Below are 72,089 nucleotides of genomic sequence, written 5' to 3'. Positions count from 1 at the left end.
TCCCCTAGAAGTTAGAACTACTTAAACCTAACTAACCTAAGGACATCACACATCCATGCACGAGGCAGGATTCGAACCTGCAACCGTAGCGGTTGCGTAGTTCCAAACTGAAGCGCCTAGAACCGCTCGGCCACACCGGCCGGCTATGGCCTACGGCTGCGTGTGAGATTTGAACTGGGGTAGAAATTCATCCGAACCAAGAGGCCCGTAGATTTTTATCCACGGAGAAAGCAGTGTATTATGTTGGCCAACACACTGTCTTCAGCTATAGCTGTACAAGCCTTTTCGAAGAAAGTAAATAAGCCACATACACAAATTCAAAAGGGGCGTTTATAAAAGACCAGAATACATGTTTCCTATGTTCTTAATGTATGGTGTGGTCTGGAAGGAGCGTCTTTGACGAATAATCGAAACTTACTGGGTTTCGCGTTCGATCCCAGCTAGGAATGGCGGCCGATGGCTTCGGGGCGTATGGACTCACTCTGCATATGGCAACGACAAATATTGACAAATCAACGAAAGGTTAACGCTCTACTAGTGAGAGCCTGAAATCCCAGAGGTCTTGTTGTGGTAGAGAAACCAGGAAACCGGATAACGGAAATACTCCGGATATACGCGGAATACATAGATATACTATAGTCTACATACAGTGAAGTGAAATGGAAAGAGGATAAGGATTTCTGGCCACATGAATAAAGGGCAATATCTATGACAGCAGAAAATTGTACAACTATAGTAAGATTAGTTATGGATAGGGAGGTAGTATAGAGAGTGAGTTACTTTGAACAATTGCTTTATCTCATAAAAATCGACAGAAAATCAGTTATAGCAGACATATCGTCGTCACAAGAAGAAGGTGAAGAGTTTAAATATCAGAGGAAACTGAACGTGTAATTCAGTACATAAAGAGAGATGAAAATTTAATATTCATGAGCGATTGGAACATGATAATAGGGAAGAATTAAGAGACAGGATTACGAGAGTATACGGGCTCGGTTCTAGGAATGAGAAACGAGGAAGACCACTTGAGTTCCGCAGTAAACTTCAACTGGTCAAGGCGAATATACAAGAATTCGATCATTGACGCTGACAGTGTCATGAGGCACTCTTCTTCTTAGCACCATACCATTGGAACGGGACACGCTTTTTGGGTAACAAACCCCAGTAGCTCACATGAGAACATGTATTTTCCTATAATGTAATGTTATTCTATCAATGTATATCGTGTGTGGGAGACTACATTATTGACCAGTTTCATAATTATGTGGAATAGGTTTCTAATTACAAGATGCCCATTTGCATAACTTAGTATCATAAAAGAGAAACGGAGTTTAACAGAATAACATTTTGATCCTTAGTGAAATTCATAAGTAAATTTAAATTAACTGACAGCCAGTTTGCATAGCCTTCATCCTAGTAGTGATTTGTTAAAGTAATCGCTCAAGTGATTTTGAATGCAGGCACTACGCATACATTGAGATACATTTGATTTTGCTTCTATATTCTTGTGTTTAGATCAGTTGATGTGCAGTGTTTCAAAAAAGTGGGCTTCATTACTTTGATAGTGTTATTTATCTGTTCGGACTAATTCATCTAAAAATAGATTTTTGAAGATATTTTTTTACTGTACTGCGACATCTTTTGTCGTGTTCAGTGACATTTAAAAGTTACATTAATCACAATACGATTCAGATTATGAAGAGTGTGTTGTAAATTATCGAACAAGGCGATCCAAGTATTCTATATTAAGTGACCGGAGGGAAGATAGTACACGCAATTGTAGATCACTTTCGCCTCTCCTGTAATCGTCTGATTTTGCAATGAAGTTTGTCAAATGGATCGGCGACTGCATGTCTTCAAAATTATGTGATATCATTTCAAGCAACTATATCATTTATCTAATGTAAATATTTATTTCTGTTATAGATAAGCAGCCATTTTAATCCTTTGTTCATTAATAATTCGATGCAAAAATTACTGCCGTAGTTGAGTGAGTTGTCATTATCATTTTCGTCAGTGAGTTTTATACGTTCCCCCATTTCCATTCGCCCGTATTCGGAACTGGTAGCCTTGTGCCCGAGATCCTTAGGTACGTGGGCACATGGTCAAGTGGTTTAACTGACCACTGTGTTACAGAATAAATTTGGGTTACCATCCTTGTAGCAAGTGGCGCATACTTTCTCCCTGAAGAAGGCGCTAATATCTGTTGACATGGTCTCTATGAGGCAAAGTGAACGTTGGAATGCTATCGTCATAAGCGTAATATCAGTTGCCATATGGAACAGTCGTGGGTTGCTCTTACCATAGCGGCCTCATCTCGCTCCATATCTTGCCAGATGGTCGCAGTACAAGCGACGTTGTATCAGTCGAGAGTTTGTCGAAACATCTGACACAATACAGGAGTGATGGATTGGTGCAAGTACGCTGAAAATATTGTTCGTTTGCTTGCTGTTGTAAGCGAACAAACTGTTGGATTTATCGGCCAGCAGGTTCCCTTTTCGTTCGTCAGCACAAGACGGTGACAGACGTACAAAGAAGACTCATTCATTACATCAGGTTTAAATATTCGTTCCACAAGAACACCGCCTTCAACCTCCTGAACCATGCCACGTTTGCGTGCGGGATGCATACTCATGTAGCTTTTGACAAACCCATACCATGTCAACGGGCAGTAGTACGTACCACAACTCATCAGTCCGTATTTAGAGCATCCAGTGGCATTGTTCCCGCGCCCATGTTAATGTCAGTGGGCTGTGAAGCGGTTGTCAATAAATACACAAGTAGGATGATAGATTCAAAATATTTTTGATTGAAAAGAAAAAGTTTTCACGACTGTATGGGCTGCAAAATCCAATTTATTCCACTACAAACCATTCTCAAGCGGATTTGAAGAGCTTTAGGGCATTGTACTCTTTCAAATGGTCGTCTTTCACGTAGATTACACGTTTATGTAAATGTAATGTTAAAATAAAGGATTTGGGATTTACAAAATATTTCTAAATAGTCTAACAGTCTAACGACAACCAAGAATCATTAGAAAAATTTGCAGCTAATTTTCGTCGCTACTTACTGCAGTTTAGGTGTTGTGACAGTGATATAGAAAAAGTAGAGCATGTTGCTAGGTTAAAGGCAAAGACAACACCAGTACGATTCGATTTATTTGACAAAGTACAGTATGTACATCAAACAGCCCTCATAACGAAGGGAAGTATAAATATTTCACCATGAACAAAAAGTACATAAGGCTTTGCCGGTAGTCCAACAAGTTGTACGGTAGACACAGACACTAAATTCATAGCATTGGCTCCTAGACCTTACCGATTTTCGATACATTCTTAACGCCGAACTCACTAAAAACATCAGGAAAGTCTTCGGACGCTTGCCTAATCCACTGGGATCGAGTCTCGGTGGATACAGTTCCTCAGTAACACTACAGTTACTTACTGCACTTTGTAGAGTGTTATTGCTTTAAATGGTAAACTCGTTTGACAGGCTAAGAGAGCAATTTTGTTCCAAAGTCACTCTGTCCTATAACAGAATATAGGTTTGGTTTCTGAGAAGACTCTTGTCATGTCACCAAGGTATCTAGGCGAGTTGAATATCCACTTTTGGAACAAAAATTAGATTATGAACCTGAAAAGATACGTTAGTGTATGTTTCCTTTTTTTAGGGTCAGAATCCACTCAACCTATAGGCGTCTGTTTCTTGATGACGAGGTATTGTATATCCCTGCTTAGTGTACCGGACCGCCTCGGCGGTCCTGCTACCACTTGCTGTGGCTCTTGATGCTGATGGTGGCGGCAAACAGCGCGAAGAAGAAGCCGGCCGCCCCCGTGGCGCCGACCAGCAGCACGAGGCCGCTGATGAGTAGCGGCACCAGCGCGAAGAACTTCAGCTTGTAGGCGATCAGCAGCGGGATCACGAACTTCTTCAACTTCTTTTTCTTCTTCAGCTTTCCGCGCGCGTGGCCGACGAGGCTGCGACCTGTGGACAGAACCCAGTTTCTGACACTAAGAGACCAGCTAAGTGTAGCAAAGCGAGAGTGGATCTGGAATGCTTAAGCCAGCCGACAGGTAGTCAAGCCACTGTGGGGATACAGCGGCTGTGTAACTGAGAAACGCTCGGGCACATAGTGGCTCTCAAAACTCCCGTAGTATATGAAACTAGAATGAAATGGGCACTTGGTCTGGAGTACCATCGTGACCTAAAGCTCCACATCTTCAGGAACTTCCATTGTCTAGGAACTAGTATACAATCCTAATGACAACCTGAAAAATTAGTGTGATATCTCCAATATACCATTACATTATTTTCATTTTTTTTTATTCTGTCACTCATCTCATCTGTTCACTATTAATCATCATCACACTCTGTCAAAAGGCAATGAGATCTTAAAGATAACCTAATATATGAATAAACAAACTGTATACACTCGTACACTTTGCATCAGAAACAAGTTTTGTAAAAGTGCACGTGTTCACTATCTGTTAGAAAGTATCCGGATACCCTTATGTAATGCAGAATCGACCACTAGACGTCATAAGAAGCGGACTCGTCAGTACAAAAGGAGGCGGGGAGTGCTGTTCTATCGGCAGTCACCCTCTAACAGCAGCCTGGGGCGGTCAGGGGAGCTCAGTGACTTCGAACGTGGACTAGTGATTGGACATCAATCACTTGGGTAACAAATCCACCGGGAACATTTCAAAACTTCTAAAACTACTCAAGCCGATTGTTGATAATGTGATAGTGAATTGGAAAATCGAAGGAAAAACCACAAGCAAATCAAGACCAGACAACCCTGATCAACTCATGGACACAGACCGTCAATACTAAGCTCGATGGTTGTAAAAATTCGCATGAAATAGGCAGCAGGAATCACTCGTGAGTTCCACCAACAGTCCAGCTAGCACTGTGACTGTGCATAGGGAGTTAGAAAGTACGGGATCCAGCTGTCAAGCAGCATAAGCCACACATTTCTATAGCGATGCACGAGATTGTGTAAACAGCGTCGCCAGTGGATAGTGAATGACTGGAAACGAGTGTTTTGGAGCGATGAATCATGCTATACCTTACGGGAATCTTATGAAAGGTGGTGAATTTGGGAAATGCCTAGACAACGGTCCCTGCCATCATGGATAGTGTCAGGAGTGAAGTACAGAAGTGGTGGCGTTATGATGTAGTGGTGTTTTCCGTCATTAGGGTGTGGTCCCTTGACACTTCGCTTAAGAAAACTCTAACTGCGGAAAGAATGAACACTTTTCTCAGCACCCTTATGTACAGCAGCATACGTGTTGCAATGGTTTGTGGACAATAATTTCGGAATGAGATAGAACCTCAACATTACTTCAGACCTCAACGTCCAACAGTACTCGCAATCTTCTCTCGTTTTGGAGGAACGAGCTCCCATTCCGCGACAATCAGGAACTTCATTGAAATTGTCCCCAAGATAGTTCAGGGCGTCATAAAGGCAAAAGAAGCACACACATTCACCGATTGTTAAAGTCCACTGATAGGTGCCCGGAAACTTTTGACTAACTCTCGTAAGGTGTTCGTGTCTATTTTGACCCACAAGGATTTTTGATGATCTATAATTCTGAAAATATCTGGTTTCGATAAATGGCCGTCATTGATTTCATTTTACCCTTAGTGAAGTGTATTCTGACGGAAAAAATTATTTTGGAGTTTTAGTTTCGCATCCACAGAAATAGTACTTCTCAAGTTGCTGGCGTCTCTTTGGACCCTATGTGTTTTAACCTTCACTATAACAGCAAATTCTGCCAATATTTAATTTGCCAACAATGGAATGTGTATGGCTACAGTAAGGTGTGTATAAGGAAGTGAAGTCGTTAGCAATAGAATGTATATCTCTGTGGAAATAAGGGAATGGGGAGTGCGGGTTTTTTTCGTAATTAAATTAGTTTGTAAAGTCGTTTATTTCGACTCAGGTCACTAGTTTTCTGCCTTTACAATTCACGTATTTTGTAAGTATTTTTCTCAAGATAGTGGTCTGTTCGAAAAATGACGAAATAGCAGACATAGTGATGAACATATCCGATTGCGATGAGGTAGTTTCGGAGGATGAAGATAATGTTTCTGAATGCAGCTTTTCATCTTCACTAGAAGGTGCAGATGATAGACCAGAACAGCAAATGGTAAGCAGTGCAATATGACGTCAAATGATAAATCAATTGAATGAAAGACAAAGCCCTTACCTCAGCTGGGACAGCATGCAGAATGTAAAATTGTTCACCTAACTTCAGGACCAACAAGGTGTGCCACATCGCGTATTGTGGACGAATATTCAGTTTCCAAATTGTTCCTTCCTCAATCAATTGAAAACATTATACTCACCCATTCCAATATTGAACGAATGAGTGTATATGGACGTAAGGGAAAGAATGTGTTGTTCTTGACCTAGATGCTTACACAGATCTGCTGTTAATACCAGAAGTTTAAATCACATAATGAGCCTACTGAAAGTTTGTTTGATGAATACAAAGGTCAATCAAATTTCAGAGCTACACCGTCACTAGCAACGCTGCAAAAGATATCAAGGTTTATTGGGTTTGATGACTGGGAGACAAGACTACAAAGACATGAACAAGGTCAGTTTGCATCCGTAAGGAATTTGTGACACGAATGTTTAGAGACATTACGTAAATTATACCGTCCCTATGTGTTTGTTGCAAGAAACAAACTTGCTGCATTCAGGGCAAACTGCCCTTTTCGCCAATACATGCCTAGTAAACCACAATGTGTGGCATCAGGTTTGGTTACCTTGTGACACTGAAGTAAGTTACGTATGGAATATTAAGCCATATACTGGGAAACGACCAGTGAGGTAGTGCCCCTGAGGTGAACTGAGGTGTAATGGTTGCAACTGACTTGTCTTATGGTTTGAAAGGGTATAATACTACATGCGACAAATTTTGCTCCATCTACGAGCCAGAACAAATGCTGATGAAGAGAAATATTACAATGACTGGAACTGTTGAAAAACATGCCTCCCATCCCACCGAGCCTATTCCAGACCTGGGGGATTCGCAATTACACATCAACATTTGCTTTCACAAAGGACACAACGCTTGTATCATACATTCAAAAGAAAAACATATGTGTCTGTGTGCAAAGCACTCTGCACAACGGTGCAAAAGTAAGTGATCGCACCAATAGAACATCTCAAATTATTTTAGACTACAACAGAGCTGTTGATCTCTAGACACGGTGATGTTTATTTATACAGTAACGAGAAATACAGACAAATAGCCTATTGTTGTGTTTTAAAATATTATCGACATATCAGCATATAACTCTTATGTGCTGTACAAGGCAGTCTACCTCCACTGAAAAGCAACACCCTATAACGAAGAAGACTGCTTCCAGAAACTCATGGTGAGCAGCTAATTGATGAGGATGTGAAGAGAAATATACTAGCAGTAAGAAGAGAGGCTGATGTCATCTATTGGAGAATCTGATAATAAAAGTTCAGTTAAATGTGTTAAGTGTAAAAAATTCACTTGCAAAAACCATCGTACACACACATGTAAAAACTGTTAGTAAAAATTAGCCATAATGAAGTAAAATTAACACACACATAATTATAAAATTCGATGATTTTATTGTTATACTTTTCCATTATGTAGTTTGTATGAGTAATACGTTAAAGTATCGAAATTATAACTTGATTTATAATTTCAGTACACAAATGTGTAAAAGTATACTTACAGGAAACAGAAAAAACTGGTCTTTTTTTGACCCGAACGTCTGAAGTGTATGTATAAAATAAACACCGCAGTAGGGTTAATAGTGAGCTTTAGTAGGCAGATGATGCTCCAGATGTAAAGAGAAAAAAAGCTGTAAATGTAAAAAGTAATGCACCAAGTCCACCAAGAATAAAAACATATAGCACTTTGCATAATTTCTTTATTAATAATACTTATATGACTTAAAAGGTGCTACAGGAAGCACGCAACAAGTATGAGAGTATGTCATGAAGTTTTTGTTGTCACAGCTAGAAGACATAACTACCTTATTACTTTTCGTCTGGTTTTAGGTATATGTCTACGGTCCTGGCATGCTGCTAGAGGAGCCAAAACAAAATGGCGAATCTCACTGATCAAACGTCGTGTTGCACTTAAAGAGGACCAATGTCGCAACGTACATGTTGATAGGTAGTAGTGTAAGACAACAATGCAGCATCATATTACACCAGCGAGACGCTTCCAGTATCACCACAAAAGTAACAATGACAGAAAAATGCAGATAATCGATGCAGATTAGGTTTAACAGGAAATGGGGAGAGCTGGTATTCGAAGACCGGCTATCACATTCGAGGCGATAGTGGAAAAAGTGAAAATCAGTGGTGGATCCGTTTTCAACATCTTTCACAACATTTTCACGGAAGTCGGTTCCCTTGGGTTCCACGATTCCTCACACCCATTTAAAAAACTCCATTATGTAGTTTGTATGAGTAATACGTTAAAGTATCGAAATTATAACTTGATTTATAATTTCAGTACACAAATGTGTAAAAGTATACTTACAGGAAACAGAAAAAACTGGTCTTTTTTTGACCCGAACGTCTGAAGTGTATGTGTAAAATAAACACCGCAGTAGGGTTAATAGTGAGCTTTAGTAGGCAGATGATGCTCCAGATGTAAAGAGAAAAAAAGCTGTAAATGTAAAAAGTAATGCACCAAGTCAACCAAGAATAAAAACATATAGCACTTTGCATAATTTCTTTATTAATAATACTTATATGACTTAAAAGGTGCTACAGGAAGCACGCAACAAGTATGAGAGTATGTCATGAAGTTTTTGTTGTCACAGCTAGAAGACATAACTACCTTATTACTTTTCGTCTGGTTTTAGGTATATGTCTACGGTCCTGGCATGCTGCTAGAGGAGCCAAAACAAAATGGCGAATCTCACTGATCAAACGTCGTGTTGCACTTAAAGAGGACCAATGTCGCAACGTACATGTTGATAGGTAGTAGTGTAAGACAACAATGCAGCATCATATTACACCAGCGAGACGCTTCCAGTATCACCACAAAAGTAACAATGACAGAAAAATGCAGACAATCGATGCAGATTAGGTTTAACAGGAAATGGAGAGAGCTGGTATTCGAAGACCGGCGTATCACATTCGAGGCGATAGTGGAAAAAGTGAAAATCAGTGGTGGATCCGTTTTCAACATCTTTCACAACATTTTCACGGAAGTCGGTTCCCTTGGGTTCCACGATTCCTCACACCCATTTAAAAAACTCACCGGTTTGAGGCAACAGCGGAAATGATGGAGTTTCATACCAAATGACGTGTATACGCTGCTATTTTTCATTCGTGAATGGTGGATGTTCTGTTATCAGCCCGAGAAAAAGTAGTAAACAAGGCAGTGGAAGACCTGGATTTACCAACACCGAAAATGGCGACGACTGATTCATCATCAGGTACGGTGATGCCGAGAAATGTTTAGGACTCATATTATGCTCGTAAGTGGATTGCTACCCATATCCGCTGACCGGGTTGCGGGAGACTGTCAAGAAGGAGCGACGCTGTAAGAAACCATTGGATGCCAACCATTTATAGACTGTCGTGACAAAGAAAAACGCCTACAGCCGTCCTTACGATTTTATTTCATTTTATCGCTACCAGTTTCAACGCTTCAGTGCGTCATCTTCAGGCTGTTTCTGATGCGGTACAGGTTGACATGATCCCCATGCGTAACACATCAGTTGCCAACATTACTGGATGCGCATATAATGTGTCAGCACTCCAACCATCAACTGCCAACTGACTGGAGAACACGCAAGTAATGAGAATAGCTGTATACTGGATATCCCAGAGATGTTACGAAAAACTTCGAGTGGTTGTAAGGTGTGTCTTGAGGAACAAACCGAGCCTAGGAACCTGTTTTCGGAAACGTCACCCAGCGACGCCACGGAGCGTCGAAGTAGGCGCCAGCGCCTGTCACTACGCCACCCCTTCAGCAGCAAAAGTGACTTTGTTCGCTGATGGACCGTAGGCGGAACATCTTGCAACGTTGTTTATCATTCAGTGATCGAGACTGATTGGGACAATCGCCAGTGGAGAAGATGGAGCTAGCTACTGCATAGACGGGCCGTGGTTCCCATGGATTCGATGCTTTGTTGCTTCGTTCGACGACGGTTTTCGACATGGGTTTCCAGTTGGTGCTGACACATTATGTGCGTATCCAATAATGCTGGAAACTGATGTGTTATGCATGGGGATCATATCAACCTGTACCGCCTCAAAAACAGTCTGAAGATGAAGCACTGAAGCGTTGAAACTGGTAGCGATAAAATGAATTAAAATCGTAAGGACGGCTGTAGGCGTTTTTATTTGCCACGAAAGCAAACAGCCGTCGTCCCAGAGACCTTCCGCTAAAAATATGGATATACAAAAAGTATCTAGACTGATTTTCGACGTGGAACGTTTTCCGAACAGCAAAAATGCGGAATTCTACAACCAACGTCTCCCGCAAGTCATCCACCATTGCGTACATCTCGCATCGAAAGCTGAATATGTTTGGAAGACTTAACTCCATAGTCAAGATTCATCGTCACAGCTTGATTTTTTTTCTGGGTAATAATCTAAACTTTGTGACTACTCTTCGAACGCAAAGGCAATGGGGAGGGATGTTGCACTTAACTCTATGCACGTTTCAACTTTGCCAGCTTGACACAGAATGACAGCGCTTTGTGGTGAAAACGACGGAGATTCTAGAGGGTTCGATAAGAAAAATAAACTGGGCAATAAAACCTCTTTCCGAAGCCGTTATCCATCGAGGCAACAGAGCATCACATTCATAGTAGACAAAGCATTTCTAGGCGGCAGCTAGCTCCATCTACTCTCCAGACGATCGTGGCAATCGTTCGCGACCAACATTGTGAGACGTTGTGCGTACGGTCCGTCAGCGTACAAAGTCTCGTTTACTGAGAAAGTGGGGGCCTAGAGGCTAGCGCCGGTGCCTGTAACTTCAATGCTCTGTAGCGTCGTTGGTTGATGTTTCCGGACATGGGTTCCTGTCCTCGATTTTTTGTCAGGACACTCTGTTACAATCCCCCTAAGTTTGTCACAACATTTCTTGGACATACTGTAGGTCAGAAGAACCGATGTCACATGAATACAGGTTCTCGTTATTGTCTTCTGAGATCTACAACAGGACTGTTAAGTATACTGTTTCTGAAAATGTGCAGACAACCATGTGAACCATTAGGTCTGGTAATGGCTTACATTAATGGGTTGTTGACTTAGGATTGTCTGCAGTGGATCTGGGAAACATTTAAAACATATACTCTTAGAAATGCACGTAGGAAACTCAGAGACATTATTTGAGAAGAGTGCACAAACTGCACGTGGACACAATGGCGATCTGTAAACTACACGAAATTTAGACAAATATTTAAGCGAATAGCGTCGTTAACGAGGTCAAAAGCGATCTTCGGTCACGAGAATGTTCGGAATTGTGGAAAAAAAGCCTGTCACTTTTACCGCTCTTAGTACCTATAATTTGAGCACTGCTCAAAACCCCAGCAGCATTATGCAAAAACTTTTATGCAGAAGCACGTTTATCGGAATTATATGTCATCGATGAATTTGTATAGATATTGGAGGCAATTTTTAGCGTGCGGAGGAACGAGAAAAATTTAAACACCCCTCAATCCCCTAGCGCTAGTGCTTGATTCTGTAATTCTGTAGTTGTGTGCGCAATAAGACCACATTGTTTCAATAAGATGAGGTCTATGGTAATTGCCCTGAGCAACTGGCAGTAGCGCACGAGAATCCAGATCAGTTACTTCTTGCAGAAGACAGGTGCTTCACATATTGTATACAGTTTTATAATTTTCAATTCGTCTTGAATACACTAAATTAAAAAATAGAAATCTGTTAATAAATTTGCATGTCAGGAACTCTTTTTCTATAGGTATTTTTCTGGAATTAGGCCTCGCACGGAAGCAAAATATGAACGATAAACAGTTAACAACAAGAAAGCGGGGGCTTTTGAAATTTGGTGCTACTAGAGAACGCTACAGTTTCCATAACGTATACCTGAAGAACATATACTGGAGATAATTGGGAAACAGAAAAAATTGTGGCACAGTTTGACTAAAAGAAGGTATATATTGCACCTTGCGCCAACGAGAAATAGTCAGTTTGCACATTGGGGTAAAACATGTTTTGACTTCAGTAACTTAAAATGGTTATCGACTGCAGTAGTTGCACAGAACAGTCTAGCATGGAGAGCTAAACAAAATCGGTCTTCTGTATTGCAGACCGCAACAGCGACACACTGAACTATCACACAAAGAAACAAGTACTTAAAAACGTATTAATGTAGCAAAACATGATTTCAAGAGAAATATATTTAAAACTCTCCTGAAGCATGACGTGAACACTACGTAAGAAATAACGGAGATCGTGTTCTTCACGTCCAACTGAAATGCAAGAGCAGTGGTTACATCAAGAATAAAACTGGAAATATAAAACAGATTCGTAATTTCATTTTCAACTTGTAATAACATTACAAAAAAAGAAAAGGCGACCTCTCTGTCTCTCCGTCATCACTTCTCTCAGAGCCGTTTCTCTTTCTTTTCAAGGAGTAGCTGCGTGTGAGTGTTTCTTTTCTTCGTGTGTGGATGTGCGCGCGCGCGTGCTCGTGTGTATGTATGTATGTGTGTGTGTGTGTGTGTGTGTGTGTGTGTGTGTGTGTGTGTGTCAGATACAGAGAGAAGATGAATAGCAGGAATAAAGAGAAATGGAAACGAACGAGAGACGAGGGGTCGGATCCGAATGAATAGTAGCTAATTCATAAAAGAGTGTGAATTATTTGCAGAAGCACGGTTGTATTAGAGGCAAGTACCTTTGTCGATGGCGAGAGCTGTTTCGCCGTCCTCACCGCTTGCTCTTCTCAAGTTGCAACCAGCTCTTCTCCGCCTTGGGGCGTTGCTCGCCGAGAGCCTCGAGTTGTTTGTAGACGCGGCCTCTGCTGCTCCTGCGTGCCGGCAACTGCCAGTTGCGTTGGGCGCCTCCTGCAAACACCGCCTGTCGTTGCTTGCGCTTCTCTGTGTAAACCTTGCATCTATCTGCTCAGCGGCATCATCTGCGTCAGCTGTTTGTATGCGCACCGAAGCAGTCGAGCTTTCGTTAGGTTGACTCTCATTTAAGTGTCTATTCAGAGTTACGTTCCTTGCCACTGGCGTTGTAGATGTTACGATTTCCGGTGGCAACGAGTGGACTCTAAAAATAACTGCCACTATAAGCAGTGCAATCGTTGTCGACATCTTTGTCACTGAAGATGACTGTCACTCATTTTAATTAGTGAAACAGAACCGTGCAACATCTATTAGAGCACTGATGTTCCATACCCAGCGTCTTGCATTGCCACTGTTGAAAGCGGCATTTGTTCTTGAAGTTCGATGGTGAAGTGGACGTGTCTGCTTCCGAGAGCCATCTGTCCGACTGCGCCGGCTCTTTGGCAACGCAACCCCTCCCACTTCTCTTTTTTCCTCTCTCCTGTGCCGTCTTCGTACCCCACCACGTCTCCTCCCTAGGCGGCTGCGGTCCGCACACTACCGTCAAAAAGATCTCTCTGCCGTCGTACCGCTGTGCCATCTGTCACGCCCTACTTTGCGAGAGTGATGCGCTGTGGATCACGTTTCACGCTTCAATTACGTCGTTGCCACGCCCCCTGCGTTCGCAAATGGCCATCCCTCGCAGGCGCAATTTCCTGCCAGAGCAATTTCCGTCCCCAGTCTGCTGCTCGTGGCGGAACTCACTGTCCGAAACGGCGTCCCGTGGCCCGCATCGCACTGACCGAGCATGCTTGCCGAGCGTGATGGGTCGTCAGCTCACCTCAATCCTTCCAATACATGCTGCCGGGGACAGAAAGCTTTTCCGACGCATTGCTATGCAGCTGACAAGCCGCCAGCTCTATAACCCATAATGTGGTGGCAACATACTGACGCCTTTTACCGTTCAAGACGAGAAATGCGAGAAGCCTACAGACAAGCCTAAAATTTAACACGGTGAAAGTTACAAATACGTTCTCAGACAGTCTATAGAATTTGAAGAGAACAGTGGCGGGGAAAAATATTGTAGAGGAATGAAAAGGTAACGAAATTTCTGTAGTGGTTAGCGCACTGGACCCGCATTCGGGAGGACGACGGTTCAAACCCGCGTCCGGTCACCATGATTTAGATTTTCCGTGAGTCTCCTAAATCGTTTCAGGAAAATGTCGGAATGGTTCCTTTGAAAGGGCACGGCGGACTTCCTTCCCCATCCTTCCCTAATCCGATGGCACCGATGACCTCGCTTCGCTATTTGATCCCCTCCCCCAAATCAACCAACCGTGTCGTTTATCGCGGTCGCACTTCCCGTTGACTTCGTTTGTTCTACCAAAACCAAACATATCTTGCACATCACAAGTAACGTTAACGAGAAGTTTCACTGTGACAAGCAGTTATTTAATAGTTTTGTCACATTGTCGGCTACAATTTAACGGAAATCGCTCTTCGATACACCAACTCGATATGAGAATATTTTAGGTAGCCTATCTTAGCTGCCTTACCCTGTATGTTGCTATTGTTCTTGTTGTTTTCGTCTCCTGTCCGAAGATCTGTTTGATGCAGCTTATAACGGACTTTAGACTTCCAGTTAATTAAGATTTTTAACTGACAGGTGCAACTAATATTCGCTATATTGTTTGGGAAAGGCATCTATTCCGAAGAATAACTAAAATCTGGAGAAGTGCATATACAGTTATAACCGAATCATTATCGCGTGACTACTTTCGCACGACAACGATCTGAAGGAGTTTTGACAGAAAAGGTAAAAATAAGAAATATTTAGTGAAATTTGTAATAAACAAATTGAATCTGTTAGATTTTAGGTTACAAATTGCTTAAAAACCGTCGACAGCTCACCATGTGAACGTAAATTACTGTTTGTTTATTATCTATAAACTGTAATTACGAGCTAATCTTTGAATTGTAATCGGGCAAGAACGGAGCCGAAGGCACTGAGTCGATCACAGATGTAAAAGCACAGTTAATACCATGAATTAAAATAAATCAGAAAACCGTCAGAATAATTTTTACCCAACACATGCACGTAGCAGTTAATTGTTTGCAAAAGAGCTTGTTTAATGAATAACTTTGCATTACCCACTTGAATACTGTTACAAATTTTAGAAACGCAAATGTTCGTAAATATTTGTTTTCTATTACAGTAAGTTATTTCCGGAGAATTCATTTATAAGTGAAGAATAAGTAATTTTACACCACGCTGTTACGTAATATGCAAATGCGAGCAAAGTGTGCAACGCACTCAAAAAACATAAAATGTGTAAGTAATATTTTGTCAATATTCATTTAAACTATGTTTCTACTGTTTTTCTGTAGGGCGTTATTATGTAACTAGTTGTTCTACCAAGCAACAGATTTCACTACTGTTAAATGAGAGTTTTGGATAGTACTCAGTTTTGAAGAGTGCATTTTTTTATCTTAGTTACCGAACATAAGAATGCTCATCAGTTTCAGTATTTTCCTTTGTTTCACTGGTGGTATTCTCGAAATCAATAATGGTGATAGCATAGGACCCCGTGAGGTAAATGGTTGTGATAAAGTTCATTCATACTTTTACAGCTTCACTGAACACTTTGCTATACAACTAAGAAAAACTACTATGTTAACTGCCATTGTACAATCTAAAACTGCAGCTGGTAGGCTCTTACTTTGATGAGTTGCTGCTGGTGCCATGTCAACAACAGGCTCTTATTTATCGTCACTTCACCTAACAAGTTTCAGCCCACAATACTCTTTTTGAGTGTTCTGTTGATGACAGTTTACTGTACCCATCTACAACCACATAATATGCCTGGCCAAATATTAAAACTCTTGCTGTTTATTCCTTACATTCCGGTGCACTGCGTGTGCACTTGATCACTTGTCGCTACCAACTCCTACACACATACGCGCCCACGGACAATATTCCTGACTTCAAACGTATTCTTTGGCTCTATACAACAGCAAGTAAACTCCCCTGACTAGGGCAAGGGTTTTACAATATTACAATTACAGTTCTATTTTTAACTAGTTAGTTTGAATTAATGTTTTGGCATTTAATTATTCGACGACATTAATATAACAATAAAAGGTACATTTGGCCGAAATTACATCACAGTTGTATTATGGTTACAGAATTAATTATGCGAAAATTTCAGTAGATACTGTTTTCTTGTGTTGCAAGCTCTCCACACTAATCTTTCCTGGAAAGGTTCTTCTTATTTGTGTCACTACTGCAACCTATATCCATTTGAACTCGCTTACTGTGTTCGATCGTTGGTCTCCTTCTACAACTTTTACACACAAGACTTTCCTCCATTACCAAATTGACGATTCCTTGGTGCTCAGGACCTTATCTGTTAATCGATCTCTTCTTTTTCTATAAATTTATCTCTTTCCCAATTCCGTTCAGTACCTCGTCGTTAGCTACTCGTTCTACTGATCTAATATTAAGTATTATTCCGTATCACCACCTTTTAAAAATTTTTTTTGACTGAAATGTTAATCGTCTATTTTTCGCTTCTGTACAAAGCTACACACCAGACACATACCTTCAGACAAGACTTCCAAACACACAAATTTATACTCGATGTTAACCAAATTCTCTGTTTCAGGAACTTGCTTCTTGCTGCTGTAGGTCTACATTTTATATCCTGTCTACTTCGGCTATCGTCATTTATCTTGTTGCTTAAATAGTGAAACACAGCTGCTGTTTTTAGTGTGTCACTTTATTCTGTATATCCCTACCTGCTTCAATTCGACTGCATTAGTTTGATTGCTATTCATTTTACAAACTCTTTTCAAAACAGAACCCATTTCCTTCACCTGATCCCCAAGTTCTTTGTGCTCTCTGACAGAATTTCATGTCAGAAACAAATATCAGCGACTTTTTTCCTCTCCCTTACTACATATGTATAAAAAATCCCATATCGTACACTGACTTTGGTTTTTGACAGTTGCAAACGTAGTACACGACACGGTGAGCTTTGGCATTTCTCGCGCACATAGAGCTCTCCCATGGAGATGAATAAGCTTCAATTCATAAAAATTAATGTTTCATTAATTCGAAGATTACCTTACTTTTCTAACACCGAATGAAATCACCGTATGGTTTCCAGAACTAGGAGCTTTCCAGGTACAAAAACCAGTTGTCTGTAGGTGAAAAGTTTATTAGAAAGCTCAGAAAGCAGAGTCCCGGACTGAATTTGAAAATATGAGACACGAAAGTACGAACTATGGAAAGCGTGACACAATCTACAAAAACTTTGCATTCGAACCAAATACGCATTCAACGATGTAGTCAGCTTCTGAACCGGATAGAGTGTGTCTGCAGAGATGAATGTATGGGATTTCGTCTTACTAATAATTTAGATTTAGGTGGTACCACTTCCCTTCGTATTAGATGTTTAGATTAGTGACAAAATTGGAAATAAACCGTGGCAAATCTCAAAGCAGTTTCTAGTGACAGCATCAGTGGTCGATACCGTATTTACTGATGCATGGTGGAGAAAGTTATAAGTTTGTTGGCTCTACGGAAACAACGATAGTTGCATTTTCCGTTGCGTTTCCATATGTTTGCTTTTCTGTCAGTAGTACAAACCCGTACGATATCGAAGTTCTAGTAACGTACTAAAGTGGGCAATATTCGGTATTTAGACAAGGTACGACATAGAGAGGATCCTCTCTTCCGTTCCTTATTAGAAAGATGCAGTGAAACAGCCGATGAGAGCCCGTTTATGTTCGTAAAGCTTTCAGCCAGTGAAATTCCATCGAGTGAGTTATGACCGACAGCTGTGCAGTTGCGGAAGACTTCTCGAACCGTTATCCCTTGCCGCGGCGCCCAAGGAATCGAATATGAAGGCAGCGTCCAGTGTCAGTACATCCGTACCGAAAAGCAGGTGTATGCAGCCTGCTGTTCATTGAGCAAGGTCTTAATTCTACCATGCCACAAAATTCTATACTTAACGCTGAAACCCCATCTGTGTATGTCAGCAATACTATGCACAACAAGTATCCTTCATATAGTAACACACTTTTGCAGTTTGTTAGATGTGTTACCATCTTTCTAATTGCTGTTAAACTGTAACTCTTTGCAGCATTATTTAACAAAGAGCTAACTTACACTATACTGATACCAATCTGTTCTATTTAGGCTGTCTTAATGCCCCTGTTTCAAATGGAGAGTCAAGATTCATTATTGATTAAAGCTCATTTATGGCATTACGTTGCGTTTTGCACGTATGTTGCCTGAAGCTATCAAAAATACTAAAGAAATGCTGTAGAGTATAAAATACAGACACACCAAGCAAATTGCACTGGCCACCAAGATACTTAACAGGGTAACACAGACAACGAATATATTTCAGGAGAACGTTCTAGGAATTAATCAGTGTTCAGAGCGTTAATATGAGCCAACAATTTGTGATGTTGGCAAGATCACTTTGTTGAGTACCCTAGCAATAGACGTGATGTCCAGTACGACAGTCCAGTAACATTACCCTTTAATTATAGCTGCAAACTTTGCATTGTTTACGTACAAGTTGTTTCAGGAGGACAGTCAAAATTTTAGAAGCCGTAAGTATAGATGATTCGAAAGAACGTTCTGTATGACATGTGGCAATTTTTGTTGGTCACAGAGAAACAGTTGATTGCATTCATTTCGCATGCGGGTACTCCAGCTGTTAGAGGTCTATTTATCGACTATCATTTTAGTTTTAAAGTTCACTTTGTGAGGTTGTCCTGACTTAACACAATTCAATTTTTCGACTTTGACTGTGATGTACCGACTATTTCTTTTGACTAGCTTAAGGGTGCCGCATGTATTTACAGATGCTGAATGTGCCGATACTGTATTTGGAGACGCTACTGCTACTTGTAGAGGATAGACAGACCATTCCCTAAACACATAATGACAGATTCAGGAGTGTTTACTTGTGTTTTCATTAAACTTTGTGAGACTAATGCAGTGCCTTGAAGTCGTATTTCATCTGAACGCAGAAATGGACAGAGCTGGATAAAGTAGAAGACATTATTCAGTAGATAGAACGTAGTCCTAGAAGCACACGGAGAATGTTTCACATAAAAGAATATGACGTACATTAGGTACAAACGGCCTCTACCCTTATAGTCTACAGAGGACTCCACACCTTCGAGAAGAAGATAAGTTCGACGACTTGGATTTTGTTGTTGGATAATTACGAAATGCCTGTTAATCCCATTATTATTGCTCACTAATGAGGCTACTTTCATTTCTGAGGGTATCTTAACTCATATCGTTGGTGGCACGAAAACCCACATTCCTTTGTAGGTACACATATTCATGAACAGTTTTCTGTAAATTCTCTGAGTGCATAGTAGTTAATCGTATCGTGTTATGGCATCGTCATACAGGATACCGTTGCCTGCACGGGCTTACATCGTTGTCTTCACGTATGGGTGTGTTACTTGCAGCATGACGGACCACCTGTGCGTTCTGACCAACACTTGATACATAACGTAAACATCTGTGAAACATGCATTAGCAGACACTCTTCTTGGCCACTAACGTCTCCAGACCTACACCTGTAGGATTTTGCCTTTGTGCATGATTTGAGGATGAAATTACAAAGGAAAAAGAAACAGAAGATATGAACAGATAGGATTATGAATAATATTTTCCCCATAAAAGGAACCCCAAGACGACCTCAGAAGAGTTACAGATGGTGTAGTTATGAGAATCCGGAAGTGTGTTTGAAGTAGAAGGTGTAATTTATGAAAATCAGCATTTAACTTAATGATTTTCCTATAAATTTTGTCATACACCAAAAAATTGGAACATTTTTTAAATTATTTAGAATCTAGTTCGAAAAGCGTGCGCTGAGAAGACTATTAGTCTGAATTAGTGGGGGGGCATGAAGGCTCCTTCAATTCTGATGTTACACTGGTTTCGCTTTGATTCGAAATGTGATGTGTATACCAGCTTAACTGGAGGACACAAGGCTTCAGAAATAGTCCTTCTTTACCGGATGAGTTTGGTATCTGCTTACTGGCCAACCAACCCCTTCCTGACCTACTACTTAGTCACAATGTACAAAAGTGATACTAGAAGGAGCGCAGCATCAGAACAGTTCGTGCGGTGAAGGTGGAGCGTCGGTGTTGTACAGGTTACTGTGCCGTTTACCTCGCAGAGTCTTGCAACAAAAGAGGTGGGGTCGAGTCAGAGGGCTATTGTAAGTGCCTGTAGCTTATCTAGCCGCCATTACAGAGATTCCTTTTAAACAGAGACATTATATTTGAGCCTCACACATAACTCGTAGAAACCGCCAAAGAATTAGTGAATAGTTGGAAAGCACACAACCTACGTTGCCACCAGTTTCATTCACAAGTTAAGCCAGATGATATACACTAGTGTTCTCTTGGTTCTGAATGCGGTTTTCCATGTGGCAACCTGCTTCTTCTTCCCTCCTCGCTTCGTTCGTCAAACTTTATTTTATTTTCAAGGTGGAATTACTTTCTAATATCTTTGGTTCACTTTCAATGCCCACTCTTTGTTCAGTAGATTGTTTCTTACATTCGACAGGTTATGTAATTGGTCCTCATTTTCACTCAAGATAGCATTATTATCATTGATACCTGAATTGTAATCTTCTTTTACTTTCGTTGATTGTTTCTTTGATACAGAGGATTTTTTTTTAATGTATAGAGCTGGACGTGTCATCTGCAGCGAAGCCTGGGCAGGAACGCTCTGTAAGCTTTTGACAGTTCATGCAGTACGACATTCCATGTGGTATGGCAACATCATCTGAGTACTTTGGATCGTGGACGAACAGTTGGAAGGCTCGAAGCCGGTGGACACAGTAACAGTTGTGTCCAGAAGTGCCATCTCGCGATTAGAAAAAAAGTCGCTGAATGTGGAACTGGTAAGCGAAAGCACGCTGGTGGTCGGAGACGGACCACCACACCGGATGAGGATCGATATGTAGCCCCAGTGGCGAAAAGGAACAGACATCTTACATCTACGCAGATCGCTTCAGATCTTGCAACCGCTACCTGAACACGTGGCTATGCCAGAACAACTTCGCAGCGATTTAATCAGGCTGGTTTCTATGCTCGGAGGCCTGCTAAATGCATTCCACTTCAACCACGCCATCGTTAAGGAAGAGTTCGCTGGTGTAGGGAGCATGTTGGTTGGGGACAGCAACAGTGGTTTAGAGTGATGTTCTCCGAAGAGTGCTGATTTACTATGGCAACTGAGTCTGGCTGCTAGTTAGTGTTGAATGCTTATAAATGTCATCGGTATGGCTTATGCATTACTGTGTAGGCAGGCATTACGCACAATGGCCGAACACGCGAGGTACCATTACACTACAGTGGTGTTGCAGGGAGACTGTTTTGGATTATGTCCGTCTGTTTAGAAGTGCGTTAGGTCCCAGCTTTCTGTATATGTAAGACAATGCCCGCCCACGTAGGACCGATGATGTGACGGACATAATGAGAAAATAATGAATGTGTGGAATGTCCTGTGTACTTCACGGACCTGAACTCCATAGAACATGCCCGAGATGCTCTTGGCAGATGTGTGAGTCAACGAAAACGCATTTCCCGAATCGTGCAAGAACTGAAAATCGACTTGAGAGAGGCGCAAAATGTGCAATTTGTAAGAGTTCGATATCGACCTTTAAGTTCTGAGATTGACCTTTGTCAAAAATGAACTTTATTTCTGTCTGTTACTCGAGATTTTCGTGTGGTTCAAACTGTACCATTTTATGTTATGAGTATACCACTCCACGTCTATTATGTATATACTGAGTATCATGTCGTCCATCATCGTCTGCGATTATTCCTGTCCATCAGTATTCCTTAGCAACTGTGAAGTAGTGTACGTTGAGTATGGACCCCCTGAACCCATCGATTTCATATTCGCGTAACAGTCGTGGTTCAAATGGCTCTGAGCACTATGGGACGCATCTGCTGAGGTCATTAGTCCCCTAGAACTTAGAACTAGTTAAACCTAACTAACCTAAGGACATCACAAACATCCATGCCCGAGGCAGGATTCGAACCTACGACCGTAGCGGTCTTGCGGTTCCAGACTGCAGCGCCTTTAACCGCACGGCCACTTCGACCGGCGTAACAGTCGTGATTTGGCGACAAAAGCCGTCAGAAAATGTAAGTCTCGATAGGCTGCAATACTGCCGCTGTAGACTTTCCACAAAGCAGCAACATGCAGATCAGATTCCTGAATGAGTAACTGTTACGTAATCTTTTCCTTTATACAGAATATAGATAGCATTACTTCTATCGGCTTCGTGGAAATTGGAAATTTATGGTAAGGTCTTATGGGACCAAACTGGTGAGGCCCCTAAGCGTGCACACTACATAATCTATCTTAAACTAACTTACGCCATGAACAACACACACACACCCATGCGCGATGGAGGACTCGAACCTCCGACGGAGGCAGCTGCACTGACTGCGACAAGGCGCCTGAGAACGCGCAGCTACGCCGCGCGGTTCGGCTTCGTGCAATTGCACTGAAATGATAGCCGTTTGCATACTCACTAATGCTAATTTGATAACTGTTGCATCTGGTCTTCATTTGTTGCTGCTTTATTGTTGCTGCTTTAATGGCCATCTGTGTGCTGTTATGGTTATTCCGTTACCAATTTCCGAGCAGCTGACCTCTGAGGCCAGAGAAAGACTGTGAGAGCAATCTTCCGTGTACTAAGAATTATTTTTTTGCTCAGTAAAAAATTTGTCATCTGCTGCGGTTAGCTCCCTCGTAGAAACAGTACAAGAATAAAAAAACGAACCCGTTTCGTGGTTTTCTGTTCACTCAGAAGGAACTCCGGACTGATCAGAGGACGATTCGGTGTCTGCAAAAACTAACGCCAGCATAAAACATTTCTTACACCCTGCTGCGGTACTAATAAAGTTCAAGGGATGCCAGTTCTCGGAGAAAATGTAACGGACCAGACGCGTTCTTTTACCAGAAATCCATCGAGCAAAACAGGTCGCCTGGGTAAACTCACCTATGTATTACTTAAAAGTTATACCGAGCGAGGTAGCGTAGTGGTTATCACACTGGACCCGCATTCGGAAGGGCGATAGTTCAAACTCGCTTCCAGCCATGCTGACTCAAGTTTTCCGTACTTTCCTTGAATCGCTTAAAGCAAATACCGGGATGGTTCTTTTGGAAGGCCATGGCCGACTTCCTTCCCCATCCTACCCTAATCCCAGCTTGTGCTCCGTCTCTAATATCCTCGTTGTTGACGGGACCTTGAACATTTATCTTCTCCTCCTCCTCATCAAAAGTTTTTCTGTGAAGTATTCAATAAGTAAATCATTTTATCGTTATCATTCTTTAGCACACAACAAACAAAGGTGACGAATTTAATTCACAACTACGCGTTTTGGGAATCAAGCTCCCTTTATATAGGTGTCTGCGTTCAACCCTTCACACAAACGCACTTAACAAGCATGAAATATTCATAAAAAAAAACAAAATACAGTGGAATTTTTGTCCGAATACTTTTATTTGGTTTTTAAGTTATGACTAGTTTCTGCTTTTTAAATGTTTGAAAGGTTCAACGCAGACAGCCACACGATGGAAGCTTGATTCCCGAGACACGTAGCTGTGGATTACAGTCCAATGATTAGTGTGCTGCATGGTGGTTTGGTGGCTCAGTGCCAGACTGCAAATCAAAAGGTTTCGTGTTTGATCCTCAGGCAACACTAGGTTTTTTATTTCTCACTTATCACTTGCTTCGCCGATGGCCAAGTTTGTTGATGTGAAAACACCGAGTTATGCCAAGGTTCGGAATACACGTTAAACTGTAGGTCCACCTACGACTGGTTGAGGCTATGCCATGCCACTCCTTGGAGGTGCCTAGTAAAGCACTATGGAGTTCAAACAACCTTTGGATTCATGAGAGCATTTTTTGTATTTGATGCTAAACAAAAGTAACAGTTATCTTCACAACGGCTGCCTCTAATCAGTTAAGTGGATAATATAAGAAATCATACTCGATTGTCCTCAGATGAATTTCATTAATTTTGCTAATGCATACCAAATGCAAGGCTATTCTCCATCGTAATAATGTGAGACATACAAGATGTATCAAACAGTATTTACTGATAAAACCACTTACACTTTGTAGCCACAGTGTAAGTTTAAAGTAACAGTTCATAACGACAGTCTCCGATATTATATGCGTTACAATGGCAAATAAAATAATGCTCCTTTCTCTGCAACATCCATGTTATCTGTTGTACAGAGAGATGGGTAGCTAGGACCAACCAATCCAATTTCAGTTTCTACTGGACTTTCATAACCAAATTCCTGCAACTCCCATCTTTAATGGCCTCTGTATTGAGGAAATTTAGACTCCTACACCTCTTTCCTTTACCCATATCAATCTATAAAGTAGAATCAATAGGAATGATTTCGATGACCATTCTGGCAGGACTTCCTTTTCTATATTAGTAACGATACTGACAACATTACTACGATGTATGATAGAACACCAATGCATTGGAGCAGTCTGTAGCAGCCAACAATATGTACTATAAAGTATATTTTCTCAGACGTAAAACACAGTGCATTTTCAGTGATTAACCACACATGTAAGATGACCGTATATATTTTATACAGCCTTGATTCATTTCTTTCATTTTGTATGTTAGTGTAAATGACATGTAGGATACAAAATTTGTTGTAATGTTTTGTTTACCTTGAATCACAAGCAATTTATATGTAAAGGACATGCTTTGGTCCAGTGGAAGTTTTATCTGTGCAAAATTTTGTTGAGAAGGAAGTGACAACTTAAACGATTTAATCGGTGCGGACACTCGATAATGTGATGATGGACGTGCGAGGACGTGTCGCTTAACAGATGAAAAGAGTAGTAATTTGGCGCAAACAGATAAAATTTTATTCGTGGGGGAAGTTAGAAGATTGTGTATGGAGTAAATAATTACAGCAGTGAGCCAGAGGAAACAGTTTAAATATATAGAAACGAATGGAACGCAAGAGTTTCCAGAAAACTATCATGGCGGCAGTGCTGCAATATGAGCCGAGGTTCCAAGAAGAAATACAACGTTGATATTGTAGAATACAAGAGGATTCGCAAGAGGGCAAGACTGTAAGAAAAGAAGACGTAAGAGCCAAGATTTTAAGACAGGATTGGCAAAGAGAATCAGAAGCTTATCAAGACATCGAATGTACGAAAGGAATCACTCATGGTTCTCCACTGAATGGTTATCGGCTTTACGGTGGTTGAGGACGGATTGTGGACTAGAGCGGTAGTGCAGAGTGTATCATGAAAAGCGGCCGTGTAGTTTCCATTTAAGAGCATGTGGAAGCAAATGAACAGTCCATCGTAAAACGAGTAATTGTAGGGAACAAAGCATACTATTCGGAAAAGAAATATTTGTAAAGGGACGGCACTCCAGTTAAAGGTATCGGAATGCCTTCGTTCATTGTGTGCATGAAACAGTTTCCATATTTCAACCCTAGCACATCCTAATCCCAAATCCTATCTACAACAGTTTAAAAGGTTTTGACAGATAGATTGCTATAAAGACACAGCTCATTGGAGTGGCGGTGGGATCACGTTTTCAAGTAATTCTTTCATTGAAAAGATAACACTCACCTTCTCGTCTTCTTCCCCTGGATCGCCGAACTGTTGCTGCGCGACGACTCGCGATTGTCAGTTTCAGCAGCATCCCAGGTAAGCCAAAGAGAGATTGCAGTGACTCATCTCCGGTGGTAGATATTTCTTTGCAAATCTTTCATAAACATTTGTCTCGCAGCAAAATTACCTAATGTTCGACGAATATAATGGACAGAGAAGATTAAAGACAGGCGTCCAGAAGAGTAATAGGTAGGAAAAATTTTATTTTACTTCCCACTGAAACTTAAATACAGTTATCGTTAAAGGCTGTTGTCACCCTATGTAAGTTGACTGTGAAAGCATGACGGTAAAGTACCGAATAGAACAACCATTTTTTTTTCATCAGGGAACCATATTGTAATTTCTAAATAGTTTTGTAAATACATCCACTTGAAACAGTTGAGAACCAGATATTTTTAACGAAAACAGACAGACTGGTATGATTACACACCATACAATCGAAGTATTATAATAGATACTTCACGTTACCTTTCGTGATTCTGACTGATTCAAGGGATAGTTGACATTCAACGCTGAAAGCCGTGAGAAACTTTCCTGTTGTACTTGGGGGTATAGTTTATTTCTCCCACGGTTAACGCAACCTATTGCTAACTGGTGGGTCATCACCACATACTTCTACTCACAGCATTCCAAGGCTTTTCAGGCCATTTGGCTTCTTTAATGTTTGATGAACGCAACTAAGGTCCTTGAAATCCTCCCTTCGTAATTCTTGAACTGTAAAGTTTTTAATACCCACAAAGGCATCCTCAGTTACATATTTCGATTCGTACCTTATTTATCTGTTCTAATTGACCCAATCACCAGAGATGAAACTCTGCCCAGAACTTATGACGTCAGGGAGATACTTACAGTTCACCGACTAACAGTACAGTATCAGGACCCTCCGTTTATTATTTTGTCCGACACAATGTTCTCACCCTGCACTGTCCGAAGCTCGTTGTCTCGCGGTCGCGTACTCGCTTCCCGAGTACGGGGTTTCGGATTCGATTCCCGGCGGGGACAGGGATCTTCACCTGCCTCGAGATGACTGGGTGTCTGTGTTCCTCTGATCATTTCATCATCATTCATGAAAGTGTCGAGATTGGACTGAGCAGAGGTTGGGAATTTGTACGGACGCTGATAACCGCGCAGTTGAGCGCCCCAAAAACCAGACATCATCACCCAGCACTTCAGTGCAGGCACTGGTTGTTTACAACGATTTTAAGCAAACGCGAAAACATTTAAGATGAACTTCTCGGTGGACTAGATTCGTGCCCAAGTTAGCAGTAAAATTTACGGTGCCTATAGCATGAACTGTGAAATTATGACAGTAGCTTTTGATAAAACACAAGTTAACATGGGAGGCAGTAGAACCCGCTCAAGGATAAAAAAAACCGCTCAAGATAAAAGTCTGTCCCTTTAGTTAGCTTACTGTCATATTTGAGATTTTTGTGAGCCGGATCTGCGGTGGTGCTCACTGTAACTCTCTCTTTTACTTCTATATTAATGATTCTCATAAATAGTAGTGTGAAAATCTTCATCTTCATCTTCATCTACATCTACATGTTCATCTACATCTACAAAATCAAGTGCCTAGTAGAGAATTCATCGAACCTCCTTCAAGCTATTACTCCACCTTTCGACTCTCGAGCAGAGTACGGAAAAACTGATACTTAAATCTGTACGTGCGAGCTGTAGTTTCTGTTAGCTCATGACGATGATCATTGCTGTATATGTAGATGGGAGCCAGCAAAATGTTTTCGCATTCGCAGGAGGAAGTTGGTGATTGAAATTTCGTGAAAAGGCCCCCCCACAATGAGAAACGCCTTTGTCTTACGAGTAATTATTGCCAGACCAACTCTCGCATCGTATCCGCGAATTTTCTTTCCTATTTCGCGGTAATAGAAAACGTCCTGCCTTTCTTCAAACTTTTCCGATGTCCTCTATCAACACATCTGATACGGATTCCATACTGTGCAGCATACTCTAGAAGATGAAGGACAAGTGTAGTGTAGCCAGTGTCAATAGTAGACCTGTAGCATCTTCTAAGTGTTCTACCATTAAATCGCAGTTCTTGGTTAGTTTCCCCCAAAACATTATGAATGTCATCGTTCCAATTTAAGTTATTCGTAAATGTAATCCATAAATAAGTATTTAGGTAAAATCGCAGCCCTCGGATTTTTGTGATCTATCGTGTAACATAAATTTAGCGGATTCCGTTAAGTACAAATGTGAATGACTTCACACTTTTCATCATTCAGCATCAATTGCCACTTTTCGCATCATATAGATATCTTATCCAAATCATTTTCCAGTTGGTTTTGATATTCTGATGGCTTTACAAGATGGTAAATAAGAGCATCATTTTCAAATAATCTAAGAGGTCTGCCCTCACATCGCCTCCTACATTCGTTACATACATTAGGAACAGCAGAGGGCCTATAACACTTCCTTGAGGACCGGCAGTAATCATTTTTGTTTTCCTGACACGAAATCACGTATCCAGTGACACATCTCAGACAAAGCTTCTTAAGAATGCAATCCGACTGAAAGTCGCTTATGAGGAACGTTGTCAAAAGCTTTCTTAAAATCTAGAAATGTGGTATAAACTTGAGATCCCTTGTCGATAGCATTCATTACTTGTGCTTCACAATAACAATATTTTCTGATACTGTGCTGACTGTTTCTCAATAATCATTTTCTTCAGTTAATTCATAACTTTCAACCACGGTTGGCACGTAGAAAGTATCTCCTCATGACTTGTATCTATATTTGACAGATTCATTCTGCTTTTTGTTATCCACAAAAACATTGTGATATGTTTTGGATGCTCTGAAAATGGAGGAACGCTGCAACGCTTAAGGTGCGTTAAAGTGACAAAATACCGTGGTCAAGACAAATAGTGTTCCTACAGTGCAGCTTAATGATCGCGACGTCTCATAGAGCACTTACACACGATACATCTGAACACACTATATGAACCCTACTGCAAATCGATGTCAGTGAAATGAGAACGTAATTCAACGAATTACTCCCATTTCATTTTTTTAATACTGGTGTGAGCAGTGGAACTTTCCAGTCTCTTCGTAGAGAGAGCGGATGTCCATGATTGCTAAGTATGGACCTAGTGTATCTGCATATCACGAAAGTAGCCTAATTTACATACATTATGGATCAGAGGACTTCCCCTTATTACGTGACTTAAGCCGCATCACTATTATAAGGATATCTGCTTTTAAGTTGGCTTGATTCGAATCCTGGAACATTCACTTCGTCTTCTTCTATGAAGGAATTCCGGAAAAACGAGTTCAATAACTCTGCTATAGTGGCACTGCCATCAGTAACATTACCATTACTATTGCCCAGTGAAGGTATTGATTGTGTCCTGAGGCTGATGTAATTTATGTACGACCAGAATCTCTTTGGATTTTCTGCTAGATTTTGAGACAGATCTACGTTATGAGAACTATTAAAAGCGTCTCGCATTGATAAGAATAATGGAAAATGAATGACAAAATACGTACTAGTAGGTCTCGTCTTCCCAGCGATCACGGCTACTGCTGGTGGCGCTTCATACTGGACAGCAAATGGTGACATACATAGGTGGAGAGCTGAAACTGGATGTAATTGGCTGATAGCACGACAAACGGGGAGGCTCAGGACAGCACAAGGAGGGGGGGGGTCAAGCGAACGGGTAAAACAATGTTCTTGGTTGCTTTTCTCGTTGCTGCTGCAACAGTGTTCTGACCTGGATTGTGTACCACGTAGTATCAGTGCCATCACTTATTGATTTATTTGGTATACCTATATCCTTCAACTGCCACCAGTATTATCTCTTGTAATTTAAGCCACGTCTGGTCTATGTTTACGTAGTTCGTTTGGAAACAGCGGAGACTCTCTCTTAGGAAGGCGCAAAGCGAATTTGTTTCCGCCTTTTTAAATAAACGTAATTTACCCCTAGTTTTGGTGGATTTGGATGTTACGGTATTCAGTATTACTACAACTACCTTGTGACCACTGATCGCTATATCGGCCATGGTGCTTGCTAATTGCTGAGGATTATTTGTTGCTAAGAAGATTAGTATGTTTACCAACTGATTACACTTCATATCAATTTCTGAAGTAATTGTTCAAAATCATTTTCGTAGAGAGCATTCAGTATGATTTCAAACGACGTTTAACGCTTACCACTGACTTTAAACGTGTGTATTTGCCGACGTATCGATGGTGGATTAAAGTCACAACCAATAATAATTACATGATTTAGCTATTAGTGATGTGTCACAGGTTAAATGGGGCAGAACAGTGCAGATGTCAGCAGCAGACTTTATCATTAAGGCCATCGGCACCTACCCGCGCCCCCACCCCCAGTGCGCCCGCCTCTCCGCGTGCCCGCCCCCACAACCTGTGTGCTTGACCCTCCCCCCTCCCCTTCTCCTCCCCCTCCCCATGGCACTGTCCTGAGCCTCCCCGTTTGTCGTGCTATCAGCCAATTGCATCCAGTTTTAGGTCTCCACCCTTCAAGCATTTTTCTTAATAATATGATTGTATGTGTTGCATCATGTGCTTTCCAGTATGAAGCGCCACCAGCAGTAGCCGTGATTGCTGGGAAGAAGAGACCTAGTAGTATGTACTTTGTCATTCATTCACCGTTATTGTTACTATGATTATTATTATTATTTTATATTTGTGTTCTTATACCTAGGGCTTTGATAATATTGTTCCATATGAGGACATGTGGCATTGTTTCTGTCACAACAGCTAGCACAGTCTGCAGGATGTCTTCCTGACGTAGTATCGTTCAACTATGCAGAAGCACAGCCACTACAGCTGCGGCAACGAGACTCTGATCCAGTGCTCGACGATGATCCTCATTTGTTCCCACCTGAGCCACAGCAGCAGCGGTCACTTCCACAGAATGTCTTCGCAAACTCTGGGACCTGGTGTCGTTTGATTATGCCCACAACAGCTGCCGAAACTTAAGTTGCAAGCAAGTCTCACAAGAGTCTGTTCTGCTACAAATCCAGACAAGGATCACAAACGTTTATTAAACAGATACCTAATTAATTTCAGTCAACGATGAGCATCTTCAGAGCAGTCTAAATCCAGCATAATTCGGGTCATATGTATGTGGTAAAGTCACATTAATAAACCATACAAACTTCTTCATAAAATCAAAATAAAAAATTTGAGTACCACGGAAATCATCACGCCTGACATGTTAACAATTTAAAGACACGACGTATACAATACCGGCCCCTCCTCCAAGGGTACTGTTATTCACCAACACGAGTATTACTCGCCAACTGCTAGTGGTTCTAAACGCGTGCAACGACCTGATTAGTTAATTTCAATGGCAATAAACTCAGAAATGGCGCAACCTATAGAAGTTTTTTCATAACAATTATTTATCACCACAACCTACCTTGCAACACATTTGCAAGCTATTCAGATCGTTTCTCACCGCCTGTATGGAGAGGAAAATGACTGACGAGTGAGATCCATCTCATATTCTGATCGACATTCATGCACATGGTAGTAAGGTGTCCGTAGCAGATCTGTATGGTGAGGCAACATCATGGTTAACGTCATGGGACACGAACACATTTCTAAAACATTTAACTGTTCTTGAACATAAAGACATGTTATGCCTTACCAATGGCAACACATAAATTGTGTCGCTATCACCAAAATGAAAGATGGGCAGCCGGCCGCAGTGGCCGAGCGGTTCTAGGCGCTTCAGTCCGGAACCGCGCGACTGCTACGGTCGTAGGTTCGAATCCCGCCGCGGGCATGGATGTGTGTGATGTCCTTAGGTTAGTTAGGCTTAAGTAGTTCTAAGTTCTAAGGGACTGATGGCCTCAGATGTTAAGTCACATAGTGCTCAGAGCCATTTGAACCATGTTTTGTAAGATGGGCGTTCTTTAAATTTGATGAATATTTGCACAACAACAGGTAAACTGTGGACCAAATGGAGCAATGTATCAATGGCTGTTTACCTCCTCCACCACAGCGAGTATGTGTTGACTCTGGGACTGTAAAATTTGTGGAGACTGAATGTACGGAAGGAATGCCCATATATATGTAATGACACCTACTGGCCTGAATACGATTCAGGTCGAATTTAAGGCATATAGAAAACAAGTACACGCACAATACCGTAGAAAGTGAGTGAATGTGTGTGTGTGTGTGTGTGTGTGTGTGTGTGTGTGTGGTGTGTAAACAAAAAAAATCAAATTTGTTTCCAACCTATAGTATGTTTAATGGTGAAAGTGTCGGTGTCTTTTAGACACACTGAAGCGCCAAAGAAACTGGTATAACCATGCGTATTCAAATACAGAGATATGTAAATAACCAGAATACGGCGCTGCGATTGGCAACGCCTATATGACAAAAAGTGTCAAGCGGAGTTGTTAGATCGGTTATTGCTGCTAAAATGGCAGATTATCTAGATTTCAGTGAGTTTGAAAGTGGCGTTACAAGCGATGGGACACACCACCTCCGAGGTGGCGATGAAGAGGGGACTTTCCCGTACGACCATTCCACGAGTATTCTGGGAATATCTGGAATCCCGTAAAACATCAAATCTCCGACATCGCTGCGGCCAGAAAAAGATTCTACAAGAACGGGACCAACGACGACGCAAGAGAATCGCTCAACGTAAAGAAAGTGCAATCCTTCGGCAAATTGCTACAGATTTCAATGCTGCGCCTTCAATAAGTGTCAGCAAGCGAACCATTCAACGAAATGTCATCCATATGGGCTTTCGGAGCCGGAGGCCTACTCGTGTACCGTTGATGACTGCACAACACAAAGATTTACGCCTCGTCTGGGCCCGTCAACACCGACGTTGGATTGTTGATGACTGGGAACATGTTGCTTGTCGGACGAGTCCTCGTTTCAAATTGTATCGAGCGGATGAAGGTGTATGGGGTTGTAGACAACCTCATGAACGCATGGACCCTACATATGGTGTGGGGCATGTACAGTTGGAGTGATATGTGACTCCTGATACGTCTAGACACGACTCTGACAAATGGCACGCACGTAAGCGTCCTGTCTGACAACCTGCATCCATTCACGTCAATTGCGCATTCCGACGGACTTGGACAATTCCAGCAAGTCAATGCGACACCCCACACGTCCAGTCACCCAACTCACCAGACATGAACGTTATTGATCACATCTGGGATGCCTTGCGACGTGCTGTTGAGAAGAGATCTCCAACCCCTCGTACTCTTAAGCATTTATGGACAGCCCTGCAGGATTAATGGTGTCATTTCCGTCCAGCACTGCTTCAGACATTAGTAGGGTTCCTGCCACGTCGTGCTACGGCACTTTTGCGTTCTCGTTGGGGCCCTACACGATATTAGGCAGGTGTACCAGCTGCTTGTGCTCTTCAGTGTGTAACAATGATATAGCATATTAACTTATTGTTTGACTAGATGATAGAGGTGCTCGCAGCAATAGCGGCAGCAGCAACAGTGAGAAAGTGTATTTAGAAGCTAGAAAGATTATTGAAAAATGGTTGCTACGTAAATAAATATATTCTGTAAAAACTTTCGTCTTTATTCGATGAAAGTTTTTTATAGGACATATTTATCTACGCAGCAAGAACTATACTATCGAAGAAGGACGAAAGTAATTAGAAGTAGCAGAAATGAGAAGACCGAGAAACTTAACATCAGGATTGATAGTCGCGAAATAGATGAAGTTAAGGAATTCTACTACCTAGGCAACAAAATAACCAGTGACGGACGGAGCAAGGAGATCATCAAAGGCATATAAGCACTGATAAAAAAGGCATTCTTAGCTAAGAGAAGTCTACTACTATCAAACATAGACCTTAATTTTGAGTGGAAATTTCTGAGAGTGAACGTTTCGAGCACAGCATTGTACGGAAGTGAAACGTGGACTGTCGGAAAACCGGAACAGAAGAGAATCTAAGCATTTGAGATCTGCTACAGAAGAATTTAGAAAATTTGATGGACTGATAAGGTAAGGAATGACGAGGTTCTGCCCAGAATTGGAGAGAAATAAAATATATGATAAACACTGACAGTAACAAGGGACAGGATGACAGAACATATGTGAAGACCTCAGGAATGACTGTCCTGGTACCAGAGGAAATTGTAGAGAGCAAAAATTATACGAGTAGAGGAAGACAGTAGTTAATTCCATAAATTATCTGGGAGTACGCATTAGGAGTGATTTAAAATGGAATGAACATATAAAGTTGATCGTTGGTAAAGCAGATGCCAGACTGAGATTCGTTGGAAGAATCCTAAGGAAATGCAATCCGAAAACAAAGGAAGTAGGTTACAGTACACTTATTCGCCCACTGCTTGAATACTGTTGAGCAGTGTGGGATCCGTACCAGATAGGGTTGATAGAAGAGATAGAGAAGATCCAACGGAGAGCAGCGCGCTTCGTTACAGGATCATTTAGTAATCGCGAAAGCGTTACGGAGATGATAGATAAACTCCAGTGGAAGACTCTGCAGGAGAGACGCTCAGTAGCTCGGTACGGGCTTTTGTTGAAGTGTCGAGAACATACCTTCACCGAAGAGTCAAGCAGTATATTGCTCCCTCCTACGTATATCTCGCGAAGAGATCATGAGGATAAAATCAGAGAGATTAGAGCCCACACAGAAGCATACCGGCAATCCTTCTTTCCACGAACAATACGAGACTGGAATAGAAGGGAGAACCGATAGAGGTACTCAAGGTGCCCTCCGCCACACGCCGTCAGGTGGCTTGCGGAGTATGGATGTAGATGTAGATGTAGATGTAGACGTACACAGAGACTGCAATACATCCAGCAAATAACTGAGGATGTAGATTGCAAATGCTACTCTGAGATGAAGAGGTTGGCACAGGAAAGGACCTCATGGCGGTTCGCATCAGACCAGTCAGAAGACTGATGGCTCAAAAAATAAATAACTAAATAAATAAAAGATAAAAAAAGTTTTATGTTTTATTTTTCAGTTAAATCAATCACACACTTGCAGTTTATAAAAATATGTGTGTTTTCACTGGCGGCCATGCTTCTGATGACATAACAATAACAGTAACTTTAAACAAGCGGTGCCTATCAGAAGTCATGCATGGCACTCTGTGTTAATGCGCTGCCTCTGTCTCTGAGCCGCGTTTCAACCACGCAACCCGATATTCAGCACTTAGCATACGTCACGACAGCCGGAGCCGCAACTTTGGCGTATCGCTTCACAGCCCACACAAACTGCCTAGGATATATTCCTCTATTAAGAAAATGTTTTTAGCCACTGAGGCACAGGCATGGGTAATAGGTTTGCACTGTATTCGCAGATTTATAAGTTATTAACGAGCACCAATGCTCTGGGTTAATTGTGAGTTTACTACTCGTTCCAGCATCCACATGATAACCAAGGGAGACCTCCTGAAAACACTGGTAGAATCTGGGGACTGGAAATACTTTAACTTATTTGTCGGAAAATGTTATCAATTGTACCAGAAAAGAATTAAATATATGTTACATATGTGTGTGTGAGTGTATGCGTGTGTGTGTGTGTGTGTGTGTGTGTGTGAGAGAGAGAGAGAGAGAGAGAGAGAGAGAGAGAGAGAGAGAGGTGTCTTAGATTTTTTACCCTCAGTTAAACCAATTGCCATTCTTTATTCAACTATGATAACTATCATACACTCCTGGAAATTGAAATAAGAACACCGTGAATTCATTGTCCCAGGAAGGGGAAACTTTATTGACACATTCCTGGGGTCAGATACATCACATGATCACACTGACAGAACCACAGGCACATAGACACAGGCAACAGAGCATGCACAATGTCGGCACTAGTACAGTGTATATCCACCTTTCGCAGCAATGCAGGCTGCTATTCTCCCATGGAGACGATCGTAGAGATGCTGGATGTAGTCCTGTGGAACGGCTTGCCATGCCATTTCCACCTGGCGCCTCAGTTGGACCAGCGTTCGTGCTGGACGTGCAGACCGCGTGAGACGACGCTTCATCCAGTCCCAAACATGCTCAATGGCGGACAGATCCGGAGATCTTGCTGGCCAGGGTAGTTGACTTACACCTTCTAGAGCACGTTGGGTGGCACGGGATACATGCGGACGTGCATAGTCCTGTTGGAACAGCAAGTTCCCTTGCCGGTCTAGGAATGGTAGAACGATGGGTTCGATGACGGTTTGGATGTACCGTGCACTATTCAGTGTCCCCTCGACGATCACCAGTGGTGTACGGCCAGTGTAGGAGATCGCTCCCCACACCATGATACCGGGTGTTGGCTCTGTGTGCCTCGGTCGTATGCAGTCCTGGTTGTGGCGCTCGCCTGCACAGCGCCAAACACGCATACGACCATCATTTGCACCAAGGCAGAAGCGACTCTCATCGCTGAAGACGACACGTCTCCATTCGTCCCTCCATTCACGCCTGTCGCGACACCACTGGAGGCGGGCTGCACGATGTTGGGGCGTGAGCGGAAGACGGCCTAACGGTGTGCGGGACCGTAGCCCAACTTCATGGAGACGGTTGCGAATGGTCCTCGCCGATACCCCAGGAGCAACAGTGTCCCTAATTTGCTGGGAAGTGGCGGTGCGGTCCCCTACGGCACTGCGTAGAATCCTACGGTCTTGGCGTGCATCCGTGCGTCGCTGCGGTCCGGTCCCAGGTCGACGGGCACGTGCACCTTCCGCCGACCACTGGCGACAACATCGATGTACTGTGGAGACCTCACGCCCCACGTGTTGAGCAATTCGGCTGTACGTCCACCCGGCCTCCCGCATGCCCACTATACACTCTCGCTCAAAGTCCGTCAACTGCACATACGGTTCACGTCCACGCTGTCGCGGCATGCTACTAGTGTTAAAGACTGCGATGGAGCTCCGTATGCCACGGCAAACTGGCTGACACTGACGGCGGCGGTGCACAAATGCTGCGCAGCTAGCGCCATTCGACGGCCAACACCGCGGTTCCTGGTGTGTCCGCTGCGCCGTGCGTGTGATCATTGCTTGTACAGCCCTCTCGCAGTGTCCGGAGCAAGTATGGTGGTCTGACACACCGGTGTCAATGTGTTCTTTTTTCCATTTCCAGGAGTGTAGTTTTGGCACCCCTTCTCCCTTACACAAAGCAAGTAAATAACTGATCTGACATCTTCACTAATGTTGAATTAAGGTCATATTTAGTAATATGTATTTCATTATATTATTTTTGCTAATTCTATAACAGACTGAGCAGTCAAATAAAATAGACTTCGATTCACACCCCAGCATTGTTCTGTGCCGTACAATAATATATCAGTCCTTTGTCCAATTTAGATGGAAAGATGGCGATTCTTATCATATTCTATCGCACTATTTATAATATACAAACCTTGTTTTACACGGTTAGATATGAACATGATCTCATGTTACTGAAAACAAATTAGTAACAAATAAATGACCAGAATCCCTAGCAGAGATACGTCATCAACTTTTGCTCCAGCTAACAACGACACATGTCGTCCAGATTGAAACATAAACACTTAATACACTTAAAAACAACTATAAAACAATGGAAACAAGTAGTGGGAATAAATTTGGTTGGCAAATGGATAACCTAGTTTTAGTAACCGTATAATCTCCTGTCTGTTTCATAGTATTCTCTTGTGTTCAACAGGAGTTTTTGATTACTTGAGTCAATATTGTCGTCAAAAATTGGTACGTTTATTATGTGGTTTGTAAGTTTACTATGCATGTAACAATTGGGAGTATCACTCATGCATCAGGCGAAGTTAATGCTAATTAATTAATGTGAAGGTTGTTTTCTGTTGACCATTGAAAAATTACACTGAATATCTCTTTTCTTGCCGGCCAGGGTGGCCGGGCGGTTATAGGCGCTACAGTCTGGAACCGCGCGACCGCTACGATCGCAGGTTCGAATCCTGCCTTGGGCATGGATGTGTGTGATGTCCTTAGGTTAGTTAGGTTTAAGTAGTTCTAAGTTCTAGGGGACTGATGACCTCAGAAGTTAAGTCTCATAGTGCTCAGAGCCATTTGAACCATTTCTCTTTTCCTGTCTTTTCGAAGGATTTAGTGTTTTACCAATTACTAGAATATTACCATCAACAAAGAGCATACTTTCATCTTAAGCCTCCACGTTGGTGTCAGTCCTTTGTGCGTGTACAGTGCATCAGCTCTTATCCTGGTCATGACTGAGAACATGCTTGGTGCTTTAGTTTAGGAATAAATGGCTTTAAAGTCGGAAATTTTGTTTTCGCTACTTGTTAAAATAGATGGGGCTGTAGAAATATCCTACAAGTTTGAATGGTGAATGACCCATTCAGAGATACCAAATCTAAAAATGAGACACAATGACGCTCCTCCAATTCCAGAAATGTGGGAATAGCGTGTGATGTACAGTGAATAGTAGATAAGCTGTAGCTTCCCAGCGTCTCCTTCTCATTGTGTTAGCTCACCGACGGAAGTCAGAAGTCACCGACTAACCGATTAAATTAAGCAAGAAAAATTAAAACTTTTGACGAACATTCAAACTGTGTGCCCAAAACGTTGAACATGACAAGCTAATTTTTAAAAATAATAATAATTTCGTATACTAATAGTTTCAATATATGCAGACAGTACAAAACTGTGCCACGAAATTGAAAAGATAGTCCAATGACCATTCGGTCATTCATCAGTAAAACGATAATTACTGTTCCATGTATTTGGTTTGATTATCTGAAGCAAGCATGGAGTATGTAAGCAGCCAGAAGCTTTAAAATTATCAAATAGGATCAAAAAATAGGAAATCATGCTCCCACAGGGTCGTAACACGGGATAATAATCGAAATACCACTGTACCCCGTTCGACCTTCTCCCTCTTATTTTACGTGAACATAAGTTGTAAACCTTTTCGTGTCAAATAAAATAAAACACATTTTCATGCTACGAGAGACGAGTACGACGGTCCAATCTTTGAACCACTAGACGCAACTGTAAACCGTCTGTATCAGGACACCATAGACTAACGGGTCTATGTGGATCAAGCGCTTAGCAAACTTACCATTGCGGTTCTGCGGATCTGAAGTCCAAACGCACCCTCCATACCTGTCAGACTTAGCTGACTTACCGATAGGACAGCTAACTGCGCGTAGCAGTCCAGCCTGTGAATTCCGAGTGCGAAACTACTACGAAAATAATACTTTCTGGAAATGGTTGCTCTCGTAAGTAAACCATAGACGAATCCCGTAGAATATTCATACGTTGTTGCGGCCTAGTGTCCTCCAATTTCCTGTGTGTACACTGCTTACACCAATGCAAAATGTTCCGTCTGCGTCAATCATATTTCACAGTGCACTCACGAACGTAACTTTTGCCTCTCGCGTCGAAATTACCGAGACGCAAGACAAGTTACTTATACCAGAAGGTACAATAACGATCTCCCAGCTTTCTACTTGACAGGGGCTGACCTATTACCCATTATGGTTTTTAAGAAGTTTGGGCTTGTGTGCTGCAGAAGCATTTTTATGAAAAGTTATAAGATACCGTCTTGCTTTGAAAATCGCAAGTATCGTAAACGCAATTTGATTCTGATGGTTTTATCATTATCTTAATAGTAACAAGTTGCAGAAAAGACGATCGTACCCTTCGCACGAGTAGGCCACCAAATTTAATTATCATCAAAATATACGTCCTCTATAAGGTACAGCTATTCTCGGAATGTATTTATGAAAATATCATATCAGTTCAGAGGTTTCACATCAGTAAGAGATTTCAGAAAAGTTCTATATTGTAAGTTTTCAAGCGGTTTATGAGAAAGTCAGATGCATTACTTTGCATGTTCATTTGCTCTGTAATTACAGTAACAGTTCTGGTTCAGTGATTTTTTGTAGGGCTAAAGATTAAGATTAGCAATATTCAGGACCAACATTTTAACCTGTATCATATTGTTGTTCCCACGTACGTGCCTACACAGGCCCGACACAGGCCAGACGTGTTAGACATAGCCCTCATTAAGGGCATCCATCACATGCACACACAAACTTATGGTTGAAAACGATCTGGACTCAGATCACACACCCGCAATACTACACACGGAAGAAACACTGCAGGACACAGAATCACGCAGGATACTGAACTACAAGAGCGCGAATTGGACACTGTTCAACAAAACGCTTGAAGTCGTATTCCGGACACCCATGAAATGAACAACACGCAATAAACTGATGAGGCTGTGGAGGCGCTTACTACTGCCATCCAAGACGCAATGACTGATGTCATTCCACGCTAACCACCCACCAAAACAACAGTCGACGGCCATGTCACAGGAAATCCTGGTCCTTTTCTCAATGAGGAACCGCCTCAGGAGATACTGGCAGCGTACCAGGCGCTCATTCTACACGCATCAAAAAAAGTTTTGCATCACCTCGGTTCTGAGAGTTCCAGAACCTGGAATAGAGATCAACATAAACATCATTTCCGCCCTTTTTATCGCTCACGAAAACCACGCATTGCGTGTTGTACCACCATACAGCGAGACCTTCAGAGGTGGTGGTCCAGATTGCTGTAAACACCGGTAGCTCTAATACCCAGTAGCACGTCTTCTTGCATTGATGCATACCTGTATTCATTGTAGCATACTATCCACAAGTAAATCAAGGCGCTGTTGATCCAGATTGTCCCACAAAGGCGATTCGGCATAGATCCCTCTGAGTGGTTGGTGGGTCACGTCGTCTATAAACAGCCCTTTTCAATCTCTCCCAGGCGTGTTTGATAGCCGGCCGGGGTGGCCGAGCGGTTCTAGGCGCTACAGTCTGGAACCGCACGACCGCTACGGTCGCAGGTTCGAATCTTGCCTCGGGCATGGATGTGTGTGATGGCCTTAGGTTAGTTAGGTTTAAGTAGTTCTAGGGGACTGATGACCTCAGCAGTTAAGTCCCATAGTGCTCAGAGCCATTTGAACCATTTTTTTGCCATGTTTGATAGGGTTCATGTTTGAAGAATATGCTGGACACTCTGTTCGAGTGATGTCGTTACCCTGAAGTCATTCACAAGATGTATACGATGGGAGCGCGAATTGTCGTCCATGAAGACAAATGTCTCGCCAATATGCTGCCGATATGGTTGCACTAATGGTGCTCGCATTCACGTATCAACATTATGGCGCCTTCCATGACCACCAGCGGCGTACATCGGTCCCACATAACGCCACCCCAAAACAGGAGGGAACCTCCACCTTGCTGCACTCCCTGGACAGCGTGTCAAAGGTGTTCAGCCTGTGGGTTACATCCAAACACGTCTCCGACGAGTGTCTGGTTGAAGGCATACGTGACATTCATCGGTGAAGAGAACGTGATGCCAATCATGAGCGGTCCATTCGGCATGTTCTTGGGCCCATCTGTACCGCGCTTAATCTTGTCGTGGTTGCCAAAATGGACTTCGCCATGGACGTTGGGAGTGAAGTTGTGCATCATGCAGCCTATTGCGCACAGTTTGAGTCTTAATACGACATCCCGTGGCCGCACGAAAAGCATTATTCGACATGGTGGCGTTGCTGTCCGGGTTCTTCCGAGCCATAATCCGTGGGAGGTGGTCATCCACTGCTATATTAGGCCTTGGGCGGCCTGAGCGAGGCATGTTATCGATAGTTCCCGGCTCTCTGTATCTCCTCCATGTCCGAACAACATCATTTTGGTTCATTCCGAGACGCCTGGACACTTACCTTGTTGAGATCCCTTCCTGGCAGAAAGTAAGAATGCGAACACGATTGAACCGCGTTATTGACGTCTAGGTATGGTTGAACTACAGACAACAGGAGCCGTGGTATCTCCTTCCTGGTGGAATGGCTGGAATTGATCGGCTGTCGGACTCCCTCCGCCTAATAGGCGCTGCTCCTGCATGGTTTTTTACATCTTTGGGCTAGTTTAGTGACCTCTCTGAACAGTCAAAGGGACTGTATCTGTGACACAATACCCACAGTCAACGTCGATTTTCAGGAGTTCAGGGTACCGGGGTGAATCAAAACTTTTTTTGATGTGTGCATAAACTGCGCGCCGGTCAGAGTGGCCGTGCGTTTCTAGGCGCTACAGTCTGGAACCGCGAGACCGCTACGGTCGCAGGTTCGAATCCTGCCATGGGCATGAATGTGTGTGATGTCCTTAGGTTAGTTAGGTTTACGTAGTTCTAAGTTCTAGGGGACTGATGACCTCAGAAGTTGAGTGCCATAGTGTTCAAAGCCATTTGAGCCATAAACTGCGCATTAACAGACTCCAGGGTATAATACGGGAAAAAATACAAACATTTAGAAACGAACAATGGGGACAGAAACTCGCAGAGGTAGATACCACACGTCCTGGCATGTGGAAGGTATCCAGACACTTCGCCAGAGACAAACATTACATTCCCACTCTACAAGGACCAGATGGCCCAGCTTACTCCACGACGGAGAAGGCAGAGATTATGAACACAACACTTGCAGCGTCTTTCATACCGAATCTGGCTACTTCAGATCCAGTATTCACACGTGAAACGGGCCAGGAGGTTACACGATTTGTAGCCCAGCCTTCGCGCGACGAAATCAGACGCACTAGTATAAATGAAATTACATGGGCTATCAAGCAAACCAATGCTAGGAAAGCCCCTGGTCCATTCAAAACTGTGTCCTCCAGGAGTTCACGGAGAGAGCCGTAGAATACCTCGCACACATAACGAATGCCATCCTTAAACACCAACACTTCCCTGACTTCTGGAAGGCGGCCAAGGTCCTGATGTTCAGGAACCCAGGGAAAGACCACTTCCTCCCACAAAATTACCGACCCATCAATCTACTGTGCTCGCTCAGTAAGATTGTTGAGAAGGTAATACTAAAACGCATCACTAGGCACTACATCGCCAATGACACCCTAAGAACGGAGCAGTTCGGCTTGAGGAATCACCACTCAACAACACAACAACTCCTCCGCGTAGTCGACTATAAATACACGGCTACAACATGAACAAAGCCACAGGGGCCTTGTTCCTGCACACCGAATAAGCTTTAGACCGTCTTTGGGCCAATGGCTTTATACGCAAAATAAGCGAAGCTGGGTTTCCGGACGGACTCGTGCGCCTCGTACACTCATATCTCACAAACAGATGTTGTGACACTGGCGTGCAGGGCGAACAATCGACACAACACGGTATCGAAACTGGAGTATCCCGGACAAGCATGCTGGCCCCATATTATTAAACCTGTACATTAACGACTTCCCAGCAACACAAAACACGACGTTATCCATCTACGCGTATGACACAGCCATCTTTGCGAAAGATTGGAAACCGTCGAACATTAATTCACGAATACAGACGGCACTCAGAACTGCCGAGCCTTGGTTGGAACGATGGTGTATTAAAGTTGACGTCGACAAATGCGAAGCAGTTCTGTTCACACGCAGACCGAAACTTCTGCGCAAACATCAACGCTGTAGACGGCTAACACTACATACACGCCCAAAACGTTTCCGAGAGAAAGTCTGATATCTCGGTGTCTGGCTGGACCGGAAACTTACATGGGCGGACCACATCGAATACGTTGCCAACAGAGCGCGTGCGAGTGTTACAACTCTACTGAATGCTCAACAGGGTAAGTGCACTGAATAAGAGGGTGTCGAGGTCCATTAACATGATACTCATTAGACCTCTGATGACGTACGCAGCTCCCGTCTGGGGATATGCAGCTCCTACACGCCTGCGCCGCTTGCAGATCATACAGAACAAAGTGTTACGCATCATTAGCAACGCTCCAAGCTATACACGCACCATGGATCCTCACAATGAATACCGCCCTGAAACCCTCGAGGAAGTATTCAAAAAACACGCCACACTAATATACAGGATTTCGAGACACTCGAACATTCCTTTCATCCTTATTCTGGGAAACTACCATCGCCGAGCGGTTCTAGGTGCTACAGTCTGGAACCGCGCGACCGCTACGGTCGCAGGTTCGAATCCTGCCTTGGACATGGATGTGTGTGATGTCCTCAGGTTAGTTAGGTTTACGTACTTCTAAGTTCTAGGGGACTGATGACCTCAGAAGTTAAGTCCTATAGTGCTCAGAGCCATTTGAACCATTTTTGAAACTACTGTCACAACCATATGTGGAAGCATAAGCGGCCAAAGACACTACTAGCTATGGCATAACCACCTATGGCAAGCTAACATACACCAACAAGCGACAAACGACGGCAAGCCCCTGCATATGAGCAGCCATGACTGGATATGCCCGTTGCTATTAAAGCCGACCAACAGGCTACAGCAGGGAAACCGACGAGCTCGCACACTGACGCACAAACAAATTGCCAACATCACCCTACACCATGCATCTGATATATGACCTATCGGACACAAAACGATGATGAACCTAACAGCTCCAGATATTCTGACGCTGACGGAGGGATCAACACCGGCACCTAGCGGCAGCCGCCGTGTAACAACACCGCACAACGTCACAGGTATCGACTTGCATGATACCCACTACTAACAAAGACTACCATTGCAAAAACTGTCGCAGAATGCAAGACATCCGCTACTGCTCTTACTACCCGACCTAACTATCGCAGAGGTTTCTTCCCTCGGCTCTTGCCTTGGCACTTTTTTCGCTCTGCCCTTCAAAACGCCACCCTTCGTTCGACTTTCGATCCAAAGTATCTCCAGATGAGCGTGTATTAATGGTTAACTTTAACCAGACGTAAGAAAACATCTTGGCCACCGAGATCGAGCTTCATGAATCCCATCGAACATATATGGGAGATAATTGAGAGGTCATTACGTGCACAAATTCCTGCACCGGCAACACTTTCGCAATTATGGACAGCTACATAGGCAGCATGGCTCAGTATTTCTGCAGGGGACTTCCAACAACTTGTTGAGTCCTTGCCATGTCGAGAGGCTGCTCTACGCTGGGCAAAAGGAGGTCCGACACTATATTTGAAGGTATCCTATGACTTCTGCCAACTCAGTACAATTCGGTGAAAGTTTTCTAAGGTAATCTTAGCTACTGCAGATTTTCCGGAGTAGTGTAGGCGAAGCTCTTTTCATGTTCTTCTCTGAGTAGTTCCACAGCGCGCGTTGTTCGCCTGAGATAAAACAGCACTCACTAACCGGATGTTCTGTTAAACGTAGACGTTCTGAGACCTATCTCTTCTTACACTGGTCTCAAGGCCTGAAGGTCGAATGAAGGAACCTAACCTTACCTGAAACGAAACCACACGTCTGCATAAATGCAAACTTCTGTCCCCGCTCGTCGTCGGTGTTCTTACTGCAAGTCTTGTTGAGTTCGTATGATTTGTTAGGTGATCCTTGTAACCGTTGTTTGTCAAGGCGTTGCGTAAGTGAGTCAGCTGACGGTGCGTATCATCGGCATCCGATTTATTCTTCGCACGATGGCTACATGTGCTCATACATGGAACACTTCAAATATGGGGTGCAGTGACGTCACAGTTAGCATTCATTATTTAAGGAGGTTTCGTCCGCCTAACGGAAGGTATTCCACCTTCACACTGTCAAAGGAATACGTGGTGCAAATCTCACGCCACCTGATCAATTTATTCAGTTATGTATGCACGAGTCACATTAATGTGACCACCTGTCAAAAGCCTGGATAACCACTTTTCGCTGCGCGGACCACAGCTGGACGTGCATGATGAAAGTCAATGAGTTTCTGGAAGGTGCAGACAGAAATGTGAAGCCATGCCGGCTCCAACGTTGTAGTTAGCTGCGCTAGGTTTCTTGGTTGAGGATCCGTGGCGCAGACAGTCCGATCGCGGTGGTCCACGGATTCTAGATTGAGTATTAAGGTTTTAACCCTAGGGGTTTGTTGACGAGGTGAATGCGGTAAACTCATTATGGTGCTGTTCGACCCACGAGCGAGCTCTGCAAGCTGTGAGACTCGTTGCACTGTTCCGCTAGCATCGAGCCGAGGAAAAACGAAGCGGAAGGACGGATGCATACATTACGGATCCATTGTGCCCTCCATAATGGCGAGATCACCAAGGAAATGCCCTTCTGACTTCAGGGTGATTGCTTTCAGACGTTTCAAACCATAGACGCCAACAGCCGTGCACTCGATGCAGCACATAACGTGATTCATCTGAAAAGGCCACCTGTCGCCACCCAGTGGCGTCCAGTTGCTCTGCTGACGTGAAAATTGCAGCCTTCGTCGACGATGAACATCTGTTAGGATGGGTGCATGAGCCTGGCACCTGCTGCTCTGGCCCATAAGCAGCAAGAATGTCAGATCAAACACCTTTCGGCCGTCTAATTTCCAACCTGTTATTTTATTATGCTACCAGTTTAGGCGATTTAGCGCTCCACCTTCAGACACGCTGGCCGACGTCTAGGAAGATATCGGCCTCCGTTCCGGTCAAAACAGGGGCCAGCATTGAATGACTGGTATCCGTAGATTTCTGCTTGATATAGCGATCTCTCCATGTGTATCAATCAGAAATCTATAGGTACCAGTCTTTGCTTTACACACCCTTCTCTGATTAGTGTTGCCACCTGCCGTCTGGAAATGGTTATTGCGGTTGTCACATTAACGTGGCTGGACTGAGGATAGTATATAGTCCGATAGTTATTGACTTTAACATCTGCTTAAGGTCGAAATCATTTCGCTTGAATAAGGTAGAAAAGCTGATATTTCATTAGTTAAATATGTAAATACAGAAATCTGTGTAGTCAAAGGCGACACTGTGGTCCATTAAAAAAAATGTTAGTTCATCATTAAAGAAAACGATGGTTCTGGCGATGGGGTTTATTGTGTAAATGAGTAATAACATTCTTTCGTTTATTTTAGCGGAAAATCAGTATCCAATATCCATGTGAATAACTTTCCCTCATTTTCAGTTCATTCGCTACAAATGAGTATTGATTCATTTTTTCCAACATGCAAAAACGATGGTGCGAAGGACATAAATGGCTATTTTAATGATGATTCTGACACATAAAAAGTGCATATATAGATTGTAAACGATTTGTTAACGTAGTTTGTGTTATATCGAGAAAGAATCGCCGGAAATGTTCTTTATAAGCAATTTAGGAACCATTAAAACTGTGTGACGGACCTAGATTCCAACTCGGGATCTTTGACTTTCGCGGATAAGTGCTCAAAGTTCGCAGGAGAGCTTCTGTAAGGTTTGGAAGGTAGGAGACGAGATACTGGCAGAAGTATAGCTGTGAGGAGTGGGCGTGAGTCGTGCATGGGTTGCTCAGTTAGTAGAGCACTTACCCGGGAAAGTCAAAGGTCCCGAGTTCGAGTTTCGGTCCGGCACACAGTTTTAATCTGCCAGGAAGATTCATACCAGCGCACCCTACGCTGCAGAGTGAATATCTCATTCTGGAATTTAGGAACCCTTCGTCAAAAGGCTTTGTGATGAAAGAAACTTTTGAAAATGAGAATTATTTTGCGTTAATAAGTTTTTCTGTCTGCGCAAGCGAAAATGTGTTGTGCAGAATGAAAGCGAACGGAGGAAAGTAAATGAATGTACTCCGTCAGACTAAAAAATTTCGTGTCTGGATTAATAAAAGCAGAGAAATGTTAAGAAGGTAGTTTTAATGGTTCAGGTGCTCTACATAGTCTCCCCCGACTTGAAAGCAACGCACAGAACGTCCATACAACCCTGTGCAAGTGTCAGAAAAGTCCTTTGGATGTTGTTCAGCTAGCAAGTTACGAGCTTCCAAGCGTGTGAATTTCAGCATTTTGTCGTTCTGTGATAGGTTTACACTGATAACACCATATCACATTACCCATAGTGATGTTTTTTCCCAGAAAAGAACTGTCTACTTTTTGCATGTCAATAAAGTGGCGATCGACGTCCAAACGTCATTATTTTTTATCGGGAGTCAAGTATGCAGGACAAACGTTGCACAACCTTTTCTCTTCTTCAGTACACCCTGTAGAATATCTTGAACGCATGATCTAGAGATGCTCCATTGCGGTTTGTGACGCAATACCCTTGACATACTAAGCCGTACACTCAGTAAACATCGCCTGCTCACAACTAACTGGTGCAACCAACATCCATTATTTAGAGATTTAGTTCAAGCTACCACCGTAGTGACTGCACTGACTTCGCTTACAAGTCAGGGATAAAATCTGTCTCGGAACTTTTTACGGCCAACTGTACATAATAATGGGTGTGAACTGATTCGTGTTGGTACTGAAAACAAATGTCTTTAGAGAGTGTATGTGACAAGCCGTTATAAAGATCTCTCATACAGGATGTAGCTAAATGCCCTTTACAGACCTCGAGGACGCGTTGCTCACATCAAAACAAGAAAAAATTATAAAGCTGTAAATGAAAGACTGATAAACGTGATCCCTAAAATGCATGCCTTAACAGCTGTAAGCACATGTTCATCTTCACTACTATGAAACACATCTCCTCTGCTACAAGCTCTCTGGGTTTGATGTTTTGGGAGGAGGTAGCAGAGGTAATACGGACCAGAGTAAGAAGAAAAGTCCAGTAAACGTGGACTCCTAAGTGAACACCTTAAAAGCAATGAGCACTTGTTCATTTTCGCTACTGTTGTATTGAACAAGCGCTCATAGCTCCTCCGGTATGCATTTTAGAGCCCATGTTTTCTTTTTTTATTCTAAGGAGCATGGCCACAAATTCAGTATAGGTCAATTTTTTTCTAAAAAGAAACAAAAATTGGTGTGACAACGGCATGAAGTGCCTTAACGTTCTGTTTAGCGCTTAAGCTACTATAATCTCGTAATCCCACGCTAATACACGTCTTTAATTGTTACAGAACCATATGTTTATGAATAATTAATTTAACTCTTCAACCGCTTTCGAAATAGTTGACTAAACTTTTTTACTTACTTCAAAATTAATTTTTTATCTCGTTTGCCAGTGACTGGTACTAGCAAAACCGACTTTAGATCGTGAATATACCAGTCTGTTAATAATGTTATGAAGAGACAGTTGAGGAGCTATGATGAACTATGTTGCCTTGCACCTATGAGTTGGGCAGAGTATTACGAGTGAAACGGATTGTCTCCGTTTGGGGCAGTGAGGTGTGTATGGTATTCCGAAAACTGTTCTAGAACCTATGGGAGGGCCGATCTACTGAACGGTTTAGTTTTGGTGAAGTGAAAAATAAACGGGCGGACTACGCGTCGGGATTGGTGCTCGGGCGCCCGTCCACTGTTGTTTCGGGAAATCTGTATTCTTGAAATTACGTTAACTACATCGGCCCTGTCGCATTCTGGTTTTTGACCAGTGAGGTTTTATTTATGGTGTATTCTGACGGACCGGCGATCGACGAGGCAACAACGCATCTGCACCAGAGATATTGAAGCAATCGTCTCAGGAAAAAAGCTGCTGAACGTACATCTCTTCAATCGCACAGTCCACGTTCAACCGACATTTCATTTCTGCGGAGCCTCAATAACAATAAACTCCTATTGACAGCTCGTGGTCGTGCGGTAGCGTTCTCGCTTCCCGCGCCCGGGTTCCCGGGGTCGATTCCCGGCGGGGTCAGGGATTTTCTCTGCCTCGTGATGGCTGGGTGTTGTGTGATGTCTTTAGGTTAGTTAGGTTTAAGTAGTACTAAGTTCTAGGGGACTGATGACCATAGCTGTTAAGTCCCATAGTGCTCAGAGCCATTTGAACCATTTGACTGTGTTACATAGGACAAGTCAGTTTTCAGTTTACCTTTTTTAACAGTTCTCCTGCCGTAACTTCTCAAACAAAAGCTACATCTGTGCGGTTAACGGCAGTTTCAGTGTCAGAACTGTCCGCAGTTGTCACATAACAGTGTGTGCTGAACTAAAGGTTATAGTTTAACTAGCGCTATTTTGAAGAGACTACAAATAAAGAATCAACAATTTTGTTCTCTTGATACTGGAACCCACGTTATTAAAGATACCGCTCGTGAAACAACTGAAGCATTTCTAATCAGCTAATAGCGACTGGAGCGTCGTTTCAAGCCAGGTCATTTCTCATTCTTCATAGCTGACATTTATTTGATTCCAATCAAGATCATTTACTTGAATGTTGATTGCTTAAGTAAAGTTTTCGACAAAGGAGGTTCTGAAATGCAACAGATCTAAATTGCTATCAATAACAAGCCATTAGCAGAAAATGTACAATTTTTGTGAAAGACGTTTTCCCATAACTAATTTGCACTGTCTATGCGCATATCCGTCCTCAATAGCAAATAGTAAACCAGATTTGTTTATTGTTACAGCAGTTCTTGCTAAACAATATTAGTAGAGATTTCATCTGTATGTATGTCTCACGATTAAGTACTTACTTTGTACGTGATAGAAGTGTGATGGTGTCCCGTGTTTGCAATCTCAGTCAGTCTTTCGCGTAGCTGGACCCAATCTACCGGATAATAACAGAGACAAATTAGTTTAGAGGTTGGATTAAATGGACAGGATTGTGATAGTAAGGCACTTTCAGATTTTACGAGCTATTTGACAAGATGGGGGAAGGTATCAGCTGTGTGTCTTCTTGTAGGACACTGTCTAAATCATTATAACACATAGGCGAATGACAGTCCTTGTAACCTTTTCACAAATAGTCTTAACCGAACAACACTTGTAAAATGGAATCAGTCAAAGTAAAGAAGAAGAATTTACGACCGATTTAATACAAGGAGGTGGTATTGTCTACTGACGTGATCGATGAGCGAAATTCAGTATGGAAGAGATAGGGGATCAAGGATTAAAATTTAGAAGGGCGTTGAAAGATTTGCAGTCATATGAGGCAGAATAGATAACATTCCATCAGAATTTCTAGAATCATTGGTGAAATGGCAACGAAACGACTATTATGTGAAACTTTCTGGCAGATTAAAACTGTGTGCCCGACCGAGACTCGAACTCGGAACCTTTGCCTTTCGCGGGCAAGTGATCTGCCATTTGAGCTACCGAAGCACGACTCACGCCCGCTACTCACAGCTTTACTTCTGCCAGTATCTCGTCTCCTACCTTCCAAACTTTCTTGCTGGATCTATGACACTGGCGACCGTCAGACTTTCAGAAAAGTATCATCCACACAAATCTGAAGGTAACATGGGCGGATAAGTGCTAAAACTATTGCACAAACTGCTTAACAGCTGATGCTTCCAACCTGCTGACAAGAGTAATGTACAGAAGAATGAAAAAGAAAACTCAGGATCTGTTAAATGATCAGTTTGGTTACAGGAAAGGTAAAGGCACTAGAGAGGCAATTCCGACGTTGTGGTTGATAACGGAAGCAAGACTAAAGAAAAATTAGGACTTACTCCTACGACTTGTTGACCTAGGAAAAGCATTCGACAATGTACAAAGGCGAAAGATGTTCGACATTGTGAGGAAAATAGGGATAAACTTAAAGAAAGACGAATACTAAACGATATGAACGAAAACCAAGAAGGATCAACAAGACTAGAAAACCAAGAACTACGTGCTCGAATTAAAAATGTGTAAGACACAGGACCAGTCTTTCACTCCTACATTTCAATCTATACAAGGATCAAAAGTGCGATTGAAATTGGGGTAAATGAGATTCGCTGATGATATTGAAATCCTGAGTGAAAGTGAAGAAAAATTACAAGATCTGTTGAATGGAATGAGCAGTTTAATGAGTACAGAATATAGATTGAGAGTACACCGGAAAATGTAATAACTATCAGAAATGAGATTAGTGAGAAACTTAAAATCAAAATTCTTGATCACGAAATGGGCGAAGTTATGGAATTCTGCTGCATTTGATGCAAAATAACGTATGATGGACGAAGGAAGGAGGACATAAAAAGCAGGCTAGCACAGGCAAAGAGGGCATTACTGGCAAAGGAAAATGTACTGGTATTACACATACGTAGTATGATATTATGATACTACACGTACGTAGACATTAAATTGAGGAAGAAATTTCTGAGAATGTACGTCTGAATCCCAGCCCTATACGGTATCAAATCACTGACAGCGGGAAAACCAGAAGAATCGAAGCGTTTGAGATGTGGTGCGACAGAAGAATGTTGCAAATTAGGTGGGCTGATGAGATGAAGAAAAGAATGTTGTCTGCAGAACCAGCGAGGAAAGGAACATACGGAAAACACTAATAAGAGGAAGGATCTGGATGATAGGACAAGCGTTTCTTTTCTTTTTTTTAAGGCATCAGGTAATATCACTCACTGTAATAGAGATAACTATAGTGGATAAAAACTTTGGAGCAAGAGAGAGATTGGAATATTTCTGGCAAATAGTTGAGGATGTAGGGTATTAATGCTGCTCTGAGATGGAGAAGTTGGCTCAGGAGAGAAATTCGTGGTGCTCTGCAATGAAGCATTCACAGTACTGATGACTTAAATCAGAGGACGGACCAATAGTCCTCTTCAGTTTTTGCGGGATTTTTTTATTATGTGCCGCTGCCCGCAGTTCAACGAGACAGCCCAATCAGTGAGTACGAATAACAACACAGGCTGCAGCAATTAAAGAAGACTATTGGGTCTGCCATCGAAATAAAATTCAAAAGCCGGCCGAACATCTGAAAAGTCGCCCAGAGAATCTGACAGAGTACGAAACTTAACTGTCATTTACAGTGCTTACTCACTTTTTTCTGTTTCACTTTCTCTGTAATTATAGGTTCGGTTAGTGTACAGCACACTAATGTTTAATCAGAGTGGCAGTAGGCGTCTCGCTAATTTCCAATCAAAATTGTCATATCAGGTAATTAGAGGGAGTGAACTGGATGAATAAAAAAGTATTAAGCAAATAATAGTGATGCGTTTAATGAACATTAATGAGTGTGTACAGCCATGGCAACATACAGACAATAAAATTCCCGTGACAGCCTCTAGAGCTGCCCGGTGCGGTTGATACAGCATGTCACGAGGAGCACTGATTCGTTCCGGGAAGCAGTTCTGTAGAGTTTCGCCCGCGGGAAGCGTTCCCACGCACAGCAGGTAGACAGATCTCTGGAACACCGCAGCGCACGGCTGCACGCGCGGGGTCACGGCCGTGCGGAAGCGGTCTCTCTCACGCCTGCCCTGTGACACTGGCCGTGGCCGGGATGTGGAGGGGCCGTGCCGGCTTGGACACGCCGCTCACCGTGCCAGTATGCAGGCTCTCTAATGCTCTCCTCGTGATTAATGGTGCTGCGTCACAGCTGCTCAACTCACGCTGACTGGCTTTCTTGGTCGTTTTTGTTAGGAATTACACCTGAGATATTCTTAGAAAATTACACACACACACACACACACATATGCAGGTCACTCACATTCGCACAATAAATTATAATCATTCGTGACAATTCATAAAATAAATAAAACATAATTCATTTTGTACGACAGTTTAGATAAAAGTGGGCTCTAGTCTTCTCTGCATCCTCGAGCAAATAGTGTGGAACTGTTAGTTTGGTACGAGAGCAGTACACGTGCAGATAAACAGTCGAGAGAAGATCCATTACACTTTGAAAGAAACAAGAAAAATTTGATCTTTCCTTCAACACGTCGGAAAAGCATTAGAAGCAAAATGAGTCGGAGGGTGCTGTGGGATACAAATATGAGGCTCTGATGCTGTATCTATTCAATTTTGAACGAAATTAAATATAAAAACTGACTTGATTCTTCCATACATTCTTGAATCGCTAGCATGGATCTCTTACTCTGGTAATATAGTAATTTACTGCGAAATTAATAGATATGGTGATAACATAAGCACAAATATTTTAAAAAATTAAAAATAGAGGGGAGATTAAATTTCTCTTGGACGTATCGTAAATTACATGTCATTCAGGTGACGAAAATGAATTAGGTAATGAGATGGGGGATATATTAGTGGTTCCAATGGAATCCCCTTCAATGATAAGAAGGTGAACGTTACACTTTTCTTCGTGATAAAAATCTCCAGGACATACCACTTACTCGGTATAGCTACGCGAAAGACGTAGATTCAGCTAGGTATTCGAAGGTAATGGTCTTCATTCATGTTTTTGTAGCTGTCATTCTTCAGAGTCTTGGGAGCTAATACCTAAGTTAATATCTGGGTGCGTTCTACAAAAATGTCAAACTAGCTGTTTTTCCTCTACAATTGAAATTCCAGTATCATCTCTACAATCGAATACTTTGTCACAAAGCCGTTTATGCGTCATCTCATATCAAGATCACTTAAAAGTAGATACTTCCGCCACAGCAAGTACTTTTAATACACAGTTTAACTAGCCACTGTGGAACTGCGTGGTTCCCAGGCTTTGGACGAAGACAAGAGAATAATACAGCAGTTATCACTGTCAGCGTGAGAGAGAATTACGGTTACAGCGAATAAACACTACTATTTCTTACCCACTGGGTAGTGTGCACTAAATAAATCGTATGATATGGTAAGAGGACTTGAAATTTTGATGTTTGGCGTGGAAAACTTTTTTAGATCGCTGGCGTCATATGTGAGAGAGCATCAGAGTTAGTAAAGTTTAAGAAAGAAAACTGTTAAAGACCTAGACACTTATCGGTTACCTTCGAACAACTTAAAACAGCGTGGGAGGAAGACACTGACCAGACCAATATCACGTAGAACCAGCAAGAGGAGATAGAACTCACCACTGATATAGAAAGCTACTTGTAAATAATGGATTCGTATGACAGTTGCAGGGGAAGAAACCGAATTATATTAGGTAACGGTGTAGTGAGTGATCGTTCTTAGTGGAGCGTGGGAGGGAGGAATTGGATTTAAAAGCGGAACTGGTGGCGCAGATACAGTGAAAGACTCGGTATACGTCACTGAGCCCCGAGGAGAGTGCAGAGAGAGCAGAGCGCACGCTGGTTAGGCGCAGAGTCGTCCCTACGCGGCGGCCTTCTCCTTTGCTGCAGCTGCGGCGGCGTCGGCCGCCCTGGGCCGGTGCTGCGCGCGGTACGCCATGCGGTGCGCGGCGAGCGAGCGGCGGTCCCAGTCGGCCCCGCCGTGGCCGCCGCCCCCGTGACCGCCGCCCCCGTGGCCGCCCTGCCAGCCGTGCGCCATCTCGTAGTGGTGGCCGCCCTCGTTCTGCCGCTGGGCCACGATCTTCTTGAGCGCGATCACCAGGATCAGCACCAGCGCCATCTTGCTCACGATGAGTGCCTTGCCCGCCAGCAGGAACAGGCCGGCGATGGCTGCGGGGATCAGGCCGGCCATCTTTGAGGCCATGCCCATCATCATCATGCCCATCATCTTCTTCATCTTACCACGTCCTGGGAGCAGACAATAGATTTTTAAGCCAATATTGGAGGTAATGAGGAAACAAAGAAGCGAATGGAATTCACTAAAGGTTTCATTTGTGATAGTAGCTTTCTAGAAAACGGTAGTGTAAGTGAAATAATTCTATCTAGGTGTTATACACAGTCCAGTCACATTAACTTGACCACCGCGGATGTTCAATGTCAACGTACAAAAAAAATGGCTCTGAGCACTATGGGACTTCACATCTATCGTCACCAGCCCCCTTGAACTACTTAAACCTAACTAACCAAAGGACATCACACAACACCCAGTCATCACGAGGCAGAGAAAATCCCTGACCCCGCCGCGAATCGAACCCAGGAACCCGGGCGTAGCAAGCGAGAACGCTACCGCACGACCACGAGCTGCGGACTATCAACGTACAATAACAACTCAGAGTGCAGGTGGCAGCATTAGCAGTGCATGTCGCGCAGACGCGGAAAACTGTGCAGTCACTGTCATAATAAGGAAACGTAGCGACTTATCTGACGTTCAAAAGCGCATGATCACTGGCTTTCGGGCCAAGGGTGGAAACATTTTCGAAACGGCAAAGTTTATTGTAAACTCTTCCGGAATGAAACTTGTTCGTGTCGCCGCGGAATACGTACACTGTGTATTAAGAGGCAACTGCGGGGCACCACGGGCCGTAAGGCCGGTATTACACTATCAGATTTCTTTGTCAATTATCTTTGTCCAGTATCTTTGTCAAAGATATTTGATGGTGTAATACGGAACTTTGTCCAATCTCGTCCAATATTTCATCATATGTAGGGCCTCGCCGTAGATTTGATCAAAGAAGTCGCTTGTCTTCTGTTCACTGCAATGTGACATGTTACCACACGGAGCGCTAGCATCGCTGCATTCTGTCGTCTGTAGTGCTTTTATAAACATTGCGGGTAAATACAATTGGTGTGTGCCTACAACTACAAAATTAATAGAAATGTATGAAGCTGATGAGGCGCTTTACGACGTGAGGCACGCTTAATACAAAAATAGATTATGAAGATTGAAGACCTGACCTGACCTAACCCAACCCTTTCCTGTAGCAAGGAATCGGAGTGCTACAGTGGCGCTGTCTTCTGCAGATGTAGCGGTTCTTAAGTGAATATTGTGCTTTGTGATATAACGATACACTTCATTGAGCACATACAGAAATGTATGCTCGTTCATTCTTAAGTAATTGATGTACGACTTGACGTCCATCACTGTAAGCTCACGTAACTAGTTTTGTTGAATGCTGTCATCGTGTCGTCGTAAAACCCACGGCTTCACCCAGGTATGTTTCGTTTTTTTTCCCCGCTTCTCTTCCGCGTAAGCGGAAGTTGTGGTACATTCAACTCCTGCGGTTAATAACAAGTTGTTGTTGTCAGCCATCTTGAACTTTGACGAAAAATATGACGACAGTGTAATACCACTTCTAGCGCTACGTCAAAGATCTTTGTCAAATATATTTGACGGAATATTTGATCAAATATTTGACAAAGAAATTTGATAGTGTAATACCGGCCTAAATGACAGGGCTTCTGGCGGTTGGAGGGGGGGGGGGGCGGAGGCGGCTGCAGAGATGTGTACGCGTCAATAGACATAAAACTGTTGAGCAGCTGACCATCCAGATGAACCAGTGAACCAAGAGACTACCAAGATCGTCTCACCGTTCAGCGAAAGCTGCTGGTTATTGATCTCAATAGCACGTGTCTGGTTAGTGCACCCATGCCGACTGCTGTTCATCGGAGACGAAGACTGCAATTTGCACGCAGATACCACAACTGGACGTCCACAGAGAAGAAAGAGGTGGCCTTTTCATATGGAACACGTTTTATGTTGCATCTGACTGGAAGCCAACATCCTACATCAATTGTCGGAAGGTTCCAGGCCGGAGGAGGGCGCGTTACGGTCTGGGGAATGTTTTCGTAGCATTCCTTGGGTGATCTCTGGGTGATTCTGGAAGTCACAGTGGATCAACATAAGTATGAATCTATCCGTGGAGACCATATCCACGCGTACATGCAGTTTGTTTTACTTCAGCATGATGGCATCACCAATATGAGTTTACTGTACTCCCCTGGCCATCAAACTCCCCGCATTGAAAGCCAATCGAGAATCTGTGGGATCACCTCCATCGGTCTGTTTGCAGACTGGATCCTGAACCGAGAAAGCAGTGCACATAACTCCACATCTCTGTCGGTACCTTCCAGAACATCATTACTCTCTTCAAACACATCTACGTTACAAGAGGTCATTATTCAGGATTTTGATGGGTGACCACATTAATATGTCTACACAGCTTATCTAAATACGACCCCAAAAGATTTCCATATCCAAGCTTAACAGCACATTAAACTGTGATGTGGTCAACATACTATAACGCCAGGCACTAAAATTCCAACAGCAGGGAAAACAGCAAACGAAACTTCATTTCTAGTACGTATACAGTAAAGTAATAAGAATAAATGATGAAATTTGTACGTGATTTATGGGTATATAGGTGTTAAATATAGTGCACAGCAACAATGGCTGACGTTTTATTTATAGTTCCACAAATGTGTTCAAACTTATTCATTTTATGCTGAGCATCATTGTCGTTATTCATGTTGACATCACACCGTAAATATCTAAAACTGGAGACATGTTCCATTGCTTTGACTACAATAGTAGTTTTTAACTGAACTGGGTGATGTCTTACTGAGCCGTAACTTCAGTTATAGAGGGGGGATAGTTTCAGATTGTAGCATTGTCTTCCTAGTTCGTTTACCATTCACACCGTACGTTGTGCGTTTGCTTCCTCAGTCTATATTAATCCTACATCATTTGCGTACAGCATAGTGATCACATGATACCTTCTTTGTCGTTTTTCTGCTTATATTTATGCTCAATAATTTGGATGGATGAACTGAAAAACTGATTTTGCGATAGTTCACGCAAGTGAATACCCTTGATAGCTTTGGGACTGTGTGGAAGAAACTGTTCAGAAAGTCTCATGCATCCATTCCCACAGAGTCTGCCTGCAAATAGAGAAATTGTATTTAGAGGATGTCATGGTTGTCATCGACTCTTCAGACTATATATTTTGAAACCCATTTGTACGTCTCTATCTCATGTTACAATTAAATTTGCTGCGCTCTATTACAAAATGGCTAAAGCTCAAAACTGAAATTTGGGTTTGAGATAAGTAATTTTAACAATCAAAGTCTTTTTAAAAGTTTTATTCGACAGTGGTTCCCCTTTAAGAAAAGTTCATCATAATAATTGTTTGGTCGCCACTTCTCTCAACGAGTTTACAAAGTCTGCAGAAAATAAATATATCTCTTGCCTTGTTTCAGTGCAAATCTTTCACGGCTCTGTCAAACTCTGACTCTAATACTGGATCCTCCATTTCCATCTGTATCACGTTAGCCGATATTACCTCCCTCTTACAGAAGCTGTTTCCCATTGCCTTCTGAGTTTAACACCGTAATTCCTTTCGCACACAATGTTGAAGCATTTTCTTTTAATTTCTCCGAAAGATGTTTTTACTTTCTTGTCTGCAGGATCTGTCCTTCCAGCGATCAATTATTTTTTGACTTCTTCACAAGGTTCCAAGTTTCTTTGTACTTTCTATTGATTTCATTCATATTTGTCTCACACAGTTTTATGCCATTCCTATCCTGAAAATTTTTGCTTTTCTGTTTTCCTTACATGAGTTGAAGTTTCTCTTTTGCTACCCCATGTTTCTCCGCAGTTACCTTAGTCGTATTCACATTTATCTTCCCCGCTTCAGTATTTACTCTGTTTGTGATATCCAATCCTATTTAACTGGACTGCCCTGAAGATTATGAACATCTCCGTATCAACAACCGCAGATAATTTCTAGTTCAGATCTTCATTACTCAGTTTTTTAGTATGCCAATTATTTGTACTTTGATTCTATCATACAGATTTTTTAAAACTTTAGCCACTATTACTAACCTGTGATCTGAGTCTATATCTGCACGTGGCAACCTCGCGCTTAGCACTAACAATTATATCGCAAGTTTTACGTCTGACGTACTAAAATCCAGCCAACCGGCAATAAGAACTGCTACAGAATGTCTTGATGAAGGGTCTGATGCATGCCATAAAGCACAACCAAGTACCCACACTAAACCAACAGCGACTAGATACTGCACTAACAACGGTGCATGCAAGAACTTTCTTTTCGAGTGGTAAAATATGTTCGACCCATCTAGTAGTTACGGCGAGACATCCCACACCATCCAACACTTCGTGGTAATGACACTGGATGCTGTTGATTGGATTGAGAGATGAAATTCTAATGTTAATAAATATTTGACGTACTTGCTCTGTACGTTTTCACTCTTTTATTGGTGCCATTGTTATACATCTGTATAACAAAACCGTATGTTGTGACATACGTTAAATAAATAAATCTGCACATGGGAACACCTTTGACTTCAATATCAGGTATCACAATCTACGTCTCTCCATCATTTAATTAATACGTTTCCTTCCTGTGTCTCCTGATCTTATGATTTTTAAACAGTGTATTTACTGTTACCAGCAAAATTTACTGCCGAACTCAGTAGTTTCCCGTGTCTCTCACTTCGATTGCTGACAATGTATTTTCCCACAGCTCTGCTTCCACTTCCTTCCATGTTCCAGCACCTTATGATTATACAATTTTCATCTCCACTGTATATTCTATGTTACGAATCTAATATAATATCTCTATTTTTCATCTTGTGCTTATGTTAATGACATGTACATACCCAAAACATACGTTTTGACGTTGCTTTGATCGCGTTGGTGATGAGACAGATACTATTACAGTACTGCTCACAATAAATCACTCTCTGTCATATCTTCTATTTCAAATCCAAACCTGCTTCTGTTACACCATTTCCTCTTCTTGCCGATATGTTGATTTAACCCAATGATCATCTGATCATATATCTCTATCCACTTTCCATTTCACTTCATTCACCCTTATTGCATCTAGACTGTCTTTTTCCTTTTTCTAACTTCACTGCCACATCCAGAATTTTTATATTTCACTAGCGCTCGACTCGTAGAACGGTATGCATTTATTAGTTTTTCAGTTTCACTTTATGTTTAACTCCCTATTCAAAATGTATACCCAACAACCCATACAGCGTACACATTTGGAAACTTTGGCCAAGGACAGCATTCCACTTACGAGCCACATTATGTTTCTCTAATGCAGTTGTCTCCATACAATCTTCATGCTGTTGAACATTGTGAATTCTTCCACCTTCAGTGACAGGCAGTTTACACAGAAAAAGAAGAGGATACATGTAACCTCTACTCGCTTCTCCAAACCCCCCTCCCCCCCCCCCCTCTCTCTCTGTCTGTCTGTCTGTTTGTCTCTCTCCCCTATCTCTCTTTCTGCTTTCCAAGGCCCTTGGCAATCTGAGGTGGTTTCTTCCTATACAGACTTTAGCCGCCGAAGCTACTGGTTGGTGAAAAGTATAATTTTTTCCTAGGGAAATTTTATTTGCGTAGATCGCAATAAATACAAATATAGACAATTAGTTTCGGCAATTCAAACAGCCGTTTGTAGAGCATCTACACACATCTATCATTGCGCCACTCATTAGAGTGAACTGCATTGAATGGCACAGTTGTTGATGTACGTAGATGATCTGAAGATTGCAATTTAAATTGCCGAAACTAGTTTATACATGTATTTTTTGCGACCTGGCCAAATAAAACTGGTTTAGTAAGAAGATCGCATTTTTGAAACTCATAGATCGTTCTCCTGGTGATAAAGTCAGGTAACCCAAATGGCTATTATTCAAAATCCAAAGAGGAGCTGTGATCGAATGCTGGAATCACAACATTTGTACAAATTGTATAATACGCTACCCCTAAATCACAATCATAATAAAACCAATAGTCAAGGGCAGCTTAAACCTTCAATATGATAGGTTATGTGTGTAGTGATCAGGACAGAAAATCGCCTGTTGTAGAACTGAGTTACCGGGATAGGTTGAGTTTTATATAAAACTGACTTTAACTGAAGTGGTGCCTACAGTGCTCCGAGAATGAATGAAAAATGGAACTAAGATCTCACCCATTTGTTCGTTCAAAAGTAGATTACAAAAGAAATGATGCAGTTGGCAAGGAATATACGATAAATGGAGAGTTGTGATGTTGATATTATAACTCATTATGAGCCATATTTCAGTGTATTGAAAGTAGACAGTTACCCCACCAACAAAATAAAGACGATGTGGAATACAATGAAAGAGTAGTTGAAGCATAAAACTAGGATGTAACTTCGAGAGTAAGTGTTGTACTGGTATCAGAAGCGTGTAGACTAGCGAAAACGCATTAAGAAGCGCTTGGAAGTGTTACTTGGCAGACGGAGATACCAGCAACATATTATATTTCCTGGAATACTTATGACCGACCTGTACAAACTCAGCAGAAGAAATGTTAGTTAGCTTGAGTGCATTGATCAATTTGAAGCGCTGCAGATGCTGTAGCCAGTTGGTTTTATCGAATAAGGACGGTGACGTGGGTTGATGCGCTACAGAATGGAAACAAAGAGCTATTATAGATGTTGCCAAATTCGTTGCTTTATCACCGTGAACTGTCCAACATGTCTACAATAAATGGTCTTCCAATCGCGGGTACATAAAATCGCCTAAGGCCTGTGATCGCAAGAAGATTCCAACCGACATGGACTGAAGGTGAGTGTAAGTCCTAGCCAATGACAATTTGTTTCAAATCTGACAGAAATTGCTAATGTCAGTGAATGCATGTCCCTGTTCACCAGTTTCAGAGTGAAGTATCTTAAAGAAACAGCAAGTAATTGATATATGGGCTCGGGAACCTCGCAAAAGGTCATTTCTCACAGTGTCACATAGGGCTGCACGTCTTCAAGGGACAAAACATCTTAGGAAGTGAACAGTGGCTGACTGATGCAATGAGTTTCGGTGATGTTTTGGGGCGTCTCTTATACCATGACTTCATTCCACTCATTCAGGTTACTGTCAAACTTAACGAGGAAGTTTATTTCAACGTTCTCGGTTACTCAGTGCTGGCTTTTCCTCTACAATTAAATAAGTGTGCTTTGGAGGTGCTATCATCCAAGAAAAAATCTTGTTCGTGGTTTGATTTCGTATCTACGTCATACTCCGCAAAATACATAACTGTGTTTGGCGGAAGGTACAACTGCTACCACTAACTAATCTCCCCCTTCCCATGTTCCACTCGTGAATTGCGCGTGAGAAGAATTATTGTCGCTTTGCTTCTAATTTCTCGAATTTTGTGTGTGTGTGTGTGTGTGTGTGTGTGTGTGTGTGTGTGTGCGTGTGTGTGTGCGTAGAGGAAGTAACATGTTGTCCGACTCTTCCCGGAAATTTAAGAGTAAGCCTCTACGTGTTGCACAACGCCTTCCTTGTAGTGTCTACCATTGAAGATTGTTAAGAATCTTTGTAACGCTCTTGCATCGACTAAATAATCCCGTAATGTAACGCCCTGAACTTCGTTGGATCTTCTCTATCCCTTCTGTTAGTCCTACCTGAAACGGGAACCAGACTGAAGAACGATACTCAGGAATCGGTCGAACAAGCGCCTTGTAAGCCACTTCCTCCGTGACTGAGCTACATTTCCTTATGATTCTTTCTCCGAGTCTCAGTCTGGCACCAGCTTTTCGTACTATTTTTTTTAGTGGCCATTACACTTACGGTAACTCTGGGTAGTTACTCCTAGATATTTTACCACAGATACTGTTTCCAGAAATTTGACATCAATAGTGTAGTTGCACCGTAGTGAATTTCTTTCCCTGCTTATACGCAGTGTATTATAATCAGATTCAGGGTCAACTGGCAGAGCGTGCACCATTCACAAGTCCTCTGAGGTCATTCTGCAGATCTGTGCTGTATTCTAGCATTTCTACTTTCTTATAAACAGCGCGCCATCTGCGATCAGTTTTAAAGAGCTTCCGACTCTTTCTACCTGATCATTTATTTACCTTGTGAACATTAACGGTCCTATGGCTCTGAGCACTATGGTTCTTAACTTCTGAGGTCATCATTTCCCTAGAACTTAGAACTACTTAAAGCTAACTAACCCGAGGACATCACACACATCCATACCCGAGGCAGAATTCGAACCTGCGACCGTAGCAGTCGCGCGGTTCCAGACTGTAGCGCCTAGAACCGCTCGGCCACTCCGGCCGGTTTAACGGTCCTATCACACTTCCTTGTGTACCCTGTAAATTATCTTTAATGCTGTCGATTTTGTTCAGTTGAGAGCGACGTGTTGAGCTTTATTTACAAGGAAGTCTTGAATGCACTTGTAAATCTGGTCCGATACTGGCTAAACTCATTTCTTTTCTTTTTCAGTAATCAGCAGTGCGGGATGATGCCTTCTCCCATGTTAAATTATCATCAATGAGTAACTGCAGTGGGATATGATTACCTGAAGAAATTTGTGCACTCTCCTCCTCATCGAATTACCAAGGACAGAGGATGCGGTCTCACGCAATATGAGCACGATGTCTCCTTTTTGTCTGGCATACTTAACTGACTTCAGTAACATGAGTATCAAGCCCTAAGCACCAGAGGAAGTAACGTCTATCGTTAAAACTTTAAAATTTAAACATTCTAATGCTTAATGGAAAACATCTAGTAAGTTGAAGTTTGTTCATAGATTTTTGTGACATCTAAAGTTATATGTTGTACCATTCAATTCTCACTGGAGGACGTTCCAGCTGTCTCAGGTACTATGAGACAAATTTCCTTCTAAGAATGAGAATAAAAAGTAAGACTAAAACTTTGTTGCATTTCACTCTTTCAAACATTTTTAACAATTTTACGACGAAGCTTCATAGCTAACTTATCGTAACATATTACAGAAATTATAATTAATTTTTCTAAAGAATCCCAGTAATGAGAAAGCTGTTTACACAGGTGGAATGACTCACTTAAGACATTGGATACTAGATTTACTACTTGCAGTATTTTTACAAATTTTCTGCCAGAGCGGTTTCACTATGTAATTCGTCTTTTAAGTATATAAGAGAACTACGGTGTTAAAAGAATTTCGGTTAACTGGTCCAGTTTGTTTATCTCTAGCAATAAACGTGATGTTAGTTGAGAAAGTCCTTTATTAAACTGTGTGTTAATCTGACAGGGAACCAACTGCAAGTGGTGTCCCAAAAGGCTAGATAACAAATTCAGTTGCGAAGAAAGGAGCACAAAACCTAAGCAGAAATTTGTTTGCTATACCAAAGTGTGAGACATGCGTCGTACTAGAACAGTAAAGCAAGCATAGAATGCTTATTGTCTTTTATTGTCGTATTTAGGGTAGCAAACGAAGCCTAGTTAAATCTCCGCAAACATGTCATACCAGTTATGCATGACGTGGAATTCAGAAGGTACCGCAGAATCAACTGCTAAGAATTAGATACACCGACTATATATTACATTTATTCCTGGGTTAAACAAGATGAAAACAATATAGGTCGATCACTCTTTCAAACGAACATCACAATCACGGAATCAATAATATGAATAAGAACGATCAGTGTGAAGAGCTGAAGTTAATGTCTTTGGTGAACACCAAGGTGTTCATCAACCAGAAACATTTTCCAATAACTCACCAGCATTCATGAAAATTTTACCTAGGAATAAAGCATAATTTGAAAGAAACTTGAGGGAATTAGAGGTAGCCAGTTCATTTTACTCCGTTGAATAATTTATGAGGAGAACAAAATAATCATTAGTATATTATTAGTAACATTAAATAACCTGATTGCTATATGGTATCCGGCTTTTATACACCTTCAGCTCATTAAAGTGACCTGTGAAAATTAACCGTGATAACTTTCTTCACATGTTTGTGATAAAATATGTATTATTTTTAAATGAAAAGATGTTTCATAAATGTAATTTAATTCACATACGAAAATTTCATTAATGACTTTTAATTTGAAATAATTATCACTTATTATTTTTTTCCTGATATGTACTACATCGATGTTGATGTCATCACTATGTGTCCAAAAAACTAACATTCTGTCTGACGTAATTTTTTCGAAAATTCTTTGTGATTCGTTTCATTCTCAACAAAATGCTAGGCCTTTGGATTCTTGTGAGGTGACTGACTAAATTCTTCGGAAAATCTTGTTATTGTTCGTAGATTTGGAAGAGTGGTGAAAGAATTAATTTTAAGAAACAACGGTTCTGCAATTTGGCTTCACAAAACAAGCTTGCAGTCACGGGCGAGCAAAGTGGCTGCGAGCGGCAATTACTACGTAATTCCCTATTGTTTCCAAGCCGCACATTTTTCTTCCTTACTGCCACTAAAAAAGAAGTATTAAAAGCTCATTCCTTCTTAATTTTTACTGCACGAAGCAACCGCAACTGCAGCTCTTACAGCCTCGGAACTACATGCGGTCACGTCTTAAATTCACAGTTCGTTAAATTTTATTTAAAGCTGAGAATTTACACCTTTCTGTTTACAAGATGTTTCCAGTAGAGTACAATGGCTACCTAAATGTTTCTCCATGTATCTGACTTCCTTAACGGCGTTACGACAGTGGTAGGTGTATTTTCTTAGGGTTATACACGTGTGTGGGCTTTGCCTGAAAGCATTAATGGCCGGTTATTTCCTCAACAATTCCACGTCATGTAACGTTGTCGGTACGGGTGATCTGATGGAGAAAAAGTTCTTTAGCGAACCAAATGAATGTATCTAAACGTCTAAATATTTATTCACGAGCTTTTCTCTTCATCCTCGGTGTCAGAGAATTATTTTGGAATTAAATCTAAGGACGTACCACACTTCTATGAGGATTATAAATATTAATTTTTAACCTATAAAGACATGTCAGTTATTTACCTACGTCTAACAGCATTGAAATCGCGAATGCTTCATTGTACAGTAGAAAAGTCATTGAGGGCAGCATTATACTCTCGGCACACATCGATGAGAATAAAACTGAAAGCTCGCGTAAATACAGGTCAAATTCGAAGCATCACAGTCACGGAGACAATTTTTCGAAGCTTCCACTGTATTCACACGTGCGCTAGCTCACTGGAATTAATGTAACGAGAGGACGAGGGAACTACACTTAACATTTAGCCATTCAACGCAAGGTGGCTCGTAGGATATGGATGCTGGTGTTGTGCTTCACGATAGAAATAAAATTACATATTGGCTGACAATTCTTATGTATTAATATACAATAGTACCGTGAACCGCCTATGTTCCGTTGTACAAACACTTTTAAGCTGCTTTCAGAGATGATGTAGATCAACTGCGAGAATACTGTTAACCTTAAGCTTGGAGGAATAGTGTTAGCTTATGATTTTACGTCACATTTCCTTAAAAAAAAAAAAAAAAAAAAAAACGTGTCTTAAACATTAGGCCCACTGAAAATTTCGATTTTGTATTTCACACGTATACTTGAGTATCGTATGTATAGACGCCTGTGATATTTAAGAATTGCACATGTAATGGCGGTCCGCTTCCATAACTGAGTGGTCAGTGTGTATGCAATGCGGAGCAAATTCATTCAGTTTCCAGTAGTGCCAAGAATTCTTCCTTGGAAGGAGAACTGTAATGGGTGGCCTCGAAATGCCAGTTCAGTACCGACGTGAATGATCAATAACGGCTCCAAGGTCAGAACAGCTGATAATAGCCAGGAGAGCTGTGTGCTGACCCCACGCCCCTCTGTACCGCAAGCGAGTGACGCCATATGGCGTGGGATGACACGACGGCCGGCCGGTGTCGCGCAGTCCTCTGAACATGACAGCCATGTTCAGTTTAAATTTTTTTTAATACATGTCATTGCAGAGAGTAATATATCGGTATTGTCAGAGACATTGCTTTTCTTACCTGTTTGAGAAATTCTAATTATACATGCTCTGATATGACATTTTGAATTTACTCACTATTTTGTGTTCTCAGACAGTCGGAGAGTAATGTTTTACTACGTTATTTAATTAGTTTCCTGTCACGGTTGCATATATTTTCCTTAAAGGTGGCTAGTTTGGAGCCATTCATTTCGAACCATTGCGTGCATCTTTTTCATCTGATTGTAAAACAATTCCACCGTAAAATAGGATTTTTTTTTTTTTTTTTTTTTTTTTGCTTCTTACAATATACATTCGAAATGTCTGTTCTTGGCGCAATTGACTTTCGTATATTTGGTACTAAATTTGATTTGTATTTTCCTGTTGTTTTCTTTTTTAAATTTTTGCTGCTGTCATTTATTATTTACTATGTCCAACTATCATCCATCGAAATCATTAATCAAAATCCCAATTGAATACTAAACTGAGGAAAAGAGATACAACCAAGATTATCTGCAGGTAGATTTATGATTACATAATAGTAAAATTAGTAAAATTATCACATTGTAAGGAATGCATTAATAAGAATAAATGAAGTGCATTATATATGAAACGTAGCTCTTTAGATACTATCTTCAGTGTGTGACTCTCGTAGGAATAGTAAAAAAAAATTACGAAACTACAAAAGACTGGCGCCACAGCTATGGACTATTACTATAATGTCTAAACCAAAGGACATTGCGTTTAATTAGAAGTACATTACACAGCTAACGTAGCCCGTCATCAGTGCTTCGGAGAGATCAAGGTTCTCTTACAAGAGAATAATTATTTTGCCTGCTACAGATATCTTATTAATCATGTATCCCAATGTAAACAGGATTTGAAGTTTCACTCTGAATGGGGTGTTGGATAAGGTCGACTAAACAGGAAACCAGACAATACCAAAATTTTGCAGTTTTGCCCTTTTCTCGCGTTATGCCTGTTTGTGTTTACATACTACCAGATGGCAATTTGCCACACCTAGAGGCTTTAGAGTTCACGTATCCGAACATATCAATATGGCAATACAACTTGCTGAAGCTAGTAATCAGGATAAGCATGAGCTGCGGTCTGGGCAAAATAGCTTCTATTTTGGGAGCTTGTTACATTAGCATAGAGATCCCTCTTCTCGTGAAAAGTCGGGTAGTTGCAGTATAATTACTGTTACTTGGTATTCTGTTCTTCTTTCCTTGTGTACATTAAAAACACAGAGTCTGGATAATTTCTAGCCGGCTGGGGTGGCCGAGCGGTTCTAGGCGATACCGTCTGGAACGGCGCGATCGCTACGGTCGCAGGTTCGAATCCTTCCTGGGCCATGGATGTGTGTGATGTCCTTAGGTTAGTTGGGTTTAAGTAGTTCTAAGTTCTAGGGGACTCATGACCTCAGAAGTTAAGTCCAATAGTGCTCAGAGCCATAAGAACCATTTGGATTATTTCTCAGAGTAAACGAACTTGTGATGATAAATACATCGAAAACCATGAAGGCTATCTACAAATAAGCGACAATGATAGAGTTTTGTACTATAGGAATTTCCTTTTGTTGTGATGAATGGCAACAGTATTTCAAAATAGATTAATGTGAACAGAAAGGACCCAAAAGTACATTACAGGGATAGTAATGAGCATTTTGAGCATATCATACCACTTAAGCATGTAGTGGTAATACTAAGAAGCGATATTAAATGTGACGATCTCGTACGATCAGTTTTAGGAAAAGCAAATGAAAGACATTTACTTGTTGGTTATGTTCTGAGAAAATGCAGTGCATCTGTAAAGGAAATACGAGACGCTGGTGCGACCACTTCCATGGTAAGTTCCAGCGACTGGAGCTCTTATCAAGCAGGCTAGGTCACAGACATTCAGCATATCCAAAGACATGCTTCTAGGTCCATATAGCACATATGGAAGTGTAATGAAATGCTCGCTGAACTTAACCAGGATTCCTTGGATGAGCACAACGTAGTTCCCTCGAAACCCTGTGGGTGTGTTAAGAGAACCCGTATTGTTAAATGAATCTGAGAGCATCGTGCTGCCATTGTGCTAGACACCATTAGAACATGAGAGAATAGCGGGCGTACAGCATCATACCGAGAGCCATTTTAACCCCTTCGTTCAGTGAGCGAGGGAGTAGAACATAAACTTATAGTACTGGCACGATGTTACTTCCACTTCGTACTGCACAGTGGTTTCTCGCAATTTGTGTATGTAGACGTACATCTCAATGAAAGCTAAACGGAAACACACCTTCCTCGACGCCCCTCTCCAGGTCCTCGCCCTGCAGCCTGGGCAGCGTCAGCTGCAGCCTGTGAGAGCTGATGAAGCGCGCTACGCGGTCCATCAGGGCTCGGTCCACTCTGTCCTCCCTCTGGCCAGGGTTGCCGCTGCGATCCACGACGTCGTCTTGGGACGCGCCCCTGCTGCCGCCTGTCGCGTCATCCTCCTCTGACGACCGCACCAGTAGCACCGACTCCCCCAGAGTGATTTCCGGCAACCGCATGGCTCGGTCCAGGAGGTTCACAGCTCGCATCTTGAGGCAGACCGCCAGGGTGTCACCGCGTCTCTCGCATTCGTCGTACAAGCGGAATGCCATCTTGAGGCCGACGCCGAGATCTTCGTCTCCGTCTCCACTCTTGTCATCACCCGATGCCGTCCATGTCACTGCCAGCAGTACCAGCATCCAGGTTCGGAACAGCATTTCTGGCTCCCAGCAGTACCCTTAGTTTGTTGATAGGTGGTGCCGACGGGCGAAAACCGGCGTCTTATCTACACACTGAACCTCGCAACGATATGCCACAGAGGTTTATATGTGCTGAAAACGTCCCCCCACTACGGCGGAACGCCTCCAGCGGCCCGAGGGACCTAGCTGGACCGGCGGCGTCTTGACCTCTAGGGGAGTGCGGAGTGCTGCTTTCCTCTCCCTGATGCTCGCTCTCTCTGTCTCTCTCGCTCCCTCTCTCTCTGCCTCCGCTCGTGCGCGATTATGACCTCAGCGCTCCCACCACGCTCGCCGTACCGCCTCGCCATGAGAACACCCCCATTCCGGCACTGGGTGAGTGCAAGGTCCCCCTAGAAACCTGGTTTCCCCGCCATCCGTCGGTACGGCACAAATTTCGCAGGTGTTATTGTTTACTGCCTCTGAATCTCTGTTACTTCTATCGAAAGGCCTTGTTTCGTACTGCGAATTCACAGACACCAAGATAGGAGTAAAAAGTTATTTACCTCATTAATTAAGAGGTATTCTAAGTGTTATTTCAGAACGAGTTTCACGTAACATCAACTTACGTATTCAGGGGCTAAACATATTTCTCTGCAAACATTTAACTACGATCATATCGACTTCAGACGACATTTGTTTGGAATATTGTGCAAACAAGGTTTAGCATACACAATGAAGAAATAGATCAACAGGCTATAAGGTATCCGTAAGCAGTAAGTTATGAGTTACGCATTCAAGAAGAATCAGTTTCTGGGGAAGAATTATTTCAGTTTCTAACATGATGTCGACACAGATACAGAAAAGTTTCGTCGAAATAAACGTAAATTTTCTGCTATCACGACTAGTAGCCTGGCAATGACATACGTATTAACAAATATTGACTGCAAGCAACGAGGGTAATACAGTGTACATGTAGTCCGATAGTTAATAGCCTACGTGAAGTTGCAGTTTGTATTACTGTTCCACTTCATGTCTATAAATTGATATCTTGCCTACTGTTTCGTGATCTGAACGATTTCCTCATAGCTACAGTGCCTGTTTAGGACAATAAACACTGAAAATACTTATGATTTCTGTCAGAAGTTTTTAAGGAACAGCCAGAAAGGTATTGTATTGTATTTTATTGTACACTACAAATAAGAGAAAATTAATTAACAAAAAATGGCTCTGAGCACTATGAGACTAAACATCTTAGGTCATCAGTCCCCTTAGAATTACTTAAACCTAACTAACCTAAGGACATCACACACATCCATGCCCGAGGCAGGAGTCGAACCTGCGACCGTAGCAGTCCCGCGGTTCCGGACTGCAGGGCTAGAACCGCACGGCCACCGCGGCCGACATTAATTAACATTCAGGAAACATATGTCTTACAATTTTCCACAATGTTAACTTCTACTGTTATGTCAACAGGACATATCTCCATCTAAACGTTTACTGGAACTTTCTTTACAGTTCCTCGTCCTACTGAAATTGTTCTCCTTAGAAAGTTTTGTTGCAGCTGTAAATACTGGGGCATATGCATTGCCGAGCAGACAACAGTTTAAAATTTCTCGAGTCATAAGAGACAGATATGACTACAAGAACTTCGCAACCAGTTCCGTTTGTTCCCAGTGCGCCAAGAGGACTGAACCGGGAATTGCGGAGATACGCTGACCTGAAATTCAAACGTCTAACGGCATACTTCCTTGCCGTCACTATCACCACTCTTGTAATCGTCTAATTTCTTTCGTAGTACATCATTTACTAAATTCTGAGTAACTTATTACTGGTCACAGGATAGATATTCGCTTGCAGAGACAAGTAGTAAATATTTCAGTGTGACAGTCCTTCTAAAAATTACATGTGTTACAGATTATCATCCAGGTTCCAAATTACGCAGAATCTGTCCCTTAAGTTTGTTTCTATTACTGATATCTTTTCGAGTCAAACTTTATTTTCACGAAACGTTCTGTAGTGTGTGGTAATCAGCATCTAATTCTTTAAATCAAAAGTTACTATTTCCGCTTCCACTCCGAGCCTTTCTTATTCAACTGAGAAACAAAATTAGTGGTTCCTAAGTTAGGCTGATAACAAGTTTCAAATCCTGTAGTCTCTAACCTATTGCTATTGAAACGAGTGGCACAGCAATTACATCCTAGTCAGCAAACAAAGAAAACAAGTTCATGTTTCTCACATCCAGCTGCTTCTTCGTTGTCTTTAACTGTCACCAATCTCTAACTGCGGTTTTTCTTTCGTATTACATGTTTTATTAAATTTTGAGTTACCCGTTACTGGTTACAAGATATTCACATCAGAGTAAATTGCATTACTTTGCTTCTTTATGAATGTTATTAGCCTCCTTCCGATATTTCATACGAATTCACTGTTTCAAATTACTAAATTATTCAACGTTAACAAAGTATCGTTACAGCATGTGAAAAAAGGTTTCGTGTTTATATTTTCACTTAAAAATGCGCAAATCTATTTAAACTATTTTCGTTAGATAAAAAAGCAGGAAAATTTTGGCTACACGGTGATAACTCCTATCCCCTACATCGATCACACTTGTTGTAATTTAATTAGAGAACACCACATTCTAACCCA

At 42.1% G+C, this 72,089-nt stretch overlaps 1 protein-coding gene across 1 annotated transcript; it reads right to left on the bottom strand.

The window, feature by feature from the left end:
• Positions 1-54,527: 54,527 nt before the first annotated feature.
• On the bottom strand, positions 54,528-69,482 carry LOC124788842. Its single transcript, XM_047256125.1, has 2 exons — positions 69,032-69,482; positions 54,528-54,913 (listed from the first exon to the last, which is right to left on the bottom strand). The coding sequence occupies exons 1-2, from the start codon at positions 69,480-69,482 to the stop codon at positions 54,528-54,530; spliced, it is 837 nt and encodes a 278-aa protein (XP_047112081.1).
• Positions 69,483-72,089: the final 2,607 nt, after the last annotated feature.

This window comes from Schistocerca piceifrons, chromosome 3 (genome assembly GCF_021461385.2).
Source record: "Schistocerca piceifrons isolate TAMUIC-IGC-003096 chromosome 3, iqSchPice1.1, whole genome shotgun sequence".
In the NCBI taxonomy this organism is placed as follows: Eukaryota; Metazoa; Arthropoda; class Insecta; order Orthoptera; family Acrididae; genus Schistocerca; species Schistocerca piceifrons.
Note: the sequence above shows the minus strand (reverse complement) of the source record. Positions and strands in the feature narration are given on the sequence as shown.

Bases quoted from the DNA above. Each gene is read 5' to 3' on its own strand.
- LOC124788842 (XM_047256125.1), bottom strand. From the start codon at position 69,482: ATGCTGTTCCGAACCTGGATGCTGGTACTGCTGGCAGTGACATGGACG. The intron at 54,914-69,031 runs GTGTGTTTCCGT...GTCTGCTCCCAG, and splicing joins GGAGAGGGGCGTCGAGGAAG to GACGTGGTAAGATGAAGAAG.